We start from the raw sequence: 72,089 nt of genomic DNA, 5'->3' as shown, positions 1-72,089 counted from the left end.
TGTTTAGCTTTACCACTCTGTGATCAGAACCTGATGAAACCCAGCAGAATGTTAGTTTGTAAGTATTGTTAAGGAATCTTGGATTCAATATGGTGCTTTTTTAGTGTTTATGATGTTACTGCGAGATAATAGAATCTTTCAGAAAGACAAACTAATCTCTATAAACTGATGCAAAAATGGTTTCATAATATGTTATTTTTAGATTGAAACAATACAAATGATTTCCAAAAATATTGTAAAGAACTGCTATCATTTGAACAGAATAGAAAAAAAAGAAAAAAAAGGTCTTTTTGTGGATGCTTACTCAGCTAGCTGTCACTATTGATGAGCTATACCTAGTTCCCTATACTTCCTTTCCTTCACATTCATTTTTAAGCAGGTGAACACCTTCTTAAAAAGAGTGCTGAATCTGTGTCAGGTATCAGTGAAAACAATGGTACTGTAAAAAGAGACACCTTGCAATATCTCAAAAGTTTTCTTCCTCAGTTAAAGAATTTTCTATTTTTAAATCTGAGGGATTATGTATATTGTTTTTATTGTCTTTTAAGCATCTTATTTTCTATTTTAATATTTTGCTGAAGTATCTATTAAGATTAAGGTCATGATTGTCCCAAAGCTGCTTTTTCAAGCGGCAAGTCGACTTCTTGTTTTTGCTTGAAGATGTTTCACTTCTCATCCAGGAAGCTTCTTCAGTTCTTGGATGAGAAGGGAAATGTCTTCAAGCAAAAACAAGAAGTCGACTTGCCTCTTGAAAAAGCACCTTTGTGATGTTTTGCTGAAGTAGCGCCATGGATTTATTGAACTTCCCATTGTCCCAAGGTGTCTCTGCCTGTCACTTCGCTTCCCAGAATGGAAGAAACCCAAATAGGAGGAAGTGAATATACTTTTATTATTAGTTTGATTTATATCTCATATTGTCTCAGGAGCTCAAGCAATTTACACAGTGTCTTCTATTTTACTCCTACAGCAACAATCTGTGACAGAGTTGGCTGAGAATGAGAGCATCCAGGTTCCTAAATGTTTTCCTTTAATTGAAGTGTGTTCCTAGGGAAACTCCAGAACACTTGAACATTAGATGTATAATGAACAGCAGGACATTTCACACCACTGTCCACCTCTTCAAAAAGAAACAGCAAGAGTACCAAACTCCAAACGTGAGTATGTTATTGGACACAATTAATACAATTGAGCGAGTCCAGGGATATTTCACGAGAAGAGTATTCCACTCCTCTGCTCACAATAGAATCCCTTATGCCACCAGGCTCGAAATTTTGGGCTTGGACAACCTGGAACTACGCCACCTACGATCTGACCTAAGCATAGTGCACAAAATTGTCTGCTACAATGTCCTACCTGTCAATGACTACTTCAGCTTCAACCTCAATAATACGCGGGCAAACAATAGATACAAACTCAAGGTAAACGGGTTCAAACTCAATTGCGGAAAATCTGACTTCAACAACAGAGTGATCAATGCCTGGAATGCTCTACCTGACTCTGTTGTTACATCCGCTAACCCTCACAGCTTCAACCTTAAACTGTCTATCGTGGACCTCACCCGATTCTTAAGGGGTTTGTAAAAGAGGGGTGCATAAGCGCACCAGAGTGCCTACCGTCCCTGTCCTACTCTCCCCATTTATTTGTATTCATTTCTTTTGTTCATGTCCATGTTTATATTTATACCTGTTATCTTGTACATGTTTGACAAATCAAACAAACAAACAAACAAATGAGAATGTCCAAAATTGTTCTCCTGGTTGGAAGAAATTTTGGAACTATGCCGGAGAAAACAAATCTAACAAAAACACATTTATCCTATCTTTTGGATATGATTAAGATCAAACCCATCTCCTCTCTTCATCTAATCCTATCAGACTCAAACTGACACTTCCCCCGCCCCGCCCCCCCAAAAATCCCTGCAGTATTTTCTAAACCAGAGACTAGAAATCTCCTCCCTAGCACACAGTATAGCCCAAGGGGAATCCTAACAAGGAATTCCAGCCACAACCCCAATCAGGCTGATGACCGTAACATTTCAACTCCTTAATAATGGGCTTCCCCAGCTCTGCTGATGTTCCTAAAATGGCTGTTTTGACTAACAATCAAAATAACCCCAGGTGTGGACCTGCTCAGCTTTCCCCAAATTGGCCAGCAAATCAAACTCCTACAATTTCCTACTTCTTAAAAAAAATCTATAATTTCCCATTGTTTGGGGTCCCTCTTTCTTTTAAGCAGGCAACTTTGATGCAAATCATCAAAGTTTGGTTCTTCCCCAGTGTGGTGCTTCATACCTCAGAATTTTCTGCAACAAGAAACAAATACACTTTCATCAGCTGAATGAGATCTAGTAGAAGGGACATGAAAGAGAGATGTGTTAAACCAGGGGTCTCCAACCTTGGCAACTTTAGGACTTGTGGATTTTAACTCCCAGAATTCCTCAGCCAGTTGTCAAGGTTGGAGACCCCTGGTTTAACACATCTCCCATGAAGAATTTGGGATCCAGCCCAGTGGTGAAATCTAAATTTTTTTGCCACTGGTTCTGTGGGCATGGCTTGGTGGTGGTGGTGGTGGGGCATGTGACTTGGTGGGCGTGGCCAATTTACCCCCCACTCTTTAAAGTATTTTTTCCTGCCAGTTTGGGCGAATCGGCAGGAAAAAAAATGCTTTAAAAATGTGGGGGGAAGCTTCCGACAATCGCATGGCTTATAGTTGAGCCGCATGACTCTCGGAAGCTTTTTTTTTACCTACTGGTTCACAGAACAAACGACAATCTCCTGATTCTGCCGCCGGCATATCCTGAAAAAACTGGAGGTGGGGGAAACGGAAAATTTGAAAAGCCACAGCCACTTAAGGCAAGCAGAAGCGGACCCTTTATGGCAATGATGGTGAACCTTTTTCACCTTGGGTGGTCTACCAGGAAAGCCTCCAGAAGGCGAAAAATAGCCAAAAATCAAGGCCAAAAATCAGCTGGCCAGTGCGTGCGTGCGTCTTGGAGGTGGCATGCGTGCCATAGGTTTATGGCTTATGCATTCCCCAAGCCTTTTTTGTAATCTTCAGGTTTGCTAAGACTGTTCCTTGGTGTCCAGTTTCTGGATATGCCAATAAGGTGTAAATAGTTGACTGCACAGAGATAATGTCAGTTGGCTGGGGAAAAGGATGATTAGGTCATAGTTACAGTGCAAAGATTATCATATTGCTAAAATGCATTCATTTAACTCAGATCAAATTTACTGTGTCATGTTGTCTCAGCCATTTCTTTGTCCTGATTATGTGCATTTTATTTTAAAAAGGTCCCCTACCATTTTACTCAAAGTTTTAGACTGTGATTCAAAAAGAAGCTAAACAACCCTGTCTCAGGGCATACAAATAACACGAAAGTTAGAAGAGAATAATACTTGCTCATATTTTTCCTCTGTAGCCACACTGGGAGGGAAGGAAGGAAGGAAGGAAGGAAGGAAGGAAGGAAGTTGTTTATGTTTCTGAATCTCCATGTACTAGGTGAAAGACCATAAATATGCTTAGTAAAATCTGAAAAAAATGGAGATAGAGCCAAGTAGACACTAATTTTTCCTTCTTGTGCTTAATATACAAATGGAGGGTCGTTATCAAAGAGTTTGTGATAGCCTTCGTATAATACTCCCCTCCCTTTCCTGGTTATAATGACAGATATTTTGGGAAAGTCTATTTTATTGTTTATTTTCATCTGTTCAATCACATCCAATTCTAGGGAGTCCCTTGGTTTTCTTGAAAAATACTTTTTCAGAATTGGTTTGCCATTGCCTCATTCTTAGAGCTGAGAGAAAGTGACTGACCCATGATTATCCGACTGACTTAGTGCTCAATGCAGGATTAGAAATTGCTAATTTCTAGCCTTACATCTTGACTATCAGGATAAACTGGCTCTCATGCAAAAGCCTACTGTTCACTTATTAAAATGCTCTCTAATGAGATGAATAGCAATCTATTCATATCCCCTTTTTTGAGAAGTCCTAGAGGACACCAGAACTATGGGATTTCAGTTCATTGCTGACATGCTCTTTGATGGGATCGTACACAACTACACATTTACACTTATGCAGGTGCACAAAGATCTATTTGCTTTTAATTAAATTGTCGAGGCTAATAAAGGTCGTCTCTGTTCAGACAAAATTATTCATAAACCTTTGTATGACCAAAACCTGACCAACTCTGTATGAATGTTTTGGTTATTGTTCTTCAAAATAAATGTTGACCTCTGGTGATAGAGAAATAGATGGATGGATGGATGGATGGATGGATGGATGGATGGATGGGTGGGTGGGTGGGTGGGTGGGTGGGTGGGTGGGTGGACGGACGGACGGACGGACAGACAGACAGACATAGTTATATATTCATCACTGTACTTCCCTTAGTGATTCCAAGTTTGGTTTTAGTATCACTATGGCAACGTAATGGTAATTTTGCAAAGTGCTTATATGGACTGTACTTGAATATCTAAGAGGCATTAATGTCTTGTGCCCCAATTACCTTAGTGCTACCAGAGTTACAAAACAGAGTCTGTGGGAAACAGGGGTATGTTCTTTTGATGACAGATCCAATATATCTTTTACAGCAAAGTATTTATATATTCTATATGCTTTAGTTATCTATTAGAATATGTGTCTTTGAACCTCTTCTCTATGGCTAAAACAAGAACCAATTTGCCCAGGAATAAAAGTCTGCAGGGAAATAATATAGTCATCTTCACAGGAAAAATGATAATAGGGATCAACAATAATATTCTGCCCACAGCCCATTTCATCAGCCCCCGAAGAACTGCAGATCAACAGTGGTAACCATAACAAGTGTTTCATTAAAAAAAATAAAACATAGTTATATTAAACATCTTACAAGCTTAATGCTTAACCCTATTTGTTTTAACTGAATTTGAATGCACATTAAATTTAGTTTTTGTGCTGATTCATTGTTTAGATAAAACCACGGGACATCACTCAAAGACCAATGCTTGAGAAGCAAGCAGTTTTAAGCAAATCATGGACCCTTCTTATAAGAAAACTTAATCCTTTAACAGTGCAATCTTATACATGTTCATTTGAAGAGCTTACTTCCAAGTAAATAGGATATCACATACTGAACAATTTAATTGTAAAAAATTAATCCTATTTCATTCTAGGCTTGGGTATTTAAGCAAGCCATTTACCATGGAAAGGTTGTCTTCTCAAATCAAGTGCAAATCCCAAAGTCTTCATGGATATATCATTTATAGTTATCTAAAAACCCAAACCTTTCAGCTTTTGACATGGAAAAAATGTTTAACTGGCAGTGTTTAGTTCAACTTATTTTAATGAGATTTTGTGATTGTCATTAAAATGAAAGCCTTCTAGGAGATTGGATATCTGGACAGGGTTCTTCTGTTAGGAACAATTGGCTACAATAAACAAACTCTTCATTCACAGTATTTGTATTGGAGCCATTTCTCAAATGGCAGTGTTTATGTGTACTTTCCCGAGTGCATGATTTCCCATCAGTTAAAAAGAAAAACACCCAGTTCTAATATTGTAGTTTCTGTTTTCTACAATAGTGCATCAGGTGATACCATTATGAGCCAAACTGCTGTATCACCCAACTGTATTCTATCTGTTCTTCTTGCATATCTTGAGGACTTAATGCTTCTCCTATTGCATGCCTCTTAGCAGGGACAGAAAGGATTCCATCAAGGAAATGAACTGTGACAAAGGGTAGAATTGAGATCTAGTGTGATACATTTCTCTCCACAGAACCCAGAACATTTTACAGGACAGTTATACTGAGCCACTTTATTGAGCTATAAACTCTTTCAGATATGGTCTCAACACCTATCTGTTGAGGAAGCTTTACTTCTGAAAATTCTGCATCAAGCAAAGGGTTGGATTAGATGGCCTTATTCTCAACATTACAAGGAGTGAAGCATTCTTTAGTGGATTGGGAAATATGGTAGCTGAGGAGTATTTTGCATGGAAAATTATATCACATGAAAAGTAGCAAATATCCCCTGTTCTGAATTCTATTCAACAGGGGAAAAAATCTTACTTCTTTCACCTGGGAAGGAATTTTACTTAGTAATAATCTGAATTGAGATCACATATACTGTGTTTTCCCAAAAATAAGACAGGGTCTTATTTTCTTTTGACCACCGAAATAAGTGTGTGGCCTTATTTTCGGTGAGGTCTTATTATTTTTGAGGTGCAGGAGGCAGCGAGTGTGGTCACCTCATGGCTGCTGCTTTGTAGCAATATTTTTGGGGAGGGCTTATTTTTGGGAGAGGGCTTGTTTTAGCGCATGCGCTCAAAAGCCTGATTGGGTTTATTATCTGTGGAGGTCTTATTTTCAGAGAAACAGAGTAGTTTCTTTGCATTCATCAAAATCCTCCAGGTTGAAACATAGTTCATCTTTAAGGAAAAATTTATAATCAATTGGAACGGAAGCTATCTGGTCATTTGTATCAACTACCCATCTTTAAAGGATTTGGGAATCAACTACCCATATCCTTTAAAAACAAATATATTGTGGCAGTTTTGGGGGGGGGGAACAGCAGAACAAGAGCTAGAAAAGAAAGCTATAGTTTCTATTCTCCATTCAGCACAGATGTTATTTCTAAGTTGAAAACAGAACAAAACAAAATAGTAACCAGAAATACATAATTTTCACAAGAAGGTTTTAAATTGACAACTGAAGAATTATGTGATCTCGAAGATCAGTGGTGGGATTCAATTTTTTTTTTACTACCCGGTTCTGTGGGCATGGCTTGGTTAGTGTGGCAGGGGAGGATACTATAAAATCTCCATTCCTTCCCCACTCCAGGGGAAGGTTACTGCAAAATCCCCATTTCTTCCCAATCACCGGGAGGCAGAGAATAGATGGGGGCGGGGCCAGTCAGAAGTGGTATTTACTGGTTCTTCGCACTACTCAAAATTTCTGCTACTGGTTCTCCAGAACTGATCAGAACCTGCTGAATACCACCTCTGTCCAAGATGCTCTGAAAACCTTCACTGAGAAATGTGTGTTTCCATCACCTAGTTTTGAATCAATGACAAGAACACTTGCCACACCTTGCACATTTAGAGGCTGCGTGAAAGGGCCCTGTGCCTATACAAGCACATAGAGACTAGAGTTTCCACTCAGGCAAAGTCTTTTGTAGACATTATCTACGCGGAAACTAGATTTTGTACAGAGTCCAAATTAGTGTAAGAAATCTACAGCCTTTTCAAGTATATTTTTAGTCTGCTAGTAGGACATGTGAATTCCTCTAAAGCAGTGGTTCTCAACCAGTGGTGGGTTTCAAAAATTCTTCAAACCTACTCTGTGGGTGTGGCCTCCTTTGTGGGAGTGGCTTGCCACCCATGTGACTGGATGGGAGTGGCTTGCCACCCATGTGACCGGAGATGAAGATGCTGATGACACTTGTCAGAACTACCTTAAATTACCTCACACACAGCACTGGCATGCATAAGAATATGATGTAAACTTGTTTTTTAAAAGGCATCTTTGGTTTGCGTTAAAACAACTTCAACACACGCAATGTTCTGATTGCACCACAAACGCAGTAGTCATCCTTACCTTTCACAGAGGCACTGAGTTTTATAAATATGAGCATGATAGTGTAGAATAATCATATCCAAGGACCAGTGGTGGGTTTCAAAAATTTTTGGAACCTCTTCTGTAGGTGTGGCCTGCTTTCCGGGTCCACTGGTGGAACCTCTTCTAACCGGTTCGGTAGATTTGATGAATCGGTTCTACCAAATAGGTGCGAACTGGTAGGAACCCACCTCTGTTCTCAACCTTCCTAATGCCGTGACCCTTTAATACAGTTCCTCATGTTGTGGTGACCCCCAACCATAAAATTGGTGTCTTGAGAATATTTGTTTTCTGATGGTCTTAGGCAACCCCTGTGAAAGGGTCGTTCGACTCCCAAAGTGGTCCCGACCCACAGGTTGAGAACCACTGCTCTTATGTAACATGCTATCTAGGGATAGAATTCAAACAGAATTAAATACCACCCTGTCCCCTTTTCCCCCTTACTACACAGCCCTGTTCTTGAACACAAGAGACAGAGTCAACAGTACAACAGCTAGAAATGGCACACTTGTTAAAAGCTTTGGGAAACTGATTCCATCATGCCTTAACCCCAAGCATGTACTCTCCATGAGAGCTGCTGCTTGTTCCAGCTAGCAGCCTCAACTTTGGACTAATAAGTATGCATTAACAAATAAAGTGCTGCAGAAATGAATGGCAAATGTGAACAGTACAGCAGGAAGCTACACTGCTAGCAGGCTGAAAACGGTTTTTGCAGATGCAATTTTGGTAGATGACCAAGGGGTTCTTTTTTTTTTTGGTCTGAAATATGAGCTGTAAAAAGCAGAAGCTTCACCAGGGGTGTGAGCTGGAGGAACAAAAACACAGCATAGTTTCTGTAAATGCGGAGAGGTGAGGAGAAGAAGACTGGGTGGAAGTTCAGATCCTGAAGCAGACATAACCAAACAATATATTGCAGAGAGCTCTGAAATATATTCTTAAACTGCAGCGCCCTTAATTGCTTGTATGCCAGGTGTTTTGTAGGTAGTCCGCAACTTACAACTGATTGCTTAGAGACCAATGTTACGACAACCTGAAAAGGGGGACTTATAACCTGGATTTAAAGATCCAACAGATGTGCCCCTTCTGTGGTCAGGTGACCATATTTTGGGCACTCAGCGACATGGCTGCATTTGCAACGTCTCATGACCACATTTTACAATGGTTTTGATGAAAACTGGTATTTACCTCCAGTTTTCATTAAAAAAAAAAACTACACACACAGCAAGCCATTAGTTTGTTAATGACTGTGGCATTCATTTAATGACTACTGATTCACTTAACCCATGTGGTTTGCTTAACGTCCCCTGCAAGAAGTGTAAAATCTGATCAGTGATGGTTTTACTGTTTTATCACCGAAGCTTCCCCCCCCCCCCTCCGCTTTTTAAAGCATTTTTTTTCCTGCCGTTTTGGGCGAATAGACAGGAAAAAATGCTTTAAATAGCAGGGGAAAAGCTTCTGACGATCACACGGCTCACAGCTGATTTGCGTGATCGAGCCTCCTTCCCCCCCACTTTTTAAAGCATTTTTTTTCCTGCCTGTTCGCCCGAACTGGCAGGAAAAAAATGCTTTAAAAAGTGGGAAAAGTGGGCCACACCCACCCAGTCACATGACCTCCCCCATTAAGCCACGCCCACAGAACCAGTGCCAAAAAAAAATTAGATTTCACCACTGGGTTCAGCCCCTTGGAATGAAATGGCTTTCTCCCTGAAGAGCAGACAGCCTGCCTGGAATTGCTCCTCCAAATCCTCAGCTGTCATTGGATATGAAAAAGATGGCGACGGTTATGAGAGCTGTAGCAGAATTCTCTTTAGTGCATTAGCCATGTTCCTTCCTGAATTAGATTTAACAACAATTATCTGCACCTTGGTTTCATCCTCTTGTGACAGCTTTGTATATAAGTGTATCAGTGTGGGATTATATTTGAAAGGGGTTTGAAAATTGTTCTAAAATACAGCAGCTGGGCTGCTAAGTAGTGGAGGGATCACATTGTGCTTGAACTGAAAGACTCCACACTGGGTACAAGATGTTTATTGGGAATCATCTAAATAATTGGAATGGGCTTTTAAAGGCGTCAACATAGGGCCTGGCTATTTAAAGGACTGACTTTTCTATTTCAAAACTGTCTGATAAGGAAACATCCTTTTTTCTTATGCCCCTACCATTAAAAGCTCATTTTTGGGCACTTGAGGTGTAAAGCCTTATCCTGCTTTATTCCTAGTTTAGACACTGCCTTAAAAAATGCATTTGGCTTCCCACTTTAGTAAAGTGGGAGCCTCCCCCCTCCCAACTGCCACTTTTTAAAGCATTTTTTTTCCTGCCTGTTCGCCCAAACTGGCAGGAAAAAAAATGCTTTAAAAAGTGGAAAAAAGTGGGCCACACCCACCCAGTCACATGACCTTCCCCATTAAGCCACACCCACAGAACCATAGAACATCTCTTTCAATAAGATTTTAATGTATAGATCCCTGTTTCCCAGCCTTAGCAATTTTAAGATGATGGGACTTTGGTTCCTATAATTTACCAGCAAGCATGCTCAAAGTTGCCAAAGTTGCAAAACACTGGTTAATATCAGTGGTGGGATTCAATTTTTTTTACTACTGGTTCTGTGGGCGTGGCCTTGTGGGCGTGGCTTTGTGGGTATGGCAGGGGAAAGATACTGCAAAATCCCATTCTCTCCCCACCCCACTAACCTGCTTTCCAGCTCCATTCTCCTGTTCAGGGCAACAAGAGAACATCAGCCGTGAGGCAGCAGGGGTGGGGCCAGACTATTTGCCGGTTCTCCGAACTACTCAAAATTTCTTCTAGCGGTTCTCCAGAACCTGTCAGAACTGGCTGAATACCACTTCTGGTTAATATATATTCTACTGGAAATTTTGTACTACAAGCAGACTGGTGTGTAGGTCTTGTTATTCAAGATGTACCCATTCTCAGATATCCATTGGAAGAACCTTCAATGGATTTGGTGAGACTTTCTTCAGAGGATATATGTATTGCATTGCATCACACTGTGTGTTGCTTTCTATGGAGCCTTTCTTCCAAGAGAAACGAATAGTTTCTCCCCTTTGATCTTCTGGGTCCCTTGTCACCTGGTCTGAGAATGATTATTGTATCTTCTTACATTTGGGCAGTTAATAATTCGTAACTCCAAAAATCAACTAGGCAAATACAAGTGCTTGGAGGAAGGAATGGAGGGGAGAATGGGAACCAGAATGGGCTTAGTAAAGACAAGCATTCATGCAAACATCAGGCAGCATATAGCCTACTAGAGTGTGCTTCCCACTCCTCGTCCCTCTTTTTAAGGTGGCCTTTCTTCAAAAAGCAAATCAAGCAAGCTGCGAAAGAAGTTTTGAGCTCAAGACTTGCATTCTAGGAGTTCAGCTTAGTGAGAAGCATGATTTTCCCTTCTAAAAATACTTTTGGTGTAAAGATGTGGGCGGAAGAACTTGTTCCATCATCGACGATGCTGGTTGCATCTATTTCTTAGGCGCCGCATGGAAGGGGGAGAGAGAAAAGGCCTGCTTGCCAGCTATATTTGATGGAAAAGACAGCCGTGCTGAAATGTAGCTTCAGGGCACCAGCACAGTGAGTCATTGATGAGAAGTTGTCAGGAACAAAGCTACCTTGCTGTCAGGGTATCTGTGTCAACCAAGAATGTCCAGATCGTCTTGACCTATTCCCACAATTTTGGGGAACTGGGACAGAATGACACTTGTATAAATAATCTGAAGCCTGAGTCAAAGAAAAACTTGGCATATTAAATGTTTGCATTTGACTGCTGAGTACTTGCTTTTATTATGCAAAGGCCCTTCGAAACTTTCAGAGGTAAATTTGTTCCTAGACTTCATTGGCAAGGGTTGTATGGTGAAGGAAGCTCTGGATTTCTCCTTTTCTCTTTATCCTTTAGTGTTTTGTATCCATTCGCCCCTGCTGTGGAGCAGGTGTGGAAAGAGAATGAGGCAGAGAAGAGAACAAAACAGAGGTGGGGTGGGGTGGGATTGAAGTTTTTTTTAAAAAAGGAAATGGTTGGAAGGAAATATGAACGTATCCAAAGGAGTTGTGAGTTGTTTGAATCCTGTCCAGTTTGGACTTATTCCATCCCATCATGCCCTCGTCCTTTCTCGCCTGGACTACTGTAATGCTCTCTACATGGGGCTGCCATTGAAGAGCACCCGGAAGCTTCAACTGGTCCAGAATGCGGCTGCGCAGGTTATCATGGGGGCACCTAGGTGCTCCCATGTTACACCCTTTTTAGGCGGCCTGCACTGGTTGCCGGTTGTCTTCCGGGTGCGATTCAAGGTACTAATTATGACCTTTAAAGTGCTCCATGGCTTAGGCCCAGGGTACCTGTGAGACCACCTACTGCCACCGGTAGCCTCCCATCGTCCAGTGCGATCCCACAGAGTTGGCCTCCTCAGGGTGCCGTCGGCCAGACAGTGTCGGGTAGTGACCCCCAGGGGGAGAGTCTTCTCTGTGGGAGCGCCTTCCTTCTGGAATGAGCTGCCCCCGGAGCTTCGTATAATCCCCGACCTCCGGTCCTTCCGACGCGCCCTAAAAAGTTGGCTTTTCCAGCAAGCCGGCCTGGCCTGAACAAAACAAAATTCAGTATTGATCACTGTTCATTTTAATTTGAATTTTTTTAAAAAAAAATGTATTGTCAATTTTAATTGGGTTTGGGATATTCCATTTAATTTTTTAAAACTTTTATATCATGTGTTTCTTTTAATTGTTGTACGCCACCCTGAGTCCTTGGGAGAAGGGCGGCATATAAATCTAATAAATCTCAATCTCATCCATTACTGACATTTGCTCCATACAACTTCTGTGTTTAGCCCAAGGGATACAGGTCTAAAAGGAGATGACGGGAATGGGAAGCAAGAGACATTTTCTGAACAGGCAATTGTTGGCTCTGCAAGCCAAGATGACATTATATGCATCATGATACGATTGCACAAATGAAGCAAAATAATTATTCATGTTATTTACACAATGATGTCATGAAGAAAGACAGAAAGAGAGAGGGAGGGAGAGGGGGAGGGAGGAGGGATACCAATGGATATATCGTATAATTCTTTATTTATGAATATATTTAACTTTTTCAAATTCAAATTTTCAAGTCATTTATGAAGATGTTAAAGATTACTGGGATAAAATATTGAAGTTTCCCACTATATTTGTCTCTCCATATGGGTTATTAAATGGGCTTTAATGGACTCATTAAAGGCTATATGTTGGCTAGGGTTGTTCAGCCAATTGTGAATCTATCTGGTAGTGGAACCATCCATCACATATTGTTCTAATTTGTCAAGAAATATTCTACAGTCAATTTTATCAAATGCCTTATTGAAATGTAGCATGTAGTATGCAGCATTCCTTTAATCTACTACGGTATTATTAAAGAAAACAAAAAAAAAATTCTGGCATGACCTATTTTTAACAGACGTATGATGGTCATGGTTAACAGACTAATAATCACCCTGTTCAAGCCTACTGCTGGATTAACATTTCTAGAATTTTCTCAGATATTGATATCAAGTTGATATCAGGTCAATATTTTCCTGGATTAAATTTATCCTCTCTTTAGAGCATCAGATCCCCAATCTTCTGGTACATCCTCTGTGCTCCAGGATTTGACAACGACTCCATTCATTTCTCAGGTGACATCTACCAGTTCCTTTAATATACCAGAATATAAAATCCATCTAGACCAGGATACTTGATAAGTCTCTCATCAATTCCTTATTTTGACCCACATTTCTCGTTTGCTCCCCAGTGTGGAGTTTCTGACAAGTTGGACCACTTTTTCCTTGGGTGAAAATGACAGATGCAAGGTAGCAATTAAGTAGTTCAGCCGTTTCCATGTTGACTGCCATCATCCTCCCAACTTCCCCACCCAGTGGGTCAACTGTTTCCACCTCCAAAAGCATAAGAAACAAAACTAATAAACACTCAGCTTAAATGACTCCATGCCATAAATCTTCCTACAAGCCTTCATCACTTTAACATGGATCCATGTTTCTAGGGGAATGTAGAAAGAAACTTCAACTGAAGTACCATTTGTTAAAATCAAAGCAGCAATTCGTTTTTGAAAGTCTCCTTAGGCTTGCTTGATCAATTGCTTGCACACTTTTTTTCTGCTTTGGGAAATTCTGCAGACAATGTTATCTAAAAAGGCCATAGTAACCTCCCAGTTTAGTTACAGATATCAGCAAATGGTTTTGTCATAACCTTTTGCTCTGACATCATTCTGTAAGATGACAAATTACCTTAGCAATAGTGGGCGGAGGTATAAAAACTCATCAATTTACTGGATCTCTGTGTTCTTCGCTCTCACCTATCCAGTCTGCTGAGTTCTTTCTGTTGACAAGATAATCAAGACCACACAATGTCAAATACGTGCACCAAAGAGTCGTGTTGATCTGTGTATTCAATTGCACAGGTTGTTTTGTTCCATGCATTTTTTTAGTTATTGTTCCATTTTTCAACAGCACACTCTCTTCCTTTTCCTTACCCATGGAACACAATTTTGTTCTCCAGACCAACCCATGCAACATCCTAATATGGAATTTTTCTAACAACCTTATGAACTTTCATAATTACTGATGATATTAATAACATTGGTAGAAATACAGTATAGGTATGCAGGAGTTTGGATATCTGAAATATATTTAGTGTTGTCCTCTGCTTTAATTGGATTTAGTCCCAAGTAAATGTACATGTAGGACAGTGATTTATATAAAGCTTGGCTCAGATTTGATGTATTAGTCCTCCTTTACTTGAATACTGTAAAGCAGGGGTGTCAAACTCAACGGCGTCACGGCATTGTCACATGATATATTTTCCTCCCATCGCTAAACCCAGACATGGGCTTGGCCAGCACATGACGCATCCGGGCCAAGGGCTGCAAGTTTGACAGCACTACTCTAAAGAAACTGAAGAACACAATTGATTGCTCTGGTGTTTATATGCCGTAATTTTAAATACTAATTCTGTTTTATAAGCCTGCCTTGGGATTAGTACATTTATCAGGAAAAACAGAGAATGAATGCTATCAATCAATAAGTAAATAATCCTCAATTCTACTCCCAGTTCAATTTTTTTAAATAATGTCAATTTTTAGCTGTTAAATCTTCCGGTTTGATTTAGATAGATCAAATTAAGAACATTGCACCATTAGTAAAACAAAGTCATTGGATGTCAGAAAGTAATCATGAACCAAAGCAATACCTGTATAAATATCTCCGGTTTCTGGAAGATTGAAAATGAAATGAGGTTAACCTATCTGCATTATTGATATAATATTGACCTGGGTAACATATTCTTTTGTCAGGAGCAGGGGATGGTCACCAGAATGCTTAAATTATGATTGGTCACAATTAAATAATCTCCAAACCTTGATTTTGCTCTGCAGAGCATTTCCCAGAGCAAGATGTGAATATGTGCCTGAATATCTAGTTTTTTTGTAAGGAACAGAAATACATTTTTTAAAATGTGATTTTATTTATTTTCCATATTTTCACAATCCACCTTTTTTGTTGTTGAACCTAGAGAAATGCTTGGTCATTCGACCAATTGGGCTACCTAAAGAAGAAGAAGAAGAACATCTAGCCTTTGGAACATATTGCTAATGCATTTAGAAAAAGCAGGATAACTGAAAGAAACAAATCGTTAATCTGAAAATTTGCCAAACTCTGGAAAAAGTTGGACTGTCAGAGGATGTTAAGTTTCACTGAACCTTATAAAAGGAATGCCCTCCAGAAAAGAGAAACATGTGGAGTGTCCAGACCTTTGAAAAATTGATGGCTTTATTGAGAAGAAAGAACATATTTTCAAGAGCAATAATAAATGCAACAAAGAAGGCTTAATCATGAGTTAGGCACGTCTGCATCACATCTGCATCATGTGGTTGTCAGGCAGATTAGAGATTAGTGAAGCAGTCCATTGCCAGTGTAACCCAATTACAGGCAGAAGTTTAGAGCTGCCCCCAATTCATTAAAGAAAGTCAGTAATTGTACCAGTTTATATAGTCTTTGCTTCTTCTCCAAACTCCCAGTTTTATATTCTTTTAAACAGTTCGAACAGGTAATGCTAAAGTACTTTGCTTAAAACCCTGTAGAATGAGGGCACCGAAAAATAGGTGCTAAATTGTCTTATTATTGGACAAACTTTAATATTTAAAAAATCCATTTTGACAAGTTTTCATAATGCCCAGAATTATGAAATAGTCAATCATATTTGAATCTAGTGTAAATGTAAACCTTAAAAAGTATGCCTTAAAAAGATGGAAATGTGGATTAATTCCATAAATAATAATCATTAGACACCTTACACAAAGATGGTCATCCTCTGCTACTTGTAGAGAAAGACTAAGTAGATCCAAATTTGACCTTCAATATTTTCCTACTTGCTTTTTAATCACTGACTCCCCTTCCCTTCCTCCTTTCTGTTAAAAGTTTAAGTGCAAGCAGTTCAGGCAGGAATTTGCTCTCTTGCACTTTCTAATGTGCAATACGTATTATACTGATGCCGTAAAAACCAAGGTAATAATAACAATGCATCTTAATAAATGTAAGATAGCAGATTGGGTCATATTTGATTATAGAAATGACATATTTATTTAGATAGACTTGCTTTCCTTGTTTAGGAAACACTTGAAGTTTCTGGTTTAACTTGATATTAGTTTATATTCTCAGTTTCATCTCTTGGGTGCCAAAAATTCAACAGGAAAAAAAATGCATGAATCATTCTCTCTTTTCTCTTGCCAGATCCAGGGTTGGCTCCTATACATGTAGCTCCTGATTTTGCCTTTTCACTCAACGGGAATTTGTAGAAGAAAAGAGGTGGGGGGGGGGAGACTCTTTGCGGCCTGTCTCTTTCCTTTTAACTATAGGGAATGTGCTAGTAATTCTGCAATGTTTGTGTAAACATCCTGTCATGGCCAGTGAGTTGAATATTTGCTCATGACCTTAAATTAGGCTTTCAGTTTTGGTTTCCAAAAAAAGGCAAGCCCAAATACCAACTGGTTGGCATTAATCCCAGCTCCTTGACAGCTTCAGCCTCTCAGATGCTCTGGGGACCTCATCTCTGCCAAATATATGGACAGCCCTTTAGATCTTTCCAAATTTTCCCACAAGGCTGGAAATAGCTACTGAAGTCTGGCCCACAGTGCAGCCTGTCTCCCTTGGAGGGCTCATTCCTGACGCCTGAAAGGCTAACCTTGTAGACATCTAGACACACGCAGGCCCGCCTTCTTCTACCTGGCGCCTCCCAGATGGATTTAGAAGATTGAAGATGAGATGAAAGCCTTGTTGTTAGGATGTGGCATACAAAAAGATTGCCTGGGTATGTTTGTGCTGTGGTGAGATGATATGTGGATGAGCCTTTTCTACCCTTCTCCATGTCTACCTCCATCCCCCCCACCACTTGAAGGAAGGTGAAAGGAAGGAGCAACAGAGCAATCCTCCTTTTTTTTCAGGAACACAATAGATTCTTTTAATGCCTATCACTAGATACCAGAAGGCGTAGTTAATTCTCTCTTTTTCATTCGCATGATACTAGTTAAGTTTCAGGTCATAGAGGCTACTTTGGGGACTTGGGAGGCCTGTTTATGACCTGGAAATAATCTAATTGTGACCTGATCTTGATCTGGGTTTGCATATCATTTGGGCTCTTTAAGTGATCTTGTCAAGCATGATAGGCAAATAGAGTCATTGACTGCTAGATGGGTGGTAAATGTACAGATTTATCCATGCATCTACTACTTATATATTCAGGATTACTGGTCATTACTTCTGCTTTTCAGTAGCCTTTCAGGAAATCAGTTCTTTCCAGTTATCTGGTTATGCTGATCTAACTGGATGATGAAGAAAAGCAAGTTAAATTTCTGGAAAATCTGTAGGGTCAGTGGTAGGGACTGGGTGAGTGGCGAAAGCATCTAAAGTTCTCTTTTTTTCCACTGCTTTTCTATAGATAAGATTTCTCATTGTGGAAAAACTGGTCTGCTCTCCACTGGTTGGTTTAGTTTGATCACCTTGCTAGCCAGGGAAAATAGATCTTCTGGTACCTTTGCAGTCTGAGAATGGTGTAAGCATGATCTTGCACGTTAATAGCAAGACGCTATTTATACTGAAATCCTGGTTTTCACTGTGGACCCTATCATATTTATGAACACCCTAGGAGCTATGGTGGTGCACTGGTTAGAATGCAGTATTGCATGCTAATTCTGCCCATTGCCAGGAGTTCAATCCTGACTGGCTCAAGGTTGATTCAGTCTTCCATCCTTCCAAGGTTGGTAAAATGCAGAGCCAGATTGTTGGGGGCAATATATTGACTCTGTAAATCACTTAGAGGATGTTGTAAAGCAGTACTGCATGAAGCAGTATATAAATCTAAGTGCTATTGTTATCTTGCATTGATGACTATCAGTCCCTTATTCTGAGGTGTTTTCAAATTTAAATGTAGGGTTTAAAAAATGAATAGCAAGTTAGAATATTACTTAACAAACTACTGTTTTCCAGAATTGTTTTAACTTTTAAGAATGCCCTGAGCAGTTCAGGCATTCTTAGAAAATAAAGAGCTGTACCTCGCTGTCTTGCTTCAAATGTTTCTATTTCCTCCCCCCCCCCCAAGACAAAATAAATTAGCCATTAGAGATGATTGTGGCTAATTTTTTCACCAGTGTGCCTTCTAGGGAATTGATGTTCTGGAACTGGCTAGAGTAATTGTGGCAATTGTTTTGTGAACGGAGTTTTGTGCCAGGGCAGCCATAGGATCCTCTCAAAATGTCAAACATTGTCACTGTGCTCAAATGTTTGATGATGTTTGCATTAGAGCAGGGCTCTCCAAACTTGGCAACTTTAAAACTTGTGGACTTCACCACCCAGAATTCCCCTTGCTGGCTGAAAATTCTGGGAGTTGAGATTTACAAGCTTCAAGTTGCCAAGTTTGGAGAAGCCTGCATTAGAGTCATGTGTGAAACCAGTGTTAGTTAACAATTGGTGAGCAATCAGCAGATCTGTCTTCACTGTACAGAACCTTTACTTGGATTCTCCAGCACACAGACACACCCAGTTTGAAGTGTGCACGTATTTTCCAATGCTAGCAAAGACCAATGATTAATTGCTATCACTGGGAAGTCCCAGTTCATCCCACCCAGCACGAGGCACACTCATCTCAGTTTGAATGCAGAGCTAGAACTTGGCTGACAACTGATATGGAATGGCTAATTTGATAACAGTTTGCCCAGGTGCTACATACGTTCCAGAGCTGTTGGTATGGAAACAAACACAGACCCTGTCACATTAATATTCTGCTGTCGTATCTTCTTGTTGCTTTAAGTAATAAACAAACAAATAAATAAATCTGGAAAAAACCTCAGGACAGGTTGGTGGGAAATGTAAATTAGTTGAGATAGAAGAATGAAGTAATGGAATTGCCCGTATGCTTTCAGCCTTCTATGGAACCAATCAGATTCAAAGAAATGCATGAGATTCATCAAGCCCACTATTACTAAAAAAATTATGTTGCCAACAGCACATCCCCATCATGTCTCATTCTCGTGGTTTTCCAAGAAAAAGCAAGACACTCAGTCCATCCATTTGTTGTTCAGCTCCCCACCCATCATCACATCATTAGAAAGCTATGTTGGCATAAAATGTGTTATCCCTCTGCCAATCCCTGTTCTGGCTTTAAACCTTATGTTCTGACTTGTTGTACAGGGCATGTTAACCAAAGCCAGTGGTTAAATCTAATGATTTGGCTGCCCTTCCTTTCTCTCATCATCAGAACTCCATAGGAAATGATGAGCTAATCATAATGATCTGGGATATGGTAGGGAGAAATGGCTATACAATACAATAGCAGAGTTGGAAGGGACCTTGGAGGTCTTCTAGTCCAATCCCCTGTCTAGGCAGGAAACCCTATACTGTTTCAGACAAATGGCTATCCAACATATTAAAGACTTCCAGTGTTGGGGCATTCTAGTTGGGGCTAGACATATGGAGTCAGACAGTTTTCAAACAGGTAGTCCCCAACTTACAACTTTTTGTTTAGTGATCATTTGGAGTTAGAACGACATTGAAAAAAAAATGACTTGCGACCTTCACAGCATCCCTACGGTCACATGATCAAAATTCAGGCGCTTAGCAACTGGCATTTATTTACAACAATATTTACAACAGTAGCAGTATCCCAGGTCATGTGCTCACTATTTGTGACCTGCCCAGACAGCTTCCAACAAGCAAAGTCGATGGGGGAAGCCAGATTTGCTTAACGGCCATATGATTCACTTAACAACTATGATGATTCGCTTAAGAACCATGGCCAAAAAAAATCATAAATCAAGCTTAACAACTTAACTACCTGGCTTAGCAGTGAAAATTCTAGTCCCAATTATGCTCATAAGTCAAAACAGAGGTGGTATTCAGCAGGTTCTGACCTGTTCTGGAGAACCAGTAGTGGAAACTTTGAGTAGTTCAGAGAACTGGTAAATATCACTTCTGACTGGCCCCGCCCCCATCTATTCTCTGCCTCCTGAGTCACAGCTGATCGAGAGGGAATGGAGATTTTACAGTATCCTTCCCCTGCCATGTCCACCCAGCCACGCCCAGATGGTTAAGGAGTACCTGTAGTAAAGTAGCTGATCCAAAGTGATGTTGTGGGTTTTTTTCTGCTTTTATGGGAAGTTCTTCTACAACCCTCTATTCAGGCATTAGGTTGTGGCTAATTCATAGATGGCAGAGACTGTCTTGTAAAGCAGAAGAGCTTTTGCTACTTCATTAAGCCTTCCCCAGAGTGATGAGAGCCATTGAATGCTGGATGATGGCCATTGAATTATGGCTATTGAATGCTGGACCCATCCCATTCTTGGAGGTCACCTGATGACGCTGACAGAATGATCACAAAAGAGGCAGATTGTATCCATGATAATACCGGTGCTAGGATAAGAGAGGAAACTTTAAAAAAAACTGGATCAGTTAAGGATGATAATACTCCTAAATGTGTATTATGGATGTGATGAGAGCAACCTAATGAGGACATGGCAGAAAGAAATGAATTTGCAGGGATGTTTGAGAAAAGGGGGAAGATGTTTGGTGTCCTTTTGAGCTTTGTTGTATCATCTTTATTATGTAATCTTTAATCAGTTACCTTTTTAGTGCTTCATAGACTAAAGATTACATTTGCCTAGCTGTCTTACAGCTGCAGAATTGTTGGTTTTCTCTTCCAAAGACAGAGCTCATGTTCCAATTTCAAACCAACATCAGATTTCTCCTCCTGGTGGTCAAGCCTGCAAGTGGGGTGTCTGAAATCAGAATGGGACAACTTGCCAAAACTCCCAGAAATATCAAAAAATATGGATATGATAGAGATCAAGATGAATGGCTCCCAGTTCTTAGCATTCTTTCTATCCCCTCACAGTTGACCATCATATTAGGAGGGGTTGAAGATGTTCAAAATAGTTGAATATGATGAAAATGCAATGTAAAAGAGAAGGTGGGTGAAACATCAACTTTCTGCCAATGTTGGAGCACTGCAACTTTGGAGTGTTGCAACTCAATTATGTCTATGGAGATTCTCAGTTATCCAGGTAATGGTTATTCCAAAGATGCTTTTTCACAAGGCAAATGGACTTTGTTTTTCCTTGAAAAGTTTGCTTCTCATCCAAGAGACTTCTTCCGTCAGAACTGAAAAAGCTTTTGGATGAGAAGCAAAATATCAGTTAATTTTTGAGGAAGTGAAGTCCAGAATTTAAAGCACATCATTTCTTTTCTTTCAGCACTAGTTTCGTTGTCAACATTAAACCTAGAACATGAAAATCGAGTGAAGAGAGAATGTAAAAATGTTAAGCCAGGCTGCTGAAAAATGGGTTCTTAATTCATAATTTTGAAGAACTTAGTACTGGACATTGCACCGGTGCTACATTGAGAAATTGCAAGCATCAAGCATTGTTAACATGTTAGATATTCCAGTTCTCATAAGAACAGCTCAGACTTTATCAACAGGGGGGGAAAAGAAGGAAAATCAATTACATGGAATCAAATAAAAATATTTATAGAGTTGACTATTTGGAGAATTTCCTCCCCACTAAGATCTACTCTAGAGAAAATTTGAGTTTGCTCTGGAGAAAATTCTGTTGTATAATTGGCCAAAAATGTGAGAAGAGAAAGGAAGATAGATTTATCTTTAACACTCAGCTGGATGTTTAGCACCTGCAGAGAGAGAATTGGCTCAGAGCTTTGCACAATATGTCCCAGTGTGCATGCTTCTACCCAGGAGGTCCTTCCTTATGGGCCACATAAAGGAACAAGAATGGAAGAACAGTTTTACAGCATTCCCAAACCAAGTATCACTATACCTGCCAAAAAAAAATCATGCTTCTAATAATATGTAAGGGTTACAGTGAGGATTGAAGGAATATTTGGAATACCAGAATTGTATTTAATCAATTGACTTCTATATGTTAAAAATGTTTTTGTTTCCTTCTGAGATAAATGCTCACTTCCAGGAGAAATTACAAGGATTCTTATCAATTAAACACTTCAAAATGGCATTGGCACCTACTGTCATCTTTGGTTTAAAAGACTATCCTGGACTGAGTTGGGGTAATCTGGCACTTCAGACAGATGTAAGAAATGATTAGGAGAAAAAATGATTTTTTTTCTTTGCAAAGGAAGCCTAACAGGAGTGCCAGAAACTTGGCCAATCATAGCATAATTATTATGGTGTGCATATTAATAAGGTGATATGACCTCTTTTGAGTTAGGGAGAGCTGATTGCAATAGCAATAGAACTTATATACTGCTTTACAGTGCTTTATAACCCTCGCTAAGCTGTTTAGAGTCAGCCTATTGCCCCCAACAATTTGGGTCCTTCCACCTCAGAAGGATGGAAGGCTGAGTCAAGCTTGAGCCTTGTGAGATTTGAACTGCCAAATTGCAGGCAGCCAGCAGAAGTAGTCTACAGTACTGCACTCTAACCACTGCGCCACCATGGCTCAGATGTTATATGACAGCAGATTTCTGCTTTGCTGCTTTGTATCTGTCCATTTGAGCAACCACCAACAGAATATATTAGACAATTCACAAGTTTGCAAGATACTCCAGCTGCAGCAGATTTCAACAGATTATTATGCAGCCTTGGATCTTATTAGAAGTATCAGTGGAGGTTCTGCCTAGGTCTTATCAGAGATTAGGATAATTTCTCTTTCAATCCTTTAACTAACATAAGAATTAACATATATCACAAGTAAAAAAAAATCTGTGTTCAGGATCTGAGACTGTCAGCAGGATCTTGTACTAATAAACCTTTCATTGCTATCTTTGAAGTTCCATGAGGGTTTAACGCAAGGTGCTTGTGCAGGTGTCTTACATAGATTAAGCATAAAGAATAAGCTTGTTTAGATCTTACTTTTTATCATTGTTGAATGCAAATTAGTCAGCATGGAATTCCCCATGACTTTTATCAACAGAGAGCCACTTATTCATATGGGATATCTGTGTTACCAGGACCAGGGGTGGGTTCCTGAACTGGTTAGTACCGGTTTGCTGTGTGCGTGCTTCCCGCGTGCACCATCCACACATTGCTTACGCATGCACATTTGACTAAAAAGTGCTCTGCGCATGCGCAGAACCATGACAGCAATGGCAAAAAACATCAAGAATCAATTTGGGGGTCTGTCAGGCCTAGGTCACTGCTGGTTCTGTGACCCAGGCCTGAATTCTACTACCGGTTCGGCCGAACTGGGCCAAACCAGTCGCAACCCACCTCTGACCAGGACCACAAAATATGCTGGTTAGGAAGGTTCCACTTTGAATGGAACTCACTCTGGCTGGCAGTTATGATTAGTCCTTACAGAAAGAAAGAAGAAATGAAAGTAAGGAGGTCTTAAGAGTACACATTTCAAGAACCAATAACTTTTTTCAGACTAAGGACTTCTCACTGTCTTTTGAGAGGTGAGCTGAAGCTCTGTAAAACCAGGAGAAAGATAAATGGGCAGGGCTAGGATAGAAATGAAATGTTAATGTAACTTCAGTCTAATTAAATATTGCCCATATGATTGTTATCTGGCTAAGTTCTTACAAGACTTGAGTCATTTCCCCACTTATAGAGTCTTCTGAAGCCAGCTTTTGTGCCAAAATGAGAGTAATAAAGGTGAATTTTCTATCATTTCAACACTGCAAGTTTCTAATGGGGAATTTACCTTGATTCTGAATAAAACTGGTTTTCTGGGTTTGCAAAATACATTACACTATAAACTAATCAAACAGGGTGGCTTTTTCCAACTTATTAACCCGTAAGATACCAATCAAGATTATTCGTAACCAAGATTAGGGATTGTGTTCATCCCACTGTTATCTGACTCCGTTAAAAATATTAGATGAACACGGCCTTTGCATATTTCATTTCTTTCTTCTGTCACATTCACAATCAGTTTGATTAGATTCGGGGAATACATCCAATGTTGTCGTGCTCTGTAAGCAGCATGGAGCCTTAGTGTGTAGCTCTGGCATATTGCAAGAAACTTGCTGTTCTTCTGCAAGTTTGAAATAGCTGCTTCTTCAGTTGAGCAGCTGTAATTTTTGCTTTTCAAGTTCAGAATGGTTTACACAGTTGTTGTTTTTCCTCCAAACGTTCAACAATTTGTGATCAGGAGCAGAATTATTGTCTCTGTGAAGTATGGAGCCCAATGGATAAGTTGCTATTTGATCCCAATCAAATCCTGCATTTTCCCTTCATTACTATCTGTGAACTACTGATTTTTTTTAAAAAAAGTTTGACATTGTGGACAAACTCCAGCCCAGAGGCATTCATAAGATTTTCCTGAACTTTGTTCTAGTGGGGTTACTTTACTGCCAGATTCCACAAATTGCTTGTTGAATAAAAAGGGTGTGTTTTTTAACAGATCACTTAGTTAAAATTTACCTTCAACCTTTAACAACCTTAGCTGCAAGAAATATTTTCCATACCAAGGAACAGATACCACCCCCTTTTTAAAAAAACTTCTGTGAAAATCACGTCCTGTGAACATTGAGAAACAACTATGAAAGTTAAGTGTTTCCTTTTCTAGATATTGGTAGAGTGTGTGGAGAAATCAAGATAAGAATCATTGCAGATGGTGGTTCATCCATCTATCACACAATCTGTTTTCTGTACAAAGGAAATGGAGGCCTATCACTTGGGCAAAGCAAAGCACAGTGTAGTGAACTGAAAAGAAAAGTAATAAAACAGAAGCCAGGTGTTCTGTGATAAGTGCTGCTGTATACGCATCTGTGGTTTTCTCAGAAAAAAGATTGCAAACAAATGTCTCCAATATTCAGGAACAAATACTATCCTTAGATAAGAAGCCCATTAACAACAACAAACGTGGCAATAATTCTAAATGGGGATTGCTTTTGGCAAGGTAACTTGAAACCCTCCAAATGTTTCAGATAATAGCTGCCATAATTCTTTGTGGTTGGCCATGTTGGTTGCATTAGATGGAGGTTACAGTTGAGAATAAGTGAAGGGTACTGTTACACTGCTTATCCCTGGCATGTGGGAAAGGAGGGGATTTTATTCTATTTCATCTGAAATTTACATTACTGCCCGATTCACACAAATATGGAAGTCATAGTCTAAGTTAGAAGTCTGGGTCCCATCAACTGGCATGGCCTTAAGACAGCCATCTGAACTATACTTATCCTATTAGAACAGAGGTGTCAAACTTGCGGCCCGGATGCGTCATGTGCTGGCCACGCCCACCTCATTTAGCAAAGGGGGGAAAGTCACAATACGTCACGTGACAATGTTACACCATGAGTTTGACACTCCTATATTAAAGCATCTGGAATATAGTCAGAAAAAGTAGATCTGAGCCTAACTCAGTCCTATGCCATGGAGTGTGGGGGCTCTGTGGGGGATAACCAGCCCCTTAACCAGCTCTGAAAACTCTTTGGAGCCAGGACAGCAAAGTAGTAGCCTTACATGAGCACTTAAAAGTGCATTCAGGACTGCATTGCTGCAGTCTAGCCATGCTGCCATTATGTACTCCCATCTCAAAATATTTGTATTCATGAATAATGCAGTTTAACAGCAATCTGAGATGGAATCACAGCAATAGCACTTAGATTTATATACTGCCCCAGAGTGCTTTACAGCCCCCACTGGACAGTTTCCAACGTCAGCGTCTTGCCCCCAACAATTTGGGTTCTCATTTTACCGACCTCAGAAAGATGGAAGGCTGAGTCAACCTTGAGCCCCTTCATGACTGAATTCCAGGCTGTGGACAGATTTGCCTGCAATACTGCATTCTAACCACTGAACCTGACACAGTGGTTAGAATGCAGTATATATACAGTATATACATACATACATACATACATACATACATACATACATACATACATACATACATGATAGTATCATCACACAAATGCTGCCATGATGTACTCACATGTGCTCTCATCTCAACATATGATGCAGATATAGGAGTCATGACATTTGCATAAGGACCTGGTCATACATCCCAACCTCTGGTAGTTTGTATGTCTGTGAATCTACCCTCTTGAATTTTGACTGCTGTTTCTATGTTTAATAAATATTCCACTGATTGATTAGACCCCCCCTATACCATTTTTGTCGAGACCAGACAGATGATGGAGGTCTTACTAGAGGTTATGGTGTAAACATTTCACTCGACTCTCCTAAGAATTCATCTCCATGAGTTGCAGAAAGCATGACATGGCCGAGCCCTTGCTAGTGTTCGATTCCACATGATCCTCCATATATAAAAAAATATATTGCCCAAACATGTTTTCTTCCCTGAAACGCTTATTTAAAAAAAATAAAAACCTTCCAGAGCACAATTTGAATGAGAAAACACTTAAGCATGTGATCCTTTAGCTTGAAGTGACCAGAATCCAAGGGCAGTACTATTTTATGCTGCTTGGCTCTAAGAAGCTAAGCCAGAGAATAATATAGATGCCGAAGGATGAAGGAGCCTTCTATTATATGTCCCAATGCCAACCTGGGTGTTGCCATCACTGGGAAGGCAGCCTGGGTGGAATCCTCATTCCAGATCTCTGTATGCCACTCAAAAGTCTCCTCTGATCCCAGCTAATCTCAATTCAACGAGCGGGAACAATACAATTAGACTAGGGGCCCCATTATTCCTTTATTACTACTTCCGGAACTCTTTGAAACAGTTTAGCTTTTCAGTGAAAAGTATGCAGGCCTGCAGTGGGGACAACTGAAATACTACAATTTCCTTTTCCCTTCTCAATTTCTTCAGGTTTTCATTTAAGAATGTGGGTTGTAATAAAAGTTTATATCAGGGACAGAAGTATAATGCATATTTTATGCATATTTTATGTAACCTACCCAGAGATTTTCAGATAGGTGAAAGTAGGGCTTTCACAATTAAGTCCAAAATTTCTATTGCTTAAGCGAGACGTTTGCTAAGTGAATTTTGCCTCATTTTACGTCCTTGCTTGCCACAGCTGTTAAATCTCCGCAGTTAAGTTAGTAACATGGTTAAGTGAAGTTGCTTCTCCATTGACTTTGCACATCCAAAAGTTGAAAAATGTTGACTGTAACTGTTATAAATAGGAGTCAGTTGCCAAGCATTTGAATTTTGATCACATGACCCTGAAGATGTTACAATGGTTGTAAGTGTGGAAAATGGTCATGTCACTTTTTTCATTGCCACTGTAATTTCGGTCACTAAATGGACTGTTGTTGAGAACTATCTGTATTCAAATAAATAACGAAAGCAGCATTTGGGAAATGTAAATGTAAAGCAATACAATGATGGCCTTTTGACAATCAAAATTAATTCTCTATCGTATAGTATGCTTGTTTGTGAGTGAGAATGCTGGGTGAACCTAATCATTATTTGTAACCATGATAAAATGAACCATTGTTAGATATGTTGTAGGACCACAGCCACAATACTGACTGGGTGGGGGAAAGCATTACTTCTCACTTCTGAACAAATGGAAAACACCTGGCCAATGTTAGCATTATTTTAGCCTGCTTCAGTGATTATAGTGGAGCAGAAGTGACAACTATGCTATGTTTACATATGACTGGCAGCTGGCTTGCCCTTCATTTTAAAAGCAATTTCATATATTATTTTTCTTTTGGGAAAAAAGATAAAAAAACATATCTATAGCTATATGGAAGACAAAGAATTCCATGCCGAAATTAGCAAGGAATAATTTTTAAAAAGTGATACCCATGCATTGTTTCCCTAACAACTGTGAATACCATAATGTTCACAAAGAATCGAAGAGCCCAAGTGGGTAGAAATAAGCAACTTTGATACAAGGGACAACTTCAAACAGCACTGGGCTGCAACCTGCAACTTATTTCTTGTTCAGTGGGCTATTTCTGACTATAAATAATTGGTCCTATGTAAGACTAGACATTCTTTAAATATACAAATACCTGGCTCCTTGTAGTTTTCCTTTCTTCGTTTAAAGGTTAAAGGTCTAGGGTCTACCTGGAGTTCCAAGAATGCCATTTCGTTTTGCATGGATAAGCTTTAGCCTTTTGTACCAAATTATCTAAAATATAATCAATTCTTTCTGGAAGGTAGGCCTTTCTTTCTCAGACTCCCTGTTCAATGCATCTTGGCAAACCCTGTGTCTTAATTTTGTGTGTGTGTGTGTGTGTGTGTTTATTTGTATGCCGCCCTTTTCCCTGGGGGCACTCAGGGCGGCTCACAATCCAATAATATCTACATGCCAAAAAGCGGCATTAATCGATGAAGCATAACAGTTGCAACTGGATAATTTAGGGCACAGCTGGAAATGCATTACTCAAGTAGGCAAGGGATAGGTTTTGGCATCCTCAATGAAGCTACCAGTATCTTCTTTCATTGTGAAAAGCCAGATAAAATTCTAGATCACACAGGAAGAGTAGCTTGACAAAATATTGGGGAAGAAAGGAGATAGGAACAAAATGTTGTTTTTCAAAGTTAAAACACAAAAGGGCATCAGTTTTTGAATGAAAAAATAAATTGACCTGGTTGAATTTGAAGCTTAGGACATATGGTCTCTCTCTACATATAGTGTTTTCTCCTTAATTAGGGCCATTAGCAACTGGTGAAATTATCAGAAAGACGTGGATGTTACATGCAAGTAAGGCATGCAACTAGTTTCCACAATGGACTCATCAAGCTGCTATCCAATGAACTTGTTAAGTTTGCATCTCACACATGCTTTTGTGTGCCCCCATTCAAAAACCTCAACGGCCCTTAAAGATTAAAAAAAAAGAAGGCAGGAAAACAAACCACTTCTGAGTATAAACCATCATTTCCCCAAGCATGTCATTTTGTTATCTTTATCTCTTAGCCATCTCTTCTCATTCATGAAAACTCCAATTGTTGAATGCTTAAGAGGGATGGTACCATATTTTTTGGAGTATAAGACACACCTTTTTCCCTCAAAAAAGAGGCTGAAAATCTGGGTGCATCTTATACACTGAATACAGCATTTTGTTGCCTCCTGAAACCTTGCCCCCTTCACCAAAATGGCTGTCCAAAACGGCAGCTTCCAGATTGCTTCTGGGGGCTGGGGAGGCAGAAATGAATGAAAAATGGGCCATTTTATGTTCAATTTTGCTGCCCCCCCCCCAGCCCCCAGGAGCATCCTATAAGCCTCCTAAAGGCATGCATGGAATTACTCGTATCTGGAGTGTAAATGCCAACAACTCTACCTAGCAGTCATCTACTGCCATTTTGCTCATTTTTGGATGGCCCCACTCGCCAGGAGCACTCTACGAGCCTCCTAAAGGCTATTCATGACTCGTTTTTTTTGGGGGGGGGGCATTTTCACAAAAAAACAGGCCGTTTTGGGGAGGTCTGCAGAGTGCAAAAACTTTTTTTTTCATTTGCTTCTTCAAAATCTTGGTGCGTCTTATACTCTGAAAAATACGGTAGCCATGACAAAATGAAGTGTTCTATGGAAGCAGTTGGCTTTCCCTTCCTGCTATCACTGTTTTCTGTAGCAGGAACTGAATCTTCAGCCTTGTTCCTTTTAGTGAAGCAGATAATATATTGCACTTGGGCATGTTGCCAGTAGATACCTGTACAGGTGCAGAGCTGTGATGTAGCCACACCTGCCCTCCAGATACAATTCAAAGGTGAAGCATTTCACAGTAAGGGATCAAATACCTCCAAAAACCCAAGAAAGAAGGTAAGAACAGCAAGCACTCAAGACAGACAAATTGCAAGTTTTCAAGATATCACTGGGTCACACTATTAAGTTTTTAAAACATTAAATTTACTAACATAAATAGTGTTTATAACAAAAGGCACAGTCTTTTTTCTTTTCTTCTCAGCTATAAACAATGGAAAATATTTACAATTTGCACAATTGGTCTTTTCAGGATTCTTTTTCTTTTTCTTTCTTTTGTTTGTTAAAAAGGTTATCTTTTTTCCCTCCCTCTTCCTCAATACTTTATTAAAACTTTCCCAACTGGATTTCTTCTCCCCCCAAAAAGGGGCACATTTTACAAACAGCAGATTATAAAGCCCATTAACAACAATAATTTATCAATGGAAATTATTTTTTTCTCTGTCTCTCAGATGATAACAGTATTACTAACTTCTTCATACTGGATAACAAAATAAGGGTAACTCTGGTCATCGTTAAAAATGACAAAAATCTGTGGTTCAAAGTAGTTGTCCACACAGGAATCATACAGGTCACTGGTGATGCTGGCAGGGTTCACAGGTGGAGGTCTTCTCATGGTGTGGTTCCCTACTGTGTATTTTCCGGTCAGTACTTTTGCCAAAAACATGTAGTGGATCCCTTTGGATGACCGCTTGGAGAAATTATGGGAGTAGCTGGCTTTCCGAGCAAAGTAGCTTCCTTGCCCGAACATGGTGGCGTGTTTCCCACATACCCGAGGGTCAAAGTTGTGCTTGCAGATCCCATCTACCACGTCTTGGGAGGTCCCATGGAACAAGTGTCTTTCATTCATAATCTTGTCTAAGCCGGTCATTTTTTTAGACATGTATTCTTTTTTCCTGGAAATGAAATAGACACACATATATGAGTTTTATCTTTTTAAATTCCTAAAAGTTAAAGTCTGCCCAATGGAACTTTAAAAAGAGCAAGGCATTTTGTAGACCCTGGAGTTTGAGTGGTATGTCCTTGCCTGAAATAACCTCCAAAGCTGTCCTGGGTGGCTTGCTTCCCTCACTACTTATCTGGGGCTCTTTATCCTTAACAACTGCACCCATTGCCAATACTTATCCTGCTTCTTTTGTGCCTGTTTTGACTCATTGCCAAATGGTATTGCCTGATCTTTGCACACCCAGAGTGTGAAAAACCAAAGAAATTGGTTGATTCCACCAGTTTTCTCTACTGAATGGCACCTGCAAGACCAATCATAGTTTTGCAGCAAGAATGATTACTCCTGTACTTGCCAGGACTAAGCTGTTTCCCAGGCTTCTCTTTCTACCTCCTATTCGGTCATCACCCGAGTTAAACACAATTAAGGAAGTTAAAATTCAAAGCATCACAACTTCTTCTTCAGGAGGGATCAGAGCAGTTACACTGCATCTGTTTGAGAGGTCTAGCACCACTGCACAGTTCTCCTAGATCCCCAACATAGCACAACTATTTAGGGAAGTAAAATGGCACCAAATATGGCACCAAATTGGGTTAAAGAGAAGTGTGGGCTTACTTAATGGGTAAGTAAGTAGGTGTAAGACTTTACATCCTTTGCAGCCTCTGTAAACACTCTTCAGTCTAAGAGGGAAACATTACTTTTATATTAGTACATCTTAAGATGGTGTACAGGTAATCCTCACTTAATGACCTAGTGTTTTAAGACCATGCAAAGTTATGATGGCCATGGATTGAGTGTTTCACGGCCCATAAGAGACTTTAGCCATCATAAATGATCAGGCTGCTCCCCTACATTCACATGACTGCAGGTCAGGCAGGTCAGTTTACAACCGGCCATGGCTTTCTGTGGTTATGTGACTGATTCATGTTGTGTTTTGACGGTTTCTATAAAAAAGGCTTATTCAAATAAAGGTGTTTGCTTAACATCCACGTTTACTTAATGATACCTGCAAAAAAAGGCAGAAAATTACTTCTGGTCATGTGGGTGCCTTGACTTATGATCACAAGGACTGTAATTCCAGGCTGAATTACAGTCATAAGATGAGGACTACTTGTAGACCTGCCTTACTTATAGGCTGGGAATGAGAGGGAGGCAACGTCATTTAGACACGGCAGAAAAAAAAACAATGCCAGGCCATGCTTGTACCATGCTTAAATGAAACTGGGGAATCGCTCTAGTAATACACAACCCAATTATAAAATGCAGGCAAAAGTAGCATTGCAAAATCCACTCCTGGGTCTACCACCTGCTTTTCTGTTCTTCTTATGGGGAGCATTAATCCTGAGTAAATTTACATGTAGTCAAATATAACTAAAGATTTAGAAAACACAGTTATAAGTTGCTAATCTGTACCATTTCAGAGGGAAAGATGGAAAGTAGAATACTTGACTATACCAGGGGTTGGCAACCTTAAACACTCAAAGAGCCACAAAGGTCCTAAATGGAAGCCCCCACCCCGTTCAATTATGGAGCCGATCGGAAGTCCAGTTCTCCCACCATGCTGACCCCTGGGCTATACCATAACATTAGCAATACTTTTTTTTAAATGCTAGCTTAGAAATCCCTCCCTCCCTCCCAATTCCCAGAGGATACTTTTTCTATCAGCATACAGTACAATATAGAGAGATATTCTGGGAAAAGAAAGCAAATAAAATTTGATTTTGTAGCTCTGTTGGTGGGATCTACCACTGGGATTTCTGCTCTTCTCAGTTTGGGTTAGAAGCTAAAATATAGTGCCAACTTAACAAAGTGAGAGAAGCCAGGAAGCTCTATTCATATTCAATCAGGCCAAACAAAACAGCTGTTCATCACCAAGGCTGGTGCTTCAACAAAAGGCCTCTTTCATAAGTTGAAAAAGAGATGCAGGTTTTAGTTCAGAGGGTGGCTTTCAGCAAAGCAGGAGGCGCTTTTTCTGTCTAGGCTGCACTCCTTCTGAACAATTTATATACAACAACGGCCATGCCTGATATTTCCCAACAGACAGCTGTTGCCTGCAATGCTCCTCTCACTCCAATGTAGCTGAAGTTCCTTGTTTGTGTTTCTAAGGACAAGCTCTTCACCGACATCTAGGCCAATGGCATGTAAGGTGGTGCAGCAACTGGCCACTTTAAGAAGCAAGATTTGTTTAATTTATATGCCTCCTTTGTTATTTTTATACATAACTCAAGGCAGAGATTATATCCAACACATTTTCCTCTTCCTCGTTTCCTCCCAAACAACAACCCTGGGTGAGATAAGTTGGGATGATAGTGTGTTTGTGTGTGTGTGTGTGTGTGTGATATCTAATGTCACCTAGTAGGTTTCATGAGTAAGGCAGGGATAAAACTCACAGACTTCCCCTTCTTAGCCTGGTACCTTAACCACTAGACCATGCTGGCTCTCTTGTTGAAGGCATTGGAAGTAAAAAAAAAATAATGCTTTTCCAAGAGATGTCACTATAATTGTCCCACCTCTCCAAAAACCGTGAAATAACGGAGTTAACAGGAGATTATTTATCTGATCTTGACTCACCTCTTGTACTTCTCCCACAAAAATTGGTTCTGAACTCGCAGTATTTTCAAGATTTTATATTTGGTCTCGGGCACAGTCTTATGAAAGAGATTATAAATGGTTCTGTAGCTTTTGTCTTCTTTTGAAACAGGCACTTGGATAAAGTCCTGAGCCGGGTCCATGTTAATCCATGTTTCTGGATAGAAACCGGGAAAGGTAACAGCATTTTGGAATAAAACTGGTGATGGGATAGATTCCGTCACTGGCACTGCCAGGCTGCCACTAAGTGTCCTGGAGAAATTGGGAGAGAAATGGAAGAAAAGGATTCAATAGGATAATCTGTAACATCTGTAAACTCCTTTTTTTTTGGGGGGGGGGTGTTTCTCCATAATTTTTTTTTAAACGTGGAAAGGGATGCTAGAAGAAAAAAAAGAAACATTGCTCTAACCTCTCACCGTGATGCTGAACTTTTTGGTCTTCTAATACGTTAGTGATCTTTTTCAGTTTTTTGTTATCTGAACTTTGATAAGCATCTCTTCGTTGAGGTTATTAATGAAAATACTTAAAGACTGTTGTGTCTTGAACTAAACCACAAGGCATAACGGTTTGATGAAGAATCCCTGATGGCTTATCTTTAGTACAGCTTTCAAGTTGGCTATGAACCCAATCAATAAATATAATCTCCATCTCATGCTTGCTAAACCATGTCATGACGACTTTATCAGATGTTTTCCTGAAATCTAGATGTATTATCTCCACAGCTTTCCTTCAACTAAGGAAGTTCTCCAATTTGAAAATAAGATTTATTCCCACGAAATCCATGCTGAATTCTTAACAATCTGTATAATTTTCAAGGAGGTGCTTACAGATCTCTCTCTTTCATGATCTATTCTAGAATTTTCCCATATAGTAATGTCAGACTGATTGATGGTCTGTGTCTTGTTTCCTTCCTTTTCTCATTTCACAAGACAGGAATATATTTTCCTTTCCTAGATTTATGTTATTATGAACTCTGTTGATGTTCCTTTTATAGATTTTGGGCCAGAGTATCTTCAGATTACTTCTGTATCCTAGAATGCAAAAACTCTGACCCAGACTCATTTTGATCAGTACATATTCTCACTTATATTTCTGTAGAGCTCAAGATGAGACAGATTCTGTTCCTTTAACCAGAATTTCCTAACTGCTTGGTAGAATGCATATTTCTTACACTTAAGATGATATCTGAAGAAATACTTAGTTGTTCTTAATGTGTTTTTTAAGGGTACCTTATATCTGAATTTTAGTTATCTTGACCCCATTTCTACCAATTTGGGTTACTTGCACAATGTTGTCTTTGCTGACCTATTCTTTTTTTCTAACTCCTTTATATCGCATGCACAAAAACACAAAGGTTTGGTTTTTCAGATTTTCTTTTACATCATTTTCTTCCACTGTAGTTGCTATAATTATCCACAATTGAGTTTTTAGTTATTTTTGGGAATTCCCATTCCTACCCATCTTGCCTTTATCCATTCCTTTTGCTATCATATAATCCTATTAATCCTTGTTCTGATCTGTGCATATTAAAACTTGTGCCTTTAATTGCATTCTGCATTAGTGTCCCATCCTAAATGAATTTCAGCATTCATTGGCCACTTTTGCTCAAATTAACATACTTTAGTAGCTCTTCTCTATTGGTTAAGGTCAAACAAAAGAATGGCTAATCTCTCTTGTCCCCCAGAAAAAGAAAGGTCAGGAATTTCCTGGAAGTAGAGGGCTTGGCAGAGTTTGTCTCCCAACAAATGCTGCAGTAATTAAAAAAAAACCATCACAACTAATTGATGCTTGGTGAAAGATCAGCAATTTACTCTTTAAAAATAACCACATTTTCTCTTTGGTTGGATGATCAATGGTAGACACCAACAATGAAACTATTTTTATTCCATTTATTTTAAATCCGATGCTCTCAATAGAGAGCTATAAACAGTATATGTGCTGAACTATGGCAATTTCAAATGCCTATTAACTAGCTCTTAGAAAGCAAATAATGCACCCAGAAAGAGCTAGATCCAGATGAGGTCAATTCCATTTTTGTCCTTTCAAAGTCAGTGCAGTTCATACTAAATATAAATAGTTTTTCAAAGGAATTTAAAGGGAACTTGAGTGCAAATTTGACTGGGTCTGGCTAACGGTGTTAAAAACAAAGCCATCCATAAAGATTAAGATTCAATTCCAAAACAAGTGTCAAAATATGGGTGGCTGTGTTTCCAGAAAGAAATATTTGCATGTTGCTCACTTCTGCATTGAATTATTCAGCAGTCCAACCTGCCTTGTTCCCATCAAAACAGAACCAACTTTAAAAACAGCCGAGAACTGGAAAGTGACTTGAAAATGGAAAGTAACTTCCTTGAAGAAAAAGGGCTGCTCAAATAATGATTTTTTACTTATTAAAATTAAATATTTACAAGTTTTTTAAATCATTTGTGGCTGCATGCTTTTGTCAATTTAGCAAAAGCAAATTGTGTAAGGCTAGTGCAATTCCACCCTTATTAAAATAAACGTTATGTTCAAGCTAGTTTGTTGCTTTTAGCATAAGTGAAAGCTGTGCCCCTTGTACAATCCCATTGGATTAGTAGCTAGTCAAAGGAGCAGAATCATTTGAATAGAGAGGATTAATAGAAATCCAATAGAAAAAAGGGGGGAAAAACAGGAGCATATTTCAGTTCAGTGTTTCCACAACAGAAACCAATGCAATCAGTATCTACAGTTAAAAGGAAGACATTTGAGTAGATGACTGCCAGGCAGAGTTGTTGGCATTTATGAGTAATTCCATTGCTAAGCAATGTGGTCATAAGGCGTAATATCCCATGATCATGCCAACTTACGACAGCAGTTCAGGCTGCCCCAGTTGCTGTCATTAGGCGAATTCTGCATGGTTGCCCTGTCTCGCACTCAAGCGATCTGTGACCTCCTGCTGGCTTTTCCATTTGTTTTGTTTGTTGGAAGCTGGCAGTGCAGATAGCAAATGCCAGTTCATGGGACTGTGCAATGCTGTGGTGTCATAATTGTGAAGTTGCAATCCTATGACTGTACGGATTCTGCAATGGCCACAACTGCAAGGACTGTTCGTTCAGTGCCATCATAACTTGGAATAGTAACCGAATGAGTAAACCTTGAATGAGGACTATCTGTGGTATCAGAAGAACATCTAACAAAGCCACTGTCTGTTTTTATTATGTTGTGTATGTGTTTGTACGTGCATGATAGACAAATAGATAGTTTATTTGTGCAGTCTTGGTTTTACAAAAACAAAGAATTGGTTAACACTATGACTGAGACCCCCCGCCCATTAAAGCTACACAATCAATTTACAGATTACAGATTAACAGAGTTGAAAGGGACTTTGTAGGTCATCTAGTACAACTCCCCGCCTAAGCAGGAGACCCTACACCATTTCTGACAAATGTCAGTCAAATCTCTTCTTGAAAGCCTCCAGTAATAAAGCTCCCCCAGCTTCCGAAGGCAAGCATTGGTTGACTGTTCTCACTGTCAGAAAATTTCTCCTGATTCCTAGGTTGAATCTCTCCTTGATCAGTTTCCATCCATTATACTTAGTCTGGCCTTCGGATGCCTTGGAAAATAGTTTGACCCCTTCCTCACTATGACAGCCCCTCAAATATTGGAACACAGCTATCATGTCTCCCCTGGTCCTTCTCTTCACTAGACTATATTGTATATTGTATAACTGGGCCACCACCCCATGATTGTTACTCAGGACCCCAAGAGATACATGAAAGATTGCAATACTTACTGCAAAAATGGCATGAGAATCACACAGGAGCGGAAGAGAGGTCTCTTCTTGATTTCTCTTCGAACACATGCATTTTGCTGGAAGCCATCTTTAATGTTCAAGATGTAACGATTGTGCCATGTAACAAATCGGACCTCTGCCAACCCTCGGTAGTTGGCTTCTTCTATCAATCGTACTACAGGCTGTTTGAAGTAAAAAAATAATAATTCACTTAAATCTATTTCATGATCAACTTCTTTTTATTTTGTAGAATTACTCATTAGAGTAAGCAAGACTTCCCTTCTCCTTTCAAACACAGCCAAGCTTTCTTAATAATTTTAATAAAAATGTAATCATACATAATGACCTGTTCATAGGGAGTACCGTCCCACTCTAATCAACAATCAAAGCAACCCCAACCCAGAACAAATTCAGTATCTAAAATTATTAAAACTACGCATGTCAACTTGTGTTTCCTCGAAACTGAATTATAATTCTTAAGGATCTCCCACAATAGACCCCATTTTCTCTGGATGCTGAGAATTACATTTCCATAACAAATGAACTGTCACATGTTATGTATCCTTGTAAATTTTAAACAGCCTACTCAACGTTTGGCTGAAAGTTTCACTTTCTTCATACAAGGAAGTAGATGAATAAATGAATATAATATGTAAAATCCTTTGAGCGTATCCCTTATTTCTATATTAAGAAAATTACTGGTCTCTGGACAGCACCTTCAAGCATTCAAGCTCTTAAGACCAACCAAAGGGGCTGAGTTTGCACAATTCATTAAGCCACAAAAAGAATTCATGTTATAAGACTAACTAAGCCTAGCATGTAGCACAAACATTAGATCTTTAATTGACCTGATTAAATGTGTTGCAGAAACCCAGCTTCCTGACTAAGTGGTAATTTCAAAGCAGGCCAACACAACCAAACCCAGTATGTTATCCTGATGATGGCGAAATTACCTCAGAATATTCTCTCCAGCCAAAGTGATCCCTGCAGAAATATTTCCAGACTGTATGATAGTTGGAGTCAGTACTTGTGCAGACAGGTGTAGAGAGTCTCCTCAACTGGTCAAATTCAGTTGTATCATAAAACGTCAGGGCATTCAGGTCCACTAAAAACTCCTGACCTCTGAAGGAGAAGATGAGAAAAGGTTCAGTTCTTCCATTTGGTCAGAAACGGACTGAAAGCTATATTAGCAGTGCTATTTTTACAAGGGCTGCCATTTGGGACTGGAAGCCAAAATAAACTTGTTATTAAATGCGTAGAAATAACTAACTATGGGCTTCTCATTATTCTCCAATCCCGTAATCAACTCTCAATTCTCCATCCCCTGGAGCTTTAATTTAGCTTAGTTTTTCCTTCAAACAGATCTGCAAGGAGGATATTATTAATTAGAATGTTCTAAGAGTTTGTATGTAGACACATAAATCTTCCACAAAAATCTTCAGTCCTTTCATGCTTCATTCTCCCAGTAATTTTTATTTTAATAGTACACATTATCTATTCTTTCATATCTATCTTTCTCGATTTGATTTGGGAACTGAACAGAATATGGGCAGAAACCAGAAAACAAAAAGAAAATGGGGAGATATTGTAGGACTATCAGACCTGGGTTGAAAATTTCTAGATGACTACTTGACGGATCATCTGAATAAAGTAGTAGTGTTTTTTATAATCTCTTTGCTGCCCTTAAATCTGCATTTTTGCAGCCCATTCTGATAATTTGAACTATTGAGAACAAGGAATAGAAACCATGCTCCAATAAATGATACAATCACCAGCACCACCATCCAAAACAAAGACCAGGTAGAATTTAATCTGCCTTCTTTGATTACTTTGACAGGCTTTGATAGATTCCCCCCTTCTTCATCACCACTGCAATAAATCCCGGACGGACAAATACATTACACTCTATGGAGTGATGTTTTTTCCTTATACATGCATAATGCAAGGAACATTTATTTGTATGAATTTGGCTACCAACAATTATTTTCGGATTTAAAATGTTATAATATTGTTGAACTACTTCTGATAATAAAGGATTTTATGTCCTTTATATTTTACATTACCATATATTTTATTACGTCTAAATTATTTACTAAAATGTTGTACATTGTCTGCAGGTACGCTGCACAACAGGTGGAGGTATTTTTTTAAATTAATTAAACAAACAAATGAATAAACTGTTCCTTTCTCTAGAGCACATTTGATAAGCTGGGGATCTCCAGAAATGGGGATAGAACCCATCCAAGACTACATACAACTCTTGAGTACTTTCCAGCCTGGGCTGTATTGGTCTCTCTTTGTTCTGCATTGCTATGGAAATTCTTATGATAGGTATAATCGCTTCTTTGGTTATTAGACAGAACTCCAGCAAATGGAAGATAAGATATTTTATGATACCATTGTTTCTTTGCAGTAAGACATAATATCCTTGTAAAGCAGAAGCAGGGCAAAAGCCAACCACATTGTATTTTTTTGCACTGTGTATAGCCTTCATGGTTCAAATAACCCTTTCTGACTTCCTAATTACCTCCAGGGTTAAGGTAAGTTGTTTCGTTATGGGTAGTTTGTTACAGATCCATGGGCCTTTCTCCTTTTCTTCATTAACAACCCAGTGACTACTCCTACTTCCTACTCAATATAGTTGGAGAAATACCTGAATATGACATATTTTATAAACTCATCACATTTTGAATGAAATGTTCAAGAATTCAATCTGACAACTGCTTTTGTGAGCATGATATGTATTGATTGCTTGCACATTCCAAGGGAGCTGCAGTTTATATTGTCCTCTTATAATTTGTGCTCCCAAAGCCTTAGAGGCAAAGCAAGACTTTAAAAAAATATCTCCCCCCCACCACCGCGCTAATATTATATGTAGCACAGCACTCTCTCTGGGAGTTCATCTACATTTTTTTTTAGTATGAGCAATCGTTCTTTGAGTTTTCAGAAAAAAATATGGAGCATTTTCTAATACAGATATTCCCCAACTATAGCTCAAAAGCATGCAAATGCGAATAGATAAATAGGTACCATGAGAAAGATAACACTGTTCCGTGCACCTCGGCATATGCTGGCCACGTGATCGAGTCTTCAGACAATGCTAGCTCCCTTGGCTAAGAAACGGAGACGAACACCACCCCTAGAGTTGGGCATGACTGGACAGGATAAACCTTTTCCTTTAATTTGCCTATCAATTCAGATTTAATCCAGAAATTCATTTTAGAGAACCTAAAGTTTTGTGCTTTCATCTGACCATAGGAAAGCATAAAAGGTCAAATGACTCTATCTTTTTTTCACTTTATTAAAAAAAAACTTTGATAATATATTCAAACTCAAATGAGCCTTCTTAGAGGGATTTACCCACCAGATTCCAGATGGATAGCATTTCAGAGACACACTTATCTGTTAGAATCTTCCAGACTCAGAATGAGTACCATATTTGCTAAGAAACTACTTGCTTAAATCTATGGACGACTTGATTCCCATCTCCCTTCTACAACAACTTCATAAAAGAGTGCACATCAAACTACAGCTTTGGACCTTAAGATTGCTATATTACATTATTGCCTATAATGTAAAAAACCCCACAATTTTAATGACAAGTTAAGAAGCAGAGTAGAGTGTGAACACAGTTAAAGCAAGGATTAGTTATAAGAATAGAAGGTATGGAGAGGTAGAGTAAATGATGCTGTAAACAGATTTAGCTATTTTTAAATTTTTCTTATCATATTGTATCTGATTTATTCTAATTGTTACTTCTCATTCTTTTTCTGTGTTTTGCATATATATGGCTGCTTACTTCAAAAGGGATTCGGCTGGTGGCTATGCACATGTGCATCTGAAACTTCATGGTGATTTAGAAATTCAACGTTCAAATTCTATATTGCCACACAGCTCATTTGCAATTTCCTGTGCCTTCCAGATGTACTAAATGGCAATTACCAGAGCATGGAGTCATGTACCAAATTTACTGCATGGCTCCTTTGAAATACAGAGCCCAATCTTAGTTTTAAAAGTCCCTGGGAAAGAAAATAAAATTAAAAAATTGCTAAGGAGCACAGTCTAATTATACTCTGTTTTGTGAACTATAAGAAGTTGCTCTTAATGAAATGGTGGTAGGGAGAAGATGATTTGGAAGAGTCTTTATAAGTGGATTGGGAAGTAAAGTGGTAAAGGTTCCCCACCATTAGCTCTAAGGAGAATAACATCATTTGTCACTATAGCCACATTCTGTTCTTAGTGGTACTAAAAGACATACAGCATTTCTAATTTAGTCTCTACCACGTTTCCCCAAAAATAAGACAGGGTTTTATTTTCTTTTGACCCCCCCTCCCAAAAATAAGCACTTTGCCTTATTTGGGGGGAGGTCTTATTATTTTTGAGGTGCAGGAGGCGGCAAGTGTGGTCACCTCATGGCTGCTGCTATGTTGAAATATTTATGGGGAGGTCTTATTTTCAGGGGAGGGCTTATTTTAGCGCATGCGCTCATAAGCCCGATTGGGCATATTATCCAGGGAGATCTTATTTTCGGGAAAACAGGGTAGTAAAAGAAGGAAGGGTTGAATTCAGCTTGTTTTGCAGGAGAAGGCATGCAAAATTGTGCTAAAGTTCATCAACTCTCCTTAAAGCCTCTACGACAGATTATAAACACACACAAACACTGTGCTGATCCTACCACCGATAGCTGAATGAAAAAGATCTGCAAGCTCTAGTAATTAAAAACCAAGGTATACATTTAAAAAATGGAGTAAAACTAAAGGTAAAGACCAAACTAATGACAGTAAGTAGAACAATCCGTCTTAGAAGTGACAATGAAAATAACTGGAGTGGTAGATGGCCTCTATTATTGATCAACCATTAATAGTAAAGAAATAGACAGTCAAAAATACACCACAGACTAGCAACTTAGTAGAGCAGTCATGGATGCCTTGGGAAATATATTCAAATGCTGTGATGTGTCTCTCCCTACAAAGATCAGAATTGTGTAAAGCAACAGTATTCCTTCTGCCATTCTGTGGAAGCCAAGGTTGATCTTAGAAGAAGCGGGATATGAAGAATTGATTATGCCAAGCTCTCTGGAGAAGGCTCTAAAGATGGAAAGGTGGGAAGAAAAAGAAGAAGACAAGCAAAGTGGATAAGCTCAGTTACAGTGGGGATGACTGCATCATCCGAAGAGCGGAAAGACCAAGCTAGGACAGACTGTCATAAAGAAAATCTATGTGGTTGCTAGGAGTCGAAAATGACTTAATGGCACATAATCAAATAAAACTGAGAGGTTTTTAAAACACTCTCCATCCAAACTTTTGAAGAGAGCATCTGCTTTTAGCAAATTTGGCTACTTAAAAATGCCAGTCCACTTCTGGGAAAGCTGTGAGGAAGACATTGCCCTCTCTGTTCTTGCTCAGAACACATCTGTGGCTGGTGGAATCTCAAAAGTTCAATTAGCATGTGCAGGACTACTATTAGTAAAGAAAGTTTCAGTGTGGGTTATGGTTCCTTGCAACCTACCCACCCAATAAATGATAAGTAACACTTTGAACTCATAGACTGCATTTGCTATTCAAGAAAGGGCTCCAAAATCTTCCTAACTGGACTCTATCACAAGAAACTTCCTTAAGTAAGCTTATTTCTTGTCAGTAGCGAAAACATTTCCAAAGGATTTTATTAATTTGCATTTCACCAAAAAGAACTCAAGCCATTTCTGCAAGGAGTAGAACTTGCTTAATTTCAACCAGAGCATTTAGTCAAAAAGGGAACAGAATGGTGGCCTAGTGCTGAAGACGCTCACCTCCCACTTGGAAGGTTGAGGGTTCAGTCCCAGGTAGGAAAGATATAATATTATATTTTTTTAAAGATTAAGCCTTTTTGATTAAATAAAAAAACCTCCCATTTTACGACCTTGTGGTCCTTATTTGGGGTAGAGTCTGGGTGACTGAATGGAGCTGAGCATTTACTGGCTGAATGCCCTTCCTGATGCCTACGTGGAATTTGCAGCAGATGTGTTTTCTTTGCACCCTATGAAAGAAACATCTTTCCTACCTGGGACTGAACCCTCAACCTTCCAAGTGGGAGGTGAGCGTCTTCAGCACTAGACCACCATTCTGTTGCCTTTTTGACTAAATGCTCTGGTTGAAATTAAGCATCAGTTTTAATATTTTATAATATTTGCTACTGGAAGGATGTGTCTCAGTAGTTGGATAATTACATTTATTTAATAATTATAAAAATTATACAAAATGTTAAATCAGAACATGAGTTTGTTGAATTAATTAGTATACAAAAAGGAACAAACCTTTATCAATAATAATTTATTAAAATGTGTACGCCATTCAACTCTCAATAACTCTAGGGAGCTCACAAATAGACTCAAAATCATCTACGTAATCTCAAATGAATTCTGGATTATCATCTCAATTCTGCCCTATTATAACAACACTGGAGGTACCATCAGCCTACTTTATAGTGATTTGTGTGAAGATCAGGGTTTCTGCTGATAGTACGCAGGAACGTATAACATGAAATCTGAAGGTTTGATGCCATGAAAGTTACAAAAAATTCTACAATGATGAAAGAAGTGGTGACTTTCAGCCATATAAAGCCTATCCAACCTCCCAAGAGTTGCCATTTGACAGGAGCCATGGGGGAGCAGTGGTTAGACTGCTGTATTGCAGGCTAATTCTGCTGAATACCAGGGGTTCGATCCTCACCAGCTAAAGGTTGACTCAGCCTTCCAAGGTTGGTAAAATGAGGGCCCAGACTGTTGGGGGCAATATGCTGACTCTGTGAACTCTGTAAGACTCTGTAAGCTTAGAGAGGGCTGTAAAACACTGTGAAGCAGTATATAAGTCTAAATGTCATTGCTATTACTCCTAGTAAAACACATCCCTTTGCATCACATGTTGACACGGCACGAGGGCACAAAAATGAGTGCGTACAAGAGAGCCAGATGCAGGTTGATTTCCATGCACAAATTACTCAATAAAAACTTCTGCAGACATGATTTTCCTAATCTGCACATAGGGCGTGGAAGCAGCATTCATATTCAATTAATGCCTTACTGAGAAAGACAGGGCAGACTATAGGAGTCAGTTCATCGTGCCATAACGGCTTCCATGTACCACATTAACTTCAGCCTCCTGGCTAAAAGTCTCCTGACAGAAGACAGGAGGATAATGTGCCCCGTCTTTTAAGGATCTGCTTCAGTGACTATGCCCTGATTCATCAGCACTGGTCAAGTGGTCTGTGCCCTGCAGTTATAAGGGAGGAAGGAGGAAAACCACATGCAGAACGAGGTTTTGCTTAATCACTCTTGGAAACTGGCTGACAAAGCTCTTTGTTCCCCTTTTGCCAAACCCTTTGTGGCATAGCAACAGTAGCTAGGCATGCACGCAACACAACCAAAGTTAACATAGAATGCAATTCCTAGTTTCCAAGTTTTAAAGTAATTCAGTGAAGGAGAGTATGTGGAAGTCAATGCCTCCTTTCAGGTTACTGAGAAAACATAAAGCAGGACACGGAGCAATTTGCTGTATGGAACAGAGGAGAGGTTTGAGTGCTAACATCTCTGGGAAAATTACACAGAAGCAGAGAATTTTTATCCCCTCCATGAAAACCGGGCTCGGAAAAAACAACTTCTGCAATAGGAGTGGACAAATTGCAAGTTTGTTTGTGACTCTTATTTAAGTATTTCAAACATTTATGTAGCAGCCCATCTTGTAACTAATTCTTGGCAGCTCCCAATCAAAAGTTTAAACAGCATAAAAGCCATCCTAAAATTATAAAAATGAAACATAATGTATTTAAAACAGAAATCTGGTGCTAAGTCAAACCTCTGATGTGTAAGCTACCTCATCTTATTCCAGTGGTTTTTTTGGGTGTGTGTATGTGTGTGTGTGTGCCAGATCTTCATAGCTTTACCGAAAGCTAGGAAGTCTGCTAAAAAGTCCAGGGGCAGGGTAGGAGATCCCATGGAGAACTCACGCTAGCCACTCACATTAGATGGCAATATTTAGGCAAAGAAACTAGAAGCATGCCCATCTTATCTGCCCTGGCAGGATGGGGAGATGTCCTTAGGGAATTCCACAGATAATCTGGCTCTGATTCTTTCAGTTCATTGTAACTTTCAAATCACAAAGAGAGACAAAACACTACTTAAAATATTATCAAGAAAAATACAGCTGACAAACAAAAGAAGCTTTTCCAAAAAAAAACCCAAAATGACCTCAACCGTTTTTAAACAGAAAGCACAGTTTTCAAAGTCCTAACAATTCAATTACAAATAAAGCCAATTTGGGAATAACAGCCTGGTTTCAAGATCATTATCAGTATTTACGAATCTAAATAATTAAGTACGTTTGTTTTAAAGCATGGATACAGTCCACAAATTTGAAGAGGTGTAAATGTCAGCTCACATTTTCCAAAAAGGTGGTCCAGAACAAACTTTAAATTTAATTCAATTAAGCTTCAGCTTTGTTAAAAGTTAATCAAATAAAATTTATATGTTCACTCCTATGTACAGTATGAGAAATGTTTCCTCCTTATGTCATATTAAATAATACAATTTGGAATTATTTAAAAAGGAAATTTCTATCCCAAAGTACTGTTACAAAGAATGGCCTTTCTAAGAATCTAAAGGATGGATTCCTAAGACTTCTTTAATTGAAAATTATAGACTTTTGTTTATCTAAGTGATGAAAATTACCATTAAAAATATCACCTAAAATTTCACCAGTTAATCCCATTATGTGTTTCTAAAGGAACTGATGTTTAATATTTGATTTCTAATTACTATTATATTTTAAGAAAAAAATAAGAGACAAATGTAAAAAAAATCTACTATACAATCAACACATTGCTCCATTGATCTGACATTTCTCTCGAAAAAGATTTAGTAATAGAACAATTTGTCCACTTTTACTAAGTGAATACACCAATCTAAATTGTTAATTTTTGCAAGTATTGTGACAAAGAGTCCTGTTTAAACAGCATAGAAGTTGCTCTAAGTAGCACATCTTCCAGGGCAAAGGAAACGGATACCAAAGCAGAGAACAGAACCAATTTCTCATTGTCAATTTACAATTAAATGACTAAAAAGGCAAACTGAAACTTGAGACATGGACTTTTGTCTTTCTGTACTATCCCGCCATCCCAAAAACACTCCCAATTATAGAACAATAGCAGTTATAGAAACGTTCACACAGGTGCACAAATAGGGAAATGGTAAGACTGGGGAAGACATCACAGGTGGTAGACTGACAAAAAGCCTCAGTTTCCAAAGAGACTTATGACCGTTTTTCACACTTACGACCACTGCAGCATTCCCATGGTTACATGAGCCAAGGTGGCGCAGTGGTTAGAGTGCAGTACTGTAGCCATTTCAGCTGACTGCTAAGCTGCAGTTCGGCGGTTCTAATCTCACCGGCTCAAGGTTGACTCAGCCTTCCATCCTTCCGAGGTGGGTGAAATGAGGACCCAGACTGTGGGGGCGATATGCTGACTCTGTAAACCGCTTAGAGAGGGCTGAAAGCCCCATGAAGCAGTATATAAGTCTAACTGCTATTGCTATTGCTACATGACAAAAATTCGGATGCTTGGAAACTGGCATGTATTTATGATAGTTGCAGCGTCCCGTGGTCATTTGATCACCTTTTGTGTGACCTTCTGACAAAATTAATGGGGAAGCCAGATTCACTTAACAACCATGTTACTAACTTAACATTGCAGTGATGCACCTGACAACTTGCCAAGAAAGGTCATCAAATGGGACAAAAAAGTCACTTAACAACTGTCCTGTTTGGCAACAGAAATGTGAGGCTCAATTGTAAGTTGAGGACTACCTGTATTGAAAGCAATTCTATTTAAGAAAGAAATGCTTAGATGTAGTAAAGACTGGGCCTCCTGTGGATAAAAAAACACCTTGTCCACAAAACATTTTTCTATATTATATTTATTTTTATATCCTTAACTACATGAGAAAATGACATTTCCTATTTTATCTTCTGAACAATAATCCTGTGAGGAAAGTTGGGCTGATATGAAGTAACTAGTCCTGAACTCTCTATGATGAACATCATGCTCTTCATTACTATCCAACTGTAGCTACTATAGGACTACTACTTAGGGCCATGATGGCGAACCTATGGCAAGTGTGCCACAGATGGCACGCAGAGCCCTCTCTGCGGAAAAATGAGCCATCGCCCTACTTGAGCTTCACTGTGCATACGCCTCCCGCCGGCCAGCTGATTTTTGGGTCTCTGTCACACATGTGCAGGGGGCGGGATGCATGCAGGAGACGTAAACGCATGCACAGGGGAGAGTCATGTGCACATGTGCAGGGGGAACACAGGCCCACTGTGGTCCATTTTTGGTCCCAGGAGGCTGCAGGAAGGCCTACTAGGCCAAAACTAGGGCGTGGGGGGGGGGTGAGGGAATGCAAGGGGGGGTCATGTGTGCAAGGCACGGGGACGTGTCACACATGCATTGCATTATGGGTGTGGGTGTGCACATGCTTTCAGCACACGACAACAAAAAGGTTAACCTTCCCTGACTTAGGGCAATGGGAATTGATACCATTCTCAGCATGGATTTTTTTTTTTTTTTTTTACAAATTCTCTCTATTCATTTGTACCATATAAAGGCCAAGCATATTTGATAGTAATATGCAAAACAGTTTGATTCAAACCAATTTCCTATTCCATTTTTAATGTGAAGTATTAAAGTATCCTAAACTTGAAACAAAAACTGCTTTGAGTACGAAGTACTATTTTGAGCTTGGAACACTTTTAAACATGCACAGATATTTGGAGGATGTTTTTCCTTCTTCATGGCTAACAAAACTAAAACACAGGTGGTAATCAGAAGTTTCTTGGAACAATTCACTTGAATAGGCTGAACTGGATTGCTGGGTTCACCTATGCCTTCTTTTCCTGTTAGGCTGCCATGCATTTATTACCCCTATACAAGGAACAGACTGACCTAGATCAAACCAGGTGACAGCTGCTTCCCCAATCTTATCATCATAGTAACAGAAGTAAACAGGAGAGTGTTGACAGTTACCTACTCTGCCCCCACCACTTCCAACATGTGTCTTTCAGTTTTCTGAGATCTATAAGGAGAGAGTCTAATCACTTTGTTTCCTGTATAAACACAGCATACTAGTTTGCAGGAACTCATAACACAGATATCCACAATCATTCAAAGCGGCTCCCATTTTAGATCTTTTGATTCTTTTAGTCTTGGCACAGCCCAAGGACCCAGCCGATGCAATTCTCAGAACCAGCCCAGAAATCAAATTCATCTGTATTGATTCATAGTAAGTTATCTCTGTCACTGAAACAGCATACAGGTAGTCCTTAGCTTATGACCATAATGGAGTCCATTATGATCATACATAAGTCAAACTGAGTCATCACGTGACTGACTCAATTTTACAAACTTTTTTTTCCCTGTGGCAGTCATTAATCAAATCACCATGGTCATTAAATTAATATGTGGTCATTAAGCAAACACAGCTGTTACTAAGACAGCTCACTGTTCAATATGGAACATTTTTGCCTGAAACTAGAAGTAAACACCAGCTTTTGGCAAAAATGGTGTAAACTGCCATCATACTGCCAATAACTAAAAAGGAGGATTAGTTGTCAAGGATCTGAATAGGGTCACATCAGAATCGGGGGAGGGCATCAGAACTTGGTGGGATTAAAAAAAAATTTACTACTGGTTCTGTGGGTGTGGCTTGGTGGGCATGGCAGGGGAAGGTTACTGCAAAATCCCCATTTCGTCCAGATCAGCTGGGACTTGGGAGGCAAAGAATAGATGGGGGCGGGGCCAGTCAGAGGTGGTATTTACCGATTCTCCGAACTACTCAAAATTTCTGCTATTGGTTCTCCAGAACTGGTCAGAACCTGCTAAATACCACCTCTGGTCACAAGTACCTTTTGGAGGGGCTCTAAGCTACAGTCGTTAACAGTCATAAATTGAGGAATACGCAGATTACCCTGCGTAATTTTTCAAGTTAGGTAAACTTTGACTTCCAGGAAAACATGGATTTTAAGTTAAAAGAACATGGACTTAAAAAGCTACAGGACTTTAAAAAAAAGTCTGACATCTTCATATCAAAATATAATCTGCAATCCATGTTGAAAGCAAAGAAAAATGCCAACAGTTTCAGTTATGGCAATCTGATTCTGATCATATTGTACAACAGATGCAAATAAAAATAAGTTCCATTATGTACTAGAATTTATTTTTAAATAAGCTATCGGGACACCTGCAGCTAAAATAGCAAACACTTTGACTCAACAGGAGCAGCTTTATGTGCCTTTATATGGTGCCAGAAGTATAATCACTACATTCTGTTTTGAAAAACAGATTAGCAGAAAACCTTTGAACTTCATGTTCCAAATGCAAGGGGGAAATTATTTACATGGCACTGGGCCTACACATGAAAAAGAATCAGATGCAAGAATGTGAAGATGATAAAACGAACTGAACTATGCTAGTCAGCAGATGGATTTTGCCTTGTGAATCCTCCTTAGCATGATTTTTAAACTTACACACACACACACAAGGTTTTTAAAATTAACACACACACACAGATGTGTTAAATCTATTTGCTGAGGCTCTTGTATGTAAGGGAGCATTCAAAATTCTACCCACAGAGTAGCACAGTCCATTCTTTTAACATATTCTCACCACACAGCAAATTCCCCATTCTTCTTTGTAATCATGGCTTCAGATGAAGAGTAGAGGTTCCAAGTCACCATTAATCAAAATATGTTCCTCACTGACAACCAACTTAATTTTGTTTTTCAGTCTGGGCTCATAAAAAAATAAAGATATTTGTAATAATGTTGAAGAAAATTAACTAGAATTAACCATTTCAACGACTCTAAACTTGAAATGTAAAGTTTATTCAAAATATACATCCTTCTAAATTTAGGAGGACTGACCTCCATGTAAGTATGCATGTTATCAACTTCCAGAAGACCCCCATATTACATAGTCAATGCAGATTGTAAAAAGTGAAAAAGTAGTATGTTATATGACTGGCAGTCCAAGGACAACCACTTGAGGGATATAAGCAGAACGTCTATAAAAGCCTCCTAAAAATTATGAAAATAAAAACAGACTTCAATAAGCATAAACTATTAATTCCAAGGAGATTTTAGGGAAGGGGAAGACAGCTTGGGCAAGAAAACCTGAATGGGTATTCCCCCACTTTGTGTTTTCCCCAATTCCTTATCAGTATAGAGTCCATTCCCTTCCTTCATGGCCCCAAACAATTCTATGCCCAAAGAAAAAGTCAAGGCCATGTGCTCTACCACTTCACTCCTTGCGGATTTGGACAAAGCAATCAGCCAAGCAAGTGATAGCACAGAGGGACAGCAGCTGTGAGGGAGATGCCAAGTACAAACAAGCCCCCTTTAACTGGCATAGGCTATGGCAGCTGCTCAATACTTCTCACCCCCCACATCTACCCCTATCTGTACGTATGGCTATTTATTCTTTCTTACATTGCCAACAAGGTTGGGCAGCAGAAAAGAAAAAGGAATGCAAGGTTGAATTTAAGTTTTAGAATAGATACAGGGGGTAAGATCAACTGAAAAGCAAGCTACTTGTAGGGCACTTTGTTCTTTAGCCTCTGGATGAGCCATTGGTCCAGAATCATGAATGGACTTAAAAGCACCAAACAATGAAGGTATTGTGGATACCAAGTGCAGTGATGGGTCACTGTGCCATGTAAGCCATTCAAAACAAAGGGGAAAAAACAAACAGCTATCCCCTGCAGGTTACTACCCAAGGCTGGCTGCAGCTTGTCCATCTCTTGGATACTCAGAACTGCTGAATTAGACATTTCCTCGTTCCTGGCAAGCTTTGCAGATAGTCCGCTGAAGTTTTAATAGCTTTAGCCAAATCAGAGTGGTAACCATGTGAACTAGGAAGCTCACAAGCTAAATGCTAAAGGAGTCAGGTTCAAAAATACCACTACCCCTGTTGAGTTGCCAGGATACACAACATCATCTGAAAAACAGAGAGGAAAGTTGCAGTGCAGCGGCCACATGTAGGCTCCATGTGAAACTGGGATGGGCTTCAAAAGTTCAGGTTTTCTAGACTTCATTGGAAACTAGAAGAATCCAATGCACAACACATTAGTTGGGTTTATAAAACACATTAAATTAAACCCAGGGGAGAAAACCATAATTCATGTAATGTACTATGCCTAAGTAATGAAATCATAGTATGACTTAAATCAATAATAAAGTTTTCCCAACACGCAAACAGAAGGGTCGGGTATCTTAGCACTGGACTACAAATTAAACCTCATCATATACTAAGTCACAAATTAACCAATCCCATTGACTCCTAACATGTTACTTAAACTTAGCTATTGGGAATATGCAAAAATAATAATGTGAATTGGTAAAATAAGAATAATTTGGTGTTTTTTTTAAAAAAAGATTAGTGGACAGGTTTGCTCCAAAAGATATTTCATGGCAAATTCAAGGGATCATGTTCTTCACTAAATCTCACGTGGATCCTGGAAGAAAAAGAATCCCTAAAGAAGGCAATCCAACATGTTAATGCAGTCATGTGAAGAAGTAATCACCTCATGTATTCAGTTATTCATTGCATTATTCTTACCAGCAAACAGATTCTTCCTCTAGGTACTAATAACTTCTCACATGGCTATGTAGAAAGTTAGGCCAATTTCTCCAAAATGAACTGCTTCAACTCCCTAACCTTAACAGCTGAGTTTTCTAGCATTTCCTAGCTTATTGCCATAAACTTTCTATGGGTTTAACTCTGGGCTTTGACCCGATGATTAAAAAATGTTGGATTTGTTTTGCTTCATCTGCTAAATTTGCTCATACAATATATGGAGACCCTTTGCCTTGCTCCACAAACCACTCCTGTTTCAGCATTAGCTGAAAGAAAGATAAGACGGCCTGCCAATTATTTTGATACAAAACAGAATATACATTTCCTTTAATTGTGGCATGTCTGAAGCAGCAAAGCATTCCGAAACCATGACTGAATCACTTCTATGCTTAACAGTTGGTATGAGGTTCTTATTGAAAATGAAATGTTTGGTTTCTGACAAATACAACAACACCCACATAGCTAAGAAGTTTCAATTTGATTCATTTGGTTTTTGGAGCATTACGCCAGAAATCTCAAATAAAATACTTGGGAAGCTTCACTATCGCTCCCAATCTTCTCCATTATCAAGACTACATAACTTTTCTGCTAATATTCAGTGGCAATTAAAATGCAAAAATTATGAAAACCTAAAAGGAGTGCAAATAGATTTTTACAGAATTGTTTTTGATGAATAGATACTAAAATATTTAAGATATTTAAGATATAGAGGAGTTCCGCCTTTTTTCCTAAATAGAACAAACCAGGGAAGCTTGGCAGCTTACAAGGTTAGGATACCCCTAAGAATGAAGATTCTCAGCCATCTAGGTAGAGTAGTTTGGAAGCTGATTCATAGCAACTGGACTTCTTGTTGATTCAAAAACATGTCGCTGCTTATCCAAGTAGCTTCTTCAGTTGAACTGAACAAGTAGTACAAGTAGTGAAATGTTTCAAATCAACAAGAAGTCCAATTGCCATAACTCAACTTCCAGAGACCTTTAAGTCCCTTTGGGACTTAATATCAGCCCTTCTAAATGCAGCAAATCCCAGGCCACCAGAATTCTCTCCAAGTACAGGAAGTCCTCTACTTATAACAGCATATTTAGTGACCGTTTCAAGTTACAATGGCACTGAGGGAAGTATGCAGTGGAGTACCCCAAGGCTCTGTTTTGGGCCCAGTACTCTTCAACATCTTCATCAATGATTTGGATGAGGGAACAAATGGGGAACTCATCAAATTTGGAGATGACACCAATCTGGCAGGAATAGCCAACACTCCAGAAGATAGGCTAAAGATACAGAAGGATCTTGACAAACTTGAACATTGGGCACTAGCTAATAAAATGAAATTCAATGGTGAAAAGAGTAAGGTTCTACATTTAGGCAACAAAAAACGAAATGCACAGGTACAGTATAGGTGGTACCTTGCTCAATAGTAGTAACTGTGAAAGGGATCTTGGAATCCTAGTGGACAACCATTTAAATATAAATCAGCAGTGTGCAGCAGCTGCCAAAAAAGTCAACACAGTTCTAGGCTGCATAAACAGAGTAGAATCAAGATCACATGAAGTGTTAATACCACTTTATAATGCCTTGGTAAGGCCACACTTGGAATACTGCTTTCTGTTTTGGTCACCACGATGTAGAAAAGATGTGGAGACTCTAGAAAGAGTGCAGAGAAGAGCAACAAAGATGATTAGGGGACTGGAGGCTAAAACATGAAGAACGGTTGCAGGAACTGGGCATGTTTAGTTTAATGAGAAGAAGGACTAGGGGAGACATGATAACAGTGTTCCAATATCTCAGGGGTTGCCACAAAGAAGAGGGAGTCAAACTATTCTCCAAAGCACCTGAGGGTAGAACAAGAAGCAATGGGTGGAAACTAATCAAGGAGAGAAGCAACTTAGAACTGAGGAGAAATTTCCTGACAGTTAGAACAATTAATCAGTGGAGCAGTTTGCCTCCAGAAGTTGTGAATGCCCCAACACTGGAAGTCTTTAAGAAAATGTTGGATAGCCATTTGTCTGAAACGGTATAGCAGTGTTTCTCAACCTTGGCGACTTTAAGTCCTGTGGACTTCGGCTCCCAGAATTCTCCAGCCAGCTGCGAATGCTGGCTGGGGAATTCTGGGAGTTGAAGTCCGGACATCTTCAAGTTGCCAAGGTTGAGAAACACTGATCTAAAGATAGTTTTCCACTTAAGATACATTAATATAATTTACTTTATTCAGCATGAAATGGAGCCTAGTTATGTACTATATATTCTGCAATATTGGGACTGTCGTTGAGTCAACAGCAGGTCAGAGATGACAGTTGCTCTTTAAAAATTATGATTTAAATCAACTCCAACTTAAATCAGCCTTTTTGCTAGTGATTTAAATCGACTTGATTTAAATCCAATCCATCCTGCTTGAGATGGAAGCTGTATTGGTAAGGATGTTTGGGCCCACTCCTCAGGCATAGAAATCTATGGTCCAATTCTCATTTGAGACATAAAGGAATATGCTTTCTTACCAAATTCAATGACATGGCATTTTTTTCCCTTGCAGTTTCAGAAGATTTCAGCTGTCCCATACATGTTCAGAGCATTTCAACAATTGTTCTTCCAACCCAGAAGGCGAGGCTGGGTACAAAGGGAAACATTGCAGAGTCCAATGTGAGTCAGTCACCGAGACCAAAGGTGACTCAGATTGGAGCCTGCAACGTTATCCTGGGACATGTACACCTTTTGTTCGTGACAAAGGGAAATGCTGATGGGAGAATACACTAATTTGCTGCCCTTAAACTGTTCTATATTAAAACTGAAAAGACAGTATCAGTTGCTGCCTTTTCACTAAGACAGTTCTCATCTGGACGGCAAAATTTTTAATCAGCATCCCTTTTCCCGCTGACTCAAGGATAGAAGGAATGCACATCAATGGGAGGAAGTATCCTTTGTCTATCATTGTAATGTACTTGAGTATAAAATAATACAGCTGCCAGATTTAGGCTGCAAACCATGGCTGACAAAGAAACATAGAAAACCCCAACTTTTTTTTTTGTCTTAACATAAGGACATAAGTTGCACTCTGGTGGATCAGACCTTCGTTCTGTTCTTCTAGTCCCGTGATGGTGAACCTGTGGTACGCGGAGCGATATCTGCCGGCATGCGCGCGTTAACCAGCTGATTTTTCCCAGGGTTCATGAAAGCCTGTTGAGCCTGGAGAGGGTGAAAAATGGGTCCAACAGGCCAACTGGAAGTTTGGAAATGATCCATTTCTGGCTACAGGAGGGCCTCTGGGGGTGGAGGGGCAGGGGTGGTCATTTTCGCCTTCGCCAGGCTCAACAGGCTTTCCTAAAGTCTGGGGAGGGGGAAAACGGCCTCCCCAGAAAAAAAAACACCAAGCTCAGCTTGGTGGCAAACAGTGGCGCGCATGATGGTGAGGGAGTGTCGGGGGGTTGTGCAGGCATGGGCATGCGGGGCGACTTTGCATTATGGTGCCGGCATGCACACGTGCGATCGTGCACACCACCTCCCATTTTTGGCACCCAACAACAAAAATGTTCGCCATTACTGTATCTAGTCCAACGGTCATCAACTGGTGGTCCATAGAAAAATTATTTGCCTTTTTTATATTGCACTAAATGCTATTTATCTTTTTAAAAATCATATTAGTGGTCCAAGGGATTTAAAGTTATTAATTTAGTGGTCCCTGAGGTCCAAAAGGTTGGTGACCCCCGTTCTAGTCAGTGGTCATAAGAAAAAGCCCACTAGTCTTCCAGCAGATGACCTGGGCAAATAATGAAAATGGTAAAACTATGCTTTAAGATAAAAGGATGACTTGCCACTTCAAATATTTTAAAGCTTTTTGGCAAACCATCAGCAAGATGATAGGACAGATATGCTGAATCATAACTGATCAAAGCAGCTTAATAGCAAAAAAGCAAAGGAACAATTCAGTTGCATTAATCAATAAACCAGCTAAACACATTTAGGAAAAAAATGTGCAGGCTTTAAAAATTCATTAGCTCCCATCATTAATAATTATCCTAGCAGCAGTCTTAAAAACTCAAATGCTTTAGTGGAGGGGGCTTGAATATAAAAATAGGTTTTCATATTCTTTCCTCAATGCCCAGGAAAATAACCAATACACATACTTTGACTTACAAACATTCATTTAGTGACCATTTGAAGTTACAACAGCACTGAAAAGAAGTGACTTATGATCAGTTTTCACACTTACAACCGTCCCAGTGATCAAAATTTGGGCACTTATGACAGTTGCACTGTCCAGGGTCATGGGATCACTGCTTGTAACCTTCCCAAATGGTTTCTGACAAGCAAAATCAATGGGGGAAGCATGATTCACATAACGACCATATGATTCACTTAATAACTATTGCGATTCACTTAACAACAGTGCCAAAAAGGTCATAAGATGAAGTGCTCACTTAACTGTCTGGCTTAGCAATAGAAATTTTGGGCACAACTGTGGTCATGTCCAGGACGGTGATGGTGAATCTTTTCAGCATTGAATGCCGAAAAGGTTACATGGAGACGTCTCTCTCTATTTCTCACACACACACACACACACAGACACTTGGGGCTTTCCAGAACATCCAGATTTTAGTGCGCATGCGCGCCCAACGATCATCTGGCCGGCGCGCATGCACACACCGATTTTTGGCACTGCTGCAAAGGACAGCTGATCGAAACCCGGAAGACAATCAGGCAAGGCCGTGCATGTTGGGAGACATGGCTTTATGTGCCACTTTGGGCATGCGTGCCATAGGTTTGCAGTCACAGGTCAAGTCTACCTATACAATTACAGACTCTGGTGTCTTAATTTTCTCTTAATTTTAATTAAATTTAATTAGTCAATTAATTTTATCTTCTTTAAAGAATGTTTTATTTAGAGAATTATTATTGTCTTGTATACTTTTTATGGCAACCTTGTTGTTTATTTGAAGATATTTTTAATAGGGTACTTTAATTGTAATTCGCAGGAGTGAATGCAAAACAATGTAAATAATTCCAGCTTAGTAGTTTTGAACATAATAACCAGCCAGAAATTCTGCATTGTAAAATGACAGTTAAATTTAATGGTGTTGCGTGAATACAGTGAGATTAGATAAAATCTTAAAAGTGCTCTGAAGACCACATTGTGAAAGGGGCTTTGCTATTTTCCTCTGTGGAAAACAACTCTATTTAATGCCATGGGGTTAATTCTATATTTTCACTCTTTCCTCTTTTCATCAATAATTTGCCCTGTATGCACATGTGCTAAGAAGTTACAATTTGGCTTTTCCCAACTACATAAAGATTTCATTCTCTCTCTTAAGGAAACACATTTTCTACATCTGAAAATTGCAACTTATAGTAGGTGCAATGCGGCCATTTCCTACACACATATAAGGATAAAGTGAACGTTCCCATGATTTGGGAGAGGAGTGAAACCAAAACTAGGTTTGTTATTGTCTAAGGGTTTAAAGTGACATTCTGATGTAGACAAGAATAAAGTGACTGATTGCTGCAAAAACAACATGCAAGTTTTAAATCAATTTTCTTTCCCTTTATAGATTTCAAAAGAAAATGATCACATGGCAGGCAGGTCTCCCAAGAATGAACAAGAATAGTATTTGAATTACTGATTTGAATTACCCCTCTAAAGTTTAAAGTCCTGAGACTAGAGTTTTGAGCTCATTCTCTACAACATGCACATTAGACATTCCTCAGAGCCAAACCATCCTCAATAGAGGTTCATTCAGCTTCTGCTTTAATGTCACGAAGAGAAATTCCACAACTTCCCCAAGGCAACTGTTCAACCAGCCAACTGCTACTACTTTTTTGACAGCCACCCTGTCCCTCCTCCTACTCCCAACACTTTCACTGTGTCAGTTAAATCACTCCCGATTACTCTTCCTTCTGCATTTGCATAAGCCTAGGCTACTTCTGTGCTGACCTAGACTGGAATGTCAAGTGGGTCCTGCAAAACCAGCCCAGCTGCCGAGGCAATCGCTTGGAGCAGCAGTAATTTTGTGGGTGCAACTAAGGCTTTGTTCCATCCAAGTGGAATGTCCTAGGATGAGAGATGAGGGCATGAACTTTTGGGTCATGCAGTACAGCTGTTTCAAAGTATGGCAAATAGCTGTGGGTCAGAGCTATACAAAATCATTTCTCCCAGCCCTGTTTTTGCTATTGTTGATGGTTTAATAACAAGGATAGGTGCAAGCTAATTTCTCCGGCACAGTTCCCCCAAAGCACTACAGGCACACAGATTAAAACCAACCAGTTTTGACATTTCTTTCTAGATTCAGGTCTGAATCTAAAGGTAACGGTTCCCCTAAACACATATGTGCTAGTCGTTCCTGCCTCTAGAGGGCAGTGCTCATCCCCATTTCAAAGCCAAAGAGCCAGCGCTGTCTGAAGACGTCTCCGTGGTCATGTGGCCAGACTGACTAAATGTCAAAGACGCATGGAACACTGTTACCTTCCCACCAAAGGTGGTTCCTATTTTTCTCCGTTTCAAAGTTGAAGAGCCAGCACATCTCCGTGGTCATATGGCCGGCATGACTAAATGCCGAAGGTAAACAGAACGCTGATACCTTCCCACCAAAGGTGTACCTTATTTTTCTATTTGCATTTTTACATGCTTTTGAATTGCTAGGTTGGCAGAAGGTGGGACAAGTAACAGGAGATCACTCCGTTAAGTGGCACTAGGGATTCAAACCACCAAACTGCCAACCTTTCTGATCAACAAGCTCAGCCACAGTCTTAGCCACTGAGCCACAGCGTCCCTTGAATCTAAAAAAGTACTCAAATAAATTCTATAATCAATATGGATGTAATATGCCATACTGTTAGAATCAGCAGCGACAAGAGAGAGTTGCAGAGGGAGTTCAAAATACTTTCAAGAGGTTTCTTTTGACATCCTTTGCAGACAAAAGAGTGTTTCTCCACCTTAGCAACTTTTAAGATTTGCGGACTTCAACCTCCAGAATTCCTCAGCCAGCATGGAGAGCTGGAATTCATGCATCCTAAAGTTGCCAGGATTGAGAAGGACTGATCTAGAAAGAGGCGTCCCATGTTCTTTTCAGCTGTGCAAAATATGAACAAGTGCAATGCGGATACTCTCCCAACCCTCCACAAGCAGCTGAGTCAATAAAGCAGCTTAAAGCAAGGAAAAAAGACCTTGCATTAGCAAGCCCATGTCGTACAATGGCCAGTCACACCAGCAACCATTTGTGAGTTACTCTCTGGTTTCCAATAGCTCTGTGTGTGTGGCTTTTTAAGTATTTGTTAACCGGTTCCTATGGGGATCCCATTAAAGACACTCAGTAATCCTGTGAATTTTTTTGTTTTGATCAACAATAATTTCCTACAACAGCTTTCCAAGAGCAACACTTATGGAGCAGGACAAACAGCTGGCTAAGCTCAGAAGCAATGAGATAAAATGATGTCAACATTCTTCAGATAAACATTTTATCATATTTAACACAATTAAAAATATGAATGCATAGACATGCAATCCTATCACATGAACTATTTGATCCAGTAGCCACTTTTGGGTGTGATTTCAGGGGCCTCTCTCAAGACTTCTGGGTGCGGCTTTAGAGTCACATGCATCCTTGGGTATTCAGATTATGTGTGAACCTCTGCTTTAAAGAAATTAGTAAGGAGTGGTGCACAAGTTCTTCTACTCTGTATCTCTACCCTGTTGCCTAGAATTTAATCCAATTTTCTGCTGGCAAATACAGACAACAGACAGTATGTTCCTCTCCCAAAGGTCTGTTAGTCTACATGTTACTTCATACACTCCTTTGTTCCTAGCACAGATTGCTCTGCTTGCATCACAGACAATTCAAGCCTAAAGTCCTTTGGTGCTTAGCCAAGCCTGGGTGCAACCCATTCTAAAGAGTTCCCAGAGAGCTCTATGTGCATTAGACACCCTGAGATCCTCCCTTTAATGGATCCATTAAAGGGAGGCTAAAACATATAAAGCACGGGTGTCAAACTCGATCGTGTCATGTGACATTTTTTGCTTTTGCGGAGCGGGGTGGGTGGGCATGGTCTGCCCGTGACGCATCCAGCCCGTAGGCTGCCAGTTTCACGCCCCTAGTATAAAGAATGGTTGCTGGAATTGGGTATGTCTAGTTCAATGAAAAGAAGGATTAGGGGGTGATATGAAAGCAGTGCTCCATTATCTCAGGTGTTGCCACAAAGAAGAGAGAGTCAAGCTATTCTCCAAAGCCCTTGAAGGCAGGAGAAAGAAGCAGTAGATGGAAACTAATCAAGGAGAGAAGCAACCTAGAACTAAGGAGAAATTTCCTAACAGTGAGAGCAGTCAATCAATGAAACAACTTGCCTCCAGAAGTTGTAAGTTTGTAAGAGATTTGTCTGAAATGGTATAGGGCAGTGATGGCGAACCTTTTTGGTACCGTGTGTGTGCGTGCGTCAGAAACCCGACGACCAGCCGGCTGGTGTGCATGCACGTATGGGAAACCCGGTGACCAGCTGGCTGAGCTGGGGCAACAGTGCGCATGTCCATCCAGAGGGCTCTGCTTGCCACCTCTCATGTATGCCATAGGCTCACCATCACAGGTATAGGGTTTCCTGCCTGAGCAGAGGCTTGGACTAGAAGAACTCCAAGGTCCCTTACAACTCTGTTATTCTATTAATCTCTCGGAATCAACAACTGCCTGCAACAGCTATTATAACTTCATTTAACTTTACTATTTCTTGCCAATTTATCACCTTTTGGAAGTATGGAAGTCAAACTCTATATTGTTTCTTACTGATGGTGATAAAACACATTTTTGGAATCTCAATATTTTAGTTGTGTATGAAATGCTGCACAACTATTTCAATTTTTGCCTTTGCATAAATCCAACTACATTTGGAATACTGCATGTATCTTGATGCAACTTAGAAAGGAAATTTGAAAAAAAAATGTAGAAAACTGATAAATTTGTTGGAAATTCCATGTGCCTTTAGAAATATATGGCAGTGGCCATCAGTAATATGACATTAAAAATTCATTTAATAACACTGTTAGTGCATGCTCTTTAAATCTAATCAGAAAAGAAGAAAATCAGGAGACAAACATCTGTTGGTTGACTATGGGGATCTAGTTGATCTAATTAAGGTCTGTGATCTGCCCAGAAATGTGCAGTATAGCAGTTGAGAGACTAGAAGTGAGCCAGACTAAAAATGCAGAATCTCATTGGATAATTACTGTATCTCTCAACCCAGATTATCTCACAGGATAGGGAAACGGGCAGGAAAGGTGAGATATTGATTTAACAAAGCAGTCAATCAAAACTTTTTAACACCGTTTCCACTCTACAGCATCACTTTTTGTTTACAGACCAAAATTAATCATCTGGAACCAAAGTTAAAACTCAAACAGTTGCACCCACCAACATGATCCATTTTCTTCAATTACTTGTTTGACTTTTACTTTGGTTTTAAAGAGTATCTCCTGAATTATTATTTCATTATTACTGACATTAGACAAACAACCATCCAATTAATGAACCTAGAAACAAGTCTCAGTTATGTAGAAAGTCTTCTGAGTAAGTTCTTTTCTACACAAAATTGTCTTCTAGGTGGTGAGGGGACGGTAGGAAGCTGTTACATTTGAACCTGTTCCCCAGCATGTACATCATCTGCCATGATAATCAGACATGAATTGCTATGTTCTACTGCACAATTCTGCAATTCTATTAAGATTTCTAAATCCTACTTTTCGTTCCGCCAGCACAATTGTATTAAAGACCTACCGGTATCTCATTTTGACCTTGTCGTTGTCTGGATTGCAGTAGAGTCTCTCCAGATGCTCCTGGGAGTCGGTAGTTACACTTTGCCACGCCTGCGTAGCGGTTTTCCTGGCTTGCCAGTGATATGGCAGGACAGTGTGATGCTTGGGGCAATCGCTGCCATATACGCACATGCCTTGAAGAAAGTGCACACAGACCTCAATCCCATCCTTCTGGTGGGTGTGATATTGCAACTGATTCAAAAGTTCAAAGACCAGGTCAAGGGAAGCGTCTTCACTTTTGTTCTGGAAAAGACCAGCTCCAAACTTATCACCTTGATTCCCATTACACTGGAGCAGGCACTGGTTGTTACTTGGGGATATCCCAGATGGGCAACCTTCAAGTATCTTGCCAGGGTATGCAAGGAGGGCAGCAGCATTAGAGGCAGCATGCAAGCAGCTATCTTGGAATGGCTCATTAGCAGGAGAGGTAATGGATGGGAAGCTCTGCTCCTGTGGCTGGACCTCCTCTTCAAGATGTTCATCAGATATTTGTCCCTGAACTGCTGGAGCTCCTGGCACTAAGGCGTTGCTATCTGGTTGTGGGCACGGCGCTGCAATTCCCAAGTTCTTTTTTGCAACAGATTCACACAAGTTACTATGGCTACTATTCTGTCCCCTGGGCACGAAAATTCCATCCAAGGTGCCCGTGCCAAGCAAGCTGGTGAAGATTGGCCGCAGAGCCCTCAGTGCTTCTGAATCCAGCCTTTTCTGTATCTGTTGCTTCTTCTTAAAGCAGGGCTTGATTGGTGGTATCTTTTCGGGAACACTTGCAGGTGGAGGAAACGCCTCTGGAGGGTCAGGGGGCTGGGTTTCCTGACAGGCAGCTGGCTGGACTTCACACGGAGACTCCATTTCGGTTTCCATTGGGGGTTTTGTGCCTGCTGGGCCCACCCTGTTCAGAATTACTTTCCAAGTCCTAAAAGACCTACAGGTAAACAAAATAAAACTGTTATTATAGAACAGAGGTCTTCAAACTTGGCAACTTTTAAGACTTGTGGATTTCAACTCTCAGAATTCTCCAGCCAGAATTCTGGGAGTTGGAAGTCCACAAGTCTTAAAGTTGCCAAGTTTGGGAACCCCTGTTATAGAAGGAGAGTTGTGTCACATCTATGGTGTCCACTTCGGCAACACTTAACACATTTTATTGACTCATCAAGAGATGAAAGTTAGTAAAGATGCTTGCAACTAGGTTCCCAATATAAAAAGGTAGTTAATCCTCTTGCCAATTCTTGAGGCTGGACACAAAGCCTGAAACTAATTAAAAACCGAAGATCTAGCCTAGGACCCAATTAACCCCAATAAACATATTCAAGTTTCCCTGAATCCACAAATAGTCCAGTTCTGAAAAAGGCAATAAAACTACCTCCCCCCACCCATCCCCCCACCATTTCCCTATTTACTTACCCAGGACACATTGTCCTGGATTCTTAACATCTTAACATTCCCTTGGATGTGTTCGTGACCCGTCAAAAGCGCGAACATCATAAGCGCACCGACAACACCGCGGCGCTAAAACCGCGATTTCAAAAGCGCGCCGACAACAGCGCGCCGACCGAAGCGCGATTTCATTTAAGGTAAGATTTACAGTTAGGTTTAGGGTTAGGTTGAGGGTTACGTTACAGCGTGCTTCTGTCGGCGCGCTTTAGGGCTAATTAGTCGCTAATTCGTCGTGCGGTTTTGTCACCGCGCTTTACACACTGCGGTTTAGTCAGGCACGCTTTTGTTGTGCCGCATTTGTGGTGGAACCAGATGTGTTCACTGTTTTCTTTCCTTCTCCTGATTTTTCACTGATTAATGAAGATTAAGGACAAGCATCCCTGCACCAATTGGTCATCCCAACAACAGGAAAAGATTCATTTTCCTTCCACGGATGACCTTGCAAGTTGCCACATTCAGAATTAATGACTAGCAGCATGTGGGAATGTGAAACTCTTTTCAAGAGGTTCTTTTGAAAGAGACCTTGTGCTCAGTGGCTTCAGAACTGCCAATTGTTCCTCCCTCCACGCTTCCGGGTATTCCCACATACTGCCAGTCATTCTGTCTGAATCACATTCCACAAACCTTGGCTGTTTCTGGCTAAATGACACCGCAAATAAACATGCTGCCACCCAGAGGCCAAGCCGAATACTGTAGTCGCAGAAAGAAAAGGCAAAACAGCAGCTGCACACACACAAAAATTAAAGTTTGAAAATGTTCTCTTCTAACAAGAGCCTGGGGAGGGAGTTAAAATGCTTACAAGGGAGGTAGGGGTAGAAGATCTTTTGAATTGCTTCTCTGGCTTTCTAAATAAGCAGTACAGAGACTGTAGCTAGGAGCAAGAAGAAACTGGATGCAAGAGTAAGTGCAAAATGTTAAGAAACATTCTCCTGCATTTTTCCCACCAGGCCTTTCTCAATTTTACAAAAGCGAATTTGCATGAACATTTGCTTTGCACAGGAGAACAGAATTTCAGTTAAACTCTCATGGGTGGAGTATTCTTCCACTTCCTTAATTACAAGGTGGCCTAGAGTGCTGCCTTGCCTGTCATCTTTCCAGCAGCCAACAGCTCTTGTCTCAGATTTTACAAGTGTCAATTAAATCCCCAAGGAATTCTTCCTGCTGGGATGTTCAGACTGGGGACATGTGGGCAGCCAGGCAGGTTTCAAAAGGTTAGAGAATTACACCATTAAAAAAAAAAGGTTACCACTGCTAGCTGTACTGTATTATCATCATCAATCATCTCCACAGAGGAAACAACACACTCTGCTAAAATTCAAAAGAAAATTCATAGGCCTCTTGTAAGATAGAAAAAGAGGAGCCACTTTTGCTGGGAAAGAAATCCTGAGAAAATGCAAGGCAGATTTGGGTATGATATGAATACTGAATCCAGCAAAGGCTCCGGATTTCTTTGTGCCAGTACAGAAAAGATGCATCCCTTAAGACACAGAACTGTGGCAGGTAACCTACAAATGACTTTATTGGCCATCCCATTCTACTGCCAGGACAGGCAGACAGACATTTTATTCCTGTATCTTGTGGGGACTAGAAATCTTTATAAGCTTGTTTACAGGGTTGTTTTTAATTTTATCTAATGGATGCTTTAAAGTTTTAGCTTCTGCAAACAAAACAACCCACCTATTTCCTGGATCACCCATTTTCACCAACCCAAGATTTTTATAAATGCCCTAAAATGAACCTTTCCATCTTATCATTAGTACAGGTTACACCTGCTTTATGCAGTCATAAAAAAATTCAAATCATGACACATTTCCCTTATATCAGAGCAATTTCCATAAGGAAAAACGGTATGAAGGGTTATCTATCCCCTGGACCAAATAGTTCCGGAGAGGTTGCCAACCAATTTACTCTCCGTGCAAACCTTCGGGTGTCTAGCAAGTTCATGCAGCACCCAAGGATTACTCAGATGGATGAGTCCCCTTTCCTGTTCACCAGCTCCTGACACACAGCGCTTCATTCATTACACTTCCTGAAGTTTTTACAATTCCAGGATTATGCACCATCATTAAAAGGCGTCCCCTCCCCGTTATTTTGTCTACGAGGGATCTCATTGCAAGGAGATCAATTATTCAAGAGCGAAGAGGCTGCTCCTCTCGCCTAACACAGATCCCAAGCGTCGAAACGACGGTGGGCAAACCGTTTGGCGTGCCTTCTTTTTCTAAGCATTGTTTTTAATTGTGGGATTCTCTAATCCAGATTTGTCCCTGCGCCGAAAGGTCCAGATTATTCGACCCGCATTAATTAACATACCATTGTCGCGTTCCTGCCAAAGCAACCGAAGGGGATTCCGAGGCTCCTGGTTTCTGGAAGGCGCTAAATCTCATTCACTTCTACGGGGTTTTTTCCCCACCCCTAGCGCTTTTTCTGAGTGTGGGACGGAAGCCCACTTTCAGACAAGCGTATTAAAACTTTTCTCTCTCTCTGGCCCCGGTTGCTTCCTGCCCGGGCAATGCAACACTAAGTTCGAAACAAGTCCTGGCCAAACTCAAAGCGAGCTTTCTGGGGCTTGGGAATCCAGCCTGCGGACCGAGCCCGAAACGGCTACCCGGGAAGACCGACCACAGGGCTCGAGAAGGACGCGCGTTTTAAGCCCAAAAGCAGGCTGGAAAAAAAGGAAAGAAAAGGAAAAACGCCCGCGCCCACCTTCGGCTCTGCTTTCTTTCTCTTCTCCAGCGCTCCTACCCAACCCAACCCTCCGCCCCCCCCCCAATTACCCGGACGCCTTTTTGTTCCCTTCACGACCCGATCCCGTCTTCAGAAGTCGATCCGCCGCGCTCGTTCGCCAAGGGAGAGGGCGGTTTTCCAACTCAACCCAACCTCCAGGAGAGCAAAAGAACTATTTACTCCTGCGGGTAAATCCCTCGGGCCCCGTTCTGCCCGGGGCTCTGCTCCCCGTCCCTCCCCAAATAAAATAAAAATAAAAGTAAGGACGCCTTTTGCTGAGGAAGGGGAGAAAGAAAGGAAGTTTCCCTCCCCCCTCGAGTCCGCGGCTTGGACGCACCTCGCTTCCCGCTGCTCGGCGGCCGGCACCAGCAGCTTAAAAAGAAGACGAAAGTCGAGTCTCCGGGCTGGAGCAGCGGGCTCGCTCCTTGCCTCTCTCCCCCTCGGGCACCGTCCGTGCGCTCAGCGCAGTCTGCTAGGGACGGTGGCGCTAGGCGAGCTGGAGCAGCCGTTCCTGCCCGTACGTGACCAAGCTCCCATTCCGGCCGCGGGGGTGGGGAAGGGTGGAGGGAGGCCGGCGCTCGCACCAATTCCCAGCCAGCTCCCTCGCTCGCTCTCCTCTCGCCTCCGCCTCCTCCGAGCCCTGCCGAAGACTGCGCGGCTCACATGTTCCTCGCAGCCTGCTTTAAATACCGCTTCCTGCACAAGCCCTCGGCCAACAGCTGCACCATCTGCGGGGAGGAGCTTTGCAGCCTGCGAAGAGGAGGAGGAGGCGCAGCCCTTCCCACCTTTCTTGTCTGAGTGTGTGTGTGTTTGTGTGTGTGAGGGGGGGGAGTTGGGGTTGTGTGAGAGGAACTCCGGTCCACAGAGAAGCATTCCGTGCCGACCCCCCCCCCCGACCTCCTTTCCCTCAGGCCTCGCCTCGCTTGCGGCTTTCCCACCCGAGCAGGGCGGGAAGAAAGGAAGGGCCGGGCGGCCTCCTTATTTGCATACAGTTCTTGCGGCTTGGGGCGGAGGGAACGAGGAACACGCACGCACAAAGCCGGCAACTGGCCTGGTTGCAAAGAGCCACTTTGTTCCCGAGCGGGCAGGAGAAGAAGAAGAAAGTGAAAAAAAAGCACGCTTGTGCACACGTGTGTTAAACCCCCCCCCCCCTTTCTTTAACAGAAAAGGACTTCTCGTTTTTCGAAACCTTCCCCATAAACCCGGAGCGTGCTTTGCATCCAGAAGCTGGAAACTCGGATGCAAAAGAGTGGAGCAGTTGTTGTGTATACACACAAACGCACACAACGGCTGGGCAACAGCCTCAGGTATAAATTTCGGGTAAAACAAGAATTTCACTTCAGTGTCAGTTTCTGGCTTTTGAGCCAAAAGGAGGGAGGGAATCCGAAATGGGCAAGAATGACTGGGTTGTTTGGGTGAAACTGGCCCTGGGTTCGCTGGCGCGTGACTTTGAAAATCCCTGCCTCTTTGAGGGCTTTTCAATCAAACCGTCATTTAATATAAATTAAAAAAAGAAAGCGAGGAACCTTAGCCAAAAAGGGCGGGGACGAAAGAGGAAACTGCAAAGTGGTTCCAGGAATACTGTCTCGTGTGAGAAAGTTTGTGAGATACCATAATTCGTACACACTTTTGATGCAACAAGAATTGCAACCGGGTGTATATCAAAAGTGAACGTGAATTACTGCTTCTCACAAACATTCTCACATAGAAACAGCCCGTGTGCCTGGAAACACTTTACAGCAGTTGACTTTGGAGAGATGACTGGTTTCGTTTATTGAGAAATATTGGGTTACAAGTAAAGAAAGAGTAATTTCACAGAGAAGGAAGTACAAGTGGACAGATAATAAATTTATAGATTTGGACAAGGTCATTTACACTATCAAATCCTATCTTTTGTTTAGTTACAGGACTAACCTCTATTTTAATTTCACTCATCCTCCCTGCTTTTCACACCATTCATCTGAAACCATTAAATCAGTATGTCCATCTGACACAATGAACTGTAACAATCATAGACTAATCCTTTTTTTTCCAGCATGGTTTTGGCACAATAATAATACAGAAACTTGTTCCAAGACACAAATCCCTATTAAGTTAACAGGAAATGCAGTTAAAACTGCTGTCAAAATTTAAATAAAAAATGCAAAGCTTTTTGATATAGGTAATACTCAGCTTACCAGAGTTCATTTAGTGACTGTTCCAAGTTACAACAGTGCTGAAAAAAGTGACTTAAGTGACCATTTTTCACATTTATGACCATTTCAGCATTCCTCATGGTCATGTGATCAAAATATCAGCTTGGCAACTGATTCGTATTTATGACGGTTGCAATGTCCTGGGATCATGTAATCCCCTTTTCCAATCTTCTGACAAGCAAAGTTAATGGTGAACTTAGATTCACTTAACAACCATCTTACTCACTTAACGCCTGCAGTGATTCATTTAATAACTGTCTCACTTAGAAACAAAAAATTATGGTCGTAAATCAAAGATTACCTGTAGTGCCATGAAGTAATACAATGGATCTGCAACATTGAATTTCATGGTTTTTATACCAAAACTACCACACTAAGATTACATTTGCCATTAAATTGGTCAGTGGGTAGTCGGGGAATATAGTGGAGAATGTGACTTGATTTTCTTTTATCCCTCAGTGGCTATTGAATCTTCAGCCTTCATATTCTTTTGGAGCACTTTTGAAAATTAGGACATCTGACTGTAATGAATCTAGTATTATTCATTTATTTTATTTATTAAGGAAATTTATATGGCTACCGAATTCATAGTGATTCCAAGTGGCATATAGAAATATCCTCCCCCCCAAAAAACCAGTGTCAAGGCAACAAAATAAGGATAACGGAAAGCTTTTTAAAAAAAATGTGTTTATGGCTTACTGATTCAATATTTGAGGTTTATCAGACCTTGTAAACAAGATTTCTCGGTCATGTTGTTTTCTCAGCAGCTGCTTTTAACATATAAAAATAGGATTTTGGTTTAAAACGTATACTCGCACAGGTAAAAGGGCTTTTGACAGAATATCTGAAAAAAACAGTCTCTAAGAAATCTTCCCAGGAATCCAGTGACTTCTATTCTGTGGTCCACTGGAGTTACTAATTATGTGCAATCCCCTGATTTGCAGATAAGAGGAAACAATTTTATTTGGAAAGTTTGCTGATTACCCTGATCAAAGCCCAATATTCATCCTTTAGCCCCTGGTTATCTGCCTTCAGGTCTGATAGCGTCTTGAATTCTTCCATTTCATATATTTGCCTTTTCGGAGCTATTCACTCCCCTTTTTCCATTTCTTGCAGAGATTGATCAACACATTTTTTCTGTCTCTGGGTTGCCTTCGCCAGTTGTATAGATCAAGGGCCATTAATTTGTATCATGCAATTGAGCTTTCAGATTTTTCACTTTGAGCTATAATCTTTCATAAAGTTTCTAAAAATAAGTTGCATCTTCTTTTTCTAGTTTACTGGCATATAATTTGTGATTTTCCAAGTAACGGGGTCATCATAGTACTGAGTCATAACAATCTCCAGATGACCTTGTGTCATATCTTGAATGACTGTCATTCTCTGCTTCTTTTTTATTAGTTTCCTCTTCTGGAATTAGACACATGTTCTTGTTTTCATCATTAGCCTAAGTCCCAAAACAAATTCCAATTGGTCTTTGTTTTTCTCTTTCTCTTATTGATTTTGTTTATGGTTTATCTTTTCCCTTCTTCTTTCTAGTCTGTTTTTTTCTCTTATTTTCTTTTGCTGCACTTCTTGAGTAAGCAGAAGTTTGCTCACTCAGAAGTGCTGTTTGGCTTGAAAGATGTGGCTTCATTTGGCTTGAAAAATTAAAAGATACGGCTACTAAGAAATTGATGAAGCAGTTCAAGATGTAGTTCTACAACTATGATACGGCTTTTCTAAGGTTCACACATAACTTTATAATCATCGTTAGTTTCTGGTTCTTTTTTTCCTTTTTTATTTATAGGAAATTTTGAAAAAAAAACTTTTACAAATGTTTATTTTCCTCCCCCTACTCCCCCAACCCCCCCTACCTTCCCCCCCACCCCCCGACTTCCCATAACCAATACAGGGTATAAATCTTTAACAAAGATATTCTAAAATAAACTTTTTTTAAAAAGTTGATATCATCTTTCATTTGAGCTTTAACTCCTCTTTGCTAGGCTAGCTCTAAACAGATTATATCATTCCTTGTTTCTTCAGTCATAAACTATCTGGAATTTCTTAGTCCCATATTTATTTTGAATATAGTCAATCCATCTTCTCCACTCCAATTTATATCTCTCATTGGAATGGTCCTTGAGATATGCTGATATTTTAGCCATCTCTGCTAGGCTTGTTACTTTTAATGTCCATTCTTGAATAGTAGACAAATCTTCCTTCTTCCAATATTGCGCCACCAGCAGTCTTGCTGCGGTTATTAAATGCAAAATCAGGTTAGTCTCTATAAGTGTACTATCAGTAATTATACCTAACAAAAATAACTGAGGGGTAAACTTTATCCTTTTTTAAAGAATATTTTGCATAATCCACCATATTTTTATCCAAAATGCTTTAACCTTTTTACAAGTCCACCATACATGATAGTATGTAGCATCAGCACAATCACATCTCTAGCATTTAGGTTGTAAATTCGAATACATAGAGACCAATTTTTTAGGATCTAAATGCCATCTATAAAACATCTTATAAAAGTTTTCTCTCAAATTTTGGGCTTGTGTAAATTTTACATTTCTCACCCAAATCTTTTCCCATGTATCCAACATTATTAGTTCTTCAAAATTTTGTGCCCACTTTATCATACAATCTTTAACTAATTCTGTTTCCGAATCCATTTCTATTAATGCATTATATAGTCTCTTTATATGCATTGGACTTTGATCTCTAATTTGTTTTAGTAAATTGTCCTCGTCTTGCATAAAACCGATTTTTTGATCTTTTTTTCCATCTGGCCTGTAACTGCCCATACTGAAACCATGTTTGAATTGCCTTTTCCTCTTTTAGTACATTCAAGGGTTTTAATTGTAATACACCTCTTTCTAAGGTAAGAAGCTGTCTGTATGTAATTACATCCTGTTTTTGTACTATATTTTTTTTCTATTTGGTTTCCTTTGTCTTGTTTTTCTTTTCCTTCCTATTCATTTTTTTCATTTCATTTTTCATTTTCCCTTTATTTGTATGCCGCCCTTTTCCCTGGGGGGACTCAGGGCGGCTCACAGTTCAAAAAGGTGTGGGGGGAAGGACAAACATTTTACAACATAAAGACACTACATCATTTAAAAACACAACAGTCACACAATTCGAGTGGGGTTAGGGTCTTAACCCCAGGCCAGCCGGGACAGCCAGATCTTTAGGGCGGCGCGGAAGGACTGGAGGGTGGTGAGGGTCCGAATCTCCACGGGGAGTTCGTTCTCTTGTTCTCTAATTCATGTAGCCCAACTTCTATCATTTTTTTCCCCCAGCTTCCTGGACATGGGTTAATGTTACACCCTGTGTAGATGTTCTGGATTGCCTCGTTTATCTTGATCTAGCTTTTCTTTGGGCTTCCGATTCTTCTTCCTGAACAGGAATGAGGTATGACCTGTGCCTCTCCCTGACTTCTGAAGGTGACATAGTACTGCTGGTGGTTGTAGACCAGGCAGTTGTACTTACAGTACTTACAACTAATGGTGTAACAGGAGCAATCAGTGATGTAGAAACATATTCTTCAGCCTGTAAACAATTTGAGGTACTGCTTTGTATGGCTAATGCTGCTGAACCTGTGATGTAGGAGAATTTGTGCTAGAAAGCAGATTTTTCTGAATACCAGTCACTGAGATAACAGTCGATGTGGATGTAATGTTTGGAATACTAAAATTAGTCATGTCATCCTGTCTTTTACAAAAGGAACCACTTTTATGATAGCTTGAATTAAGTGATGAAGGTCCTTCATTTCATATATTACCTCTGCATCTTATTCCCATTTTCTTTTAGTATAAGATCCACTACCATATTATTACACTGACTTAAGAATCCCTATTTTCTTACTCTTCAGATTCCGAGCCGGACATGTTCATGTTGTAAGTGCCATATATGCACGTTGTTGTTTTTATATCTTTCTCCTTGTCTTTGTTGTCTAATGAAGAGGACAATCTAGGGCATGAAGCTGAAAGTGTGAAACAATGCAATTTTTTTCTCTTCTGAATTGATTTGCTAGCTGTAATCTTTGCCAGAACCCTGTAATTTTTATTTATATATTTATATCCTGGCTTTATTATTTTTACAAGTAACCCAAGGTGATGAACATATCCAACACATCTTCCTCATCCATTGGTGCATAGGAGAGACTCAAAAAAAGTCTGAACAGAAATGGCCTTCAGATTTTTGGGAAACTCTTCAAGCACCTCCAGAAACCAAATGAATCTTGCAGAATTGATGGTAGTCCTATGACTGGGTGGCATGCGGAGCCATTTGTCAGAGCACGCAAGGCGTTGCCCTGTCA

General features: G+C 40.0%; 1 protein-coding gene and 1 pseudogene across 1 annotated transcript; both read right to left on the bottom strand.

The window, feature by feature from the left end:
• Positions 1-29,847: 29,847 nt before the first annotated feature.
• TIPARP (TCDD inducible poly(ADP-ribose) polymerase) lies at positions 29,848-66,326 on the bottom strand. Its single transcript, XM_032225897.1, has 6 exons — positions 65,929-66,326; positions 61,393-62,355; positions 37,945-38,113; positions 36,992-37,173; positions 33,220-33,489; positions 29,848-30,601 (listed from the first exon to the last, which is right to left on the bottom strand). The coding sequence occupies exons 2-6, from the start codon at positions 62,292-62,294 to the stop codon at positions 30,154-30,156; spliced, it is 1,971 nt and encodes a 656-aa protein (XP_032081788.1). The 5' UTR covers positions 62,295-62,355; positions 65,929-66,326; the 3' UTR covers positions 29,848-30,153.
• Positions 66,327-68,746: 2,420 nt separating this feature from the next.
• Positions 68,747-71,664, bottom strand: LOC116514222 (annotated as a pseudogene).
• Between the last annotated feature and the right edge of the window lie 425 nt (positions 71,665-72,089).

The sequence above is a fragment of the Thamnophis elegans genome, chromosome 10, assembly GCF_009769535.1.
Source record: "Thamnophis elegans isolate rThaEle1 chromosome 10, rThaEle1.pri, whole genome shotgun sequence".
NCBI classification, from domain to species: domain Eukaryota; kingdom Metazoa; phylum Chordata; class Lepidosauria; order Squamata; family Colubridae; genus Thamnophis; species Thamnophis elegans.
Note: the sequence above shows the minus strand (reverse complement) of the source record. Positions and strands in the feature narration are given on the sequence as shown.

Bases quoted from the DNA above. Each gene is read 5' to 3' on its own strand.
- TIPARP (XM_032225897.1), bottom strand. From the start codon at position 62,294: ATGGAAACCGAAATGGAGTCTCCGTGTGAAGTCCAGCCAGCTGCCTGT. The intron at 37,174-37,944 runs GTAATTTCGCCA...TACTTCAAACAG, and splicing joins GCTGGAGAGAATATTCTGAG to CCTGTAGTACGATTGATAGA. The intron at 30,602-33,219 runs GTGAGTCAAGAT...TTTCATTTCCAG, and splicing joins TTGTGGGAGAAGTACAAGAG to GAAAAAAGAATACATGTCTA.